Source organism: Spinacia oleracea, chromosome 4 (assembly GCF_020520425.1).
Source record: "Spinacia oleracea cultivar Varoflay chromosome 4, BTI_SOV_V1, whole genome shotgun sequence".
NCBI classification, from domain to species: domain Eukaryota; kingdom Viridiplantae; phylum Streptophyta; class Magnoliopsida; order Caryophyllales; family Amaranthaceae; genus Spinacia; species Spinacia oleracea.
The window spans coordinates 177,111,210-177,183,298 of NC_079490.1; the positions used below are offsets into that span (position 1 = coordinate 177,111,210).

General features: G+C 37.0%; 5 protein-coding genes and 1 long non-coding RNA gene across 9 annotated transcripts in view; 5 read left to right on the forward strand and 1 right to left on the reverse strand.

Annotated features, from left to right (window-relative positions):
- Nucleotides 1–1,512, forward strand: part of LOC110788197 (alanine--tRNA ligase, chloroplastic/mitochondrial) — a 7,944-nt gene extending 6,432 nt beyond the window's left edge. For all 4 annotated transcript variants that reach the window (XM_021992827.2, XM_021992829.2, XM_056843046.1 and 1 more), the window contains 3 exons: nucleotides 66–275; nucleotides 803–960; nucleotides 1,049–1,512. In XM_021992827.2, coding sequence (XP_021848519.1) covers nucleotides 66–275; nucleotides 803–960; nucleotides 1,049–1,385 — 705 coding nt within the window. In that variant the 3' untranslated portion in view covers nucleotides 1,386–1,512. The remainder of the gene's footprint in view (nucleotides 1–65; nucleotides 276–802; nucleotides 961–1,048) is intronic.
- Nucleotides 1,513–1,778: 266 nt separating this feature from the next.
- Nucleotides 1,779–4,024, forward strand: LOC110788154 (expansin-like A2). The gene is made up of 5 exons (XM_021992793.2): nucleotides 1,779–2,035; nucleotides 2,237–2,346; nucleotides 2,544–2,722; nucleotides 2,831–2,963; nucleotides 3,570–4,024. The coding sequence occupies exons 1-5, from the start codon at nucleotides 1,930–1,932 to the stop codon at nucleotides 3,810–3,812; spliced, it is 771 nt and encodes a 256-aa protein (XP_021848485.2). The 5' UTR covers nucleotides 1,779–1,929; the 3' UTR covers nucleotides 3,813–4,024.
- A 10,230-nt stretch (nucleotides 4,025–14,254) lies between these two features.
- LOC130472349 (uncharacterized) lies at nucleotides 14,255–17,952 on the reverse strand. Its single transcript, XR_008932455.1, has 6 exons — nucleotides 17,753–17,952; nucleotides 17,377–17,612; nucleotides 16,951–17,135; nucleotides 16,812–16,868; nucleotides 15,249–15,392; nucleotides 14,255–14,447 (listed from the first exon to the last, which is right to left on the reverse strand). It is a non-coding gene; the product is annotated as an uncharacterized lncRNA (long non-coding RNA).
- A 1,711-nt stretch (nucleotides 17,953–19,663) lies between these two features.
- LOC110788198 (expansin-like A1) lies at nucleotides 19,664–53,340 on the forward strand. The gene is made up of 6 exons (XM_056843047.1): nucleotides 19,664–19,669; nucleotides 50,995–51,112; nucleotides 51,276–51,385; nucleotides 51,875–52,059; nucleotides 52,672–52,804; nucleotides 52,900–53,340. Exons 2-6 carry the CDS (start codon nucleotides 51,001–51,003, stop codon nucleotides 53,140–53,142), a joined length of 783 nt encoding a protein of 260 aa, XP_056699025.1. The 5' UTR covers nucleotides 19,664–19,669; nucleotides 50,995–51,000; the 3' UTR covers nucleotides 53,143–53,340.
- Nucleotides 41,774–43,560, forward strand: LOC110788157 (expansin-like A1). Its single transcript, XM_021992794.2, has 5 exons — nucleotides 41,774–41,931; nucleotides 42,065–42,174; nucleotides 42,290–42,474; nucleotides 42,867–42,999; nucleotides 43,117–43,560. Exons 1-5 carry the CDS (start codon nucleotides 41,820–41,822, stop codon nucleotides 43,360–43,362), a joined length of 786 nt encoding a protein of 261 aa, XP_021848486.1. The 5' UTR covers nucleotides 41,774–41,819; the 3' UTR covers nucleotides 43,363–43,560.
- Nucleotides 45,524–47,107, forward strand: LOC110788199 (expansin-like A2). Its single transcript, XM_021992832.2, has 2 exons — nucleotides 45,524–45,699; nucleotides 46,440–47,107. The coding sequence occupies exons 1-2, from the start codon at nucleotides 45,588–45,590 to the stop codon at nucleotides 46,559–46,561; spliced, it is 234 nt and encodes a 77-aa protein (XP_021848524.1). The 5' UTR covers nucleotides 45,524–45,587; the 3' UTR covers nucleotides 46,562–47,107.
- Nucleotides 53,341–72,089: the final 18,749 nt, after the last annotated feature.

The following is a 72,089-nucleotide window of genomic DNA, read 5'->3' on the forward strand; positions in this document are numbered from 1 at the left end:
AGAAAAAAGTAAATGGCTTGTTGACTTACTGTCTATGCAAATTCCTTGGACTATGCCGTGCCTAGGTACGTGTTGTAGAAGTCCCTGGTGTATCCTTGGAGCTCTGTGGTGGCACTCATGTCAGCAATACATCTGAAATACGTGGCTTCAAAATAATCTCGGAGCAGGCAGTTGCATCTGGAATTCGACGTATTGAAGCAGTTGCAGGCGATGCATTCATTGAATACATCTTAACCAGGGATAACTATATGAAGAATTTATGTTCAACTCTCAAAGTATGTTCTCTGATCTGTACTGCAAAAGTGTAATACGCCATTTGTTTCTTTATTGCCTTGATCTGAGAAAAGGGCTCAGTGCAAAGTCCTCAGATTTCTGAAGTATGTGTATCCTTCGTGAGATGGAAATTTTACCTTTTGACATGGAAGACCTAAATTTAGGGTTGTAGGCAGCAGTTGTACTCATGGTACACCTATCACCTATGACATGAACCGGTATCTTAAGCATATGCCGTTGTGGCTGGGTCTAATCTCTGATCCAAGTTGATGACTTGATGCTCCCCTCGCCTCAACTAAGCAAGGCTTTGGTCTAGTGACTAGTGTTGAGGCTTGTTTCTTTATGACCTTATATTCGTGGAATAAAACCATACTAGGGGCTCTTTGGGGGTGGGATTACCTCCCCATCCCTCTAAGATCTGCGGGATCCCTGTGATAAGGCTCTGTCTCATTACAACCTGGAAAAAAAGAAAAATTGATCCTATCATTTCTTAATATTTCCTCATCTTATTAGCATTAATCTTATGAAGGTTAAAGCAGAAGAAGTTACACCGAGGGTGGAAGCCCTGCTAGAGGAATTGCGACTGACAAGGAATGAAGTCTCAGCTGCTCGTGCAAAAGCAGCTGTATATAAAGCATCAGCCATTCTTGATAAAGCCTTTACTGTTGGAAACTCAAAGGTTATCAGGTACTTGTCGTTGTTACAGATACCAAGAACTTAACTCTCTTTGGTCACAACTTGATGTTTCTTTCTCCTGATGTTGATGTTGATTCAGGGTAATAGTCGAGTCTATGGATGACACAGATGCTGATTCGCTAAAGAGTGCAGCTGAGTTTTTGGTGAGTCATATGGAAGATCCTGCAGCTGTGATTTTGGGATCTTCTCCTGGTGAAGGAAAGGTAAGTTTAGTTGCTACATTTACACCAGGAGTTGTTGCTTTGGGAATTCAAGCTGGGAAATTCATTGGACCTATAGCCAAGTTTTGCGGTGGTGGTGGTGGCGGAAGGCCAAATTTCGCACAAGCTGGCGGAAGAAAGCCTGAGAATTTATTAGCTGCTCTTGATAAAGCACGGGTTGATATTATATCCCTTCTCTCAGAGAAAGCAACCTGAGACAGAATTAACTCCATTATTTTGTTAATAGGTTTTTTTGGTTAGAAGAAATTTATTGGTTGCATATATGTAAAGCACACTTCATTCATACTCTTTGACAAGTTCAGGAAAGGAATTTCCTTCTTTTTTTTTTTTTCTTTTTTTTTTTTATTGCCATCGAAACTTGGACCTGCCCTGTACCACGTTTTTACTTATACACACATACTTCGTATAAAGTTCCTGATACATTCAAGTTATAAAACCTTTGCTTTAAATTTTATGAGTTGTGACTATTAATTTCTACTGTATTAGTTTCAGGAAGTCTTTAGTTGAAAGAATATGATATTTATAAAAAAAAAATCAAATGATAAGATGTAGCCGGATTAATGATTACAATTGTATTACACTAATAATTACCCCTCATTAGTTTAGTTTGTTTACATTCAACAAGCCAAGGCTCATAGTTTAGAGAAGGGAGCAGGTAAAAAGCCTCTATATATAGCCCTCCTACTTTGCTTCATCCAACAAAAACATATTTCATTCTCAATTCAACATTTTACTAAACATGACATTCATTGTCCTAAGCTTTCTCTTTGTTCTTTTGTCGTCTGCATCTGCTTGTGATCGTTGCTTGCATCAATCTAAGGCCACTTACACCTCCAAAATCTCATGTAATTAATTTTGTATTCGTTTTCTTTATCCATTGTTCTTTATTACTCCCTCGGTTCTAAAATAATAGTCCTACATGATTTGCGCAAGTCACGAATAGCCATTGTGACGTAAATCCCTCCGTCCCCAAATAATATTATTTTGAGTCATTTTTATTTTTGTATAGAATGAATGATCCAAGTTAATGTGTCTGATACATGTAGCTGGAGCTTGTGGATATGAGTCTTTGGCCATGGGTTTTAATGGAGGCATGCTAGCTGGTGGTCTGCCTTCTCTTTTCAAACAAGGTGCTGGTTGTGGTGCCTGTTTCAAGGTTTGCTTCTCATAAATTATAATATTATATACCTTGCCTTAATTACACACCACCAAATAGGGAAACATCAAGGGATCGATAACTAATACTTTATATTTTCCCCATGTCACTAATATCTCATGTCCGTAACAGAACCTAAAAGTAGAAATATTATGCATTTTATTGACATTGTTTAATGTCGAAAATATTAATTGCAGGTAAGGTGTAAGAATGCAGGACTTTGTAGGAGTGAAGGGACCAGAGTGATGTTAACTGAACTTCAAGGTGATAACAGAGCTGACTTTGTTCTTAATAGAAATGCTTATGTTGCAATGGCTCACAAAGGCATGTCACAAAGCCTCGTAAACCTTGGAATTGTTGATATTGAGTACAAAAGGTAATTTTAATTACATTTTTAAAACTTCAATTACTCTTCATTATAACATTCCTTAATCAATATTATTTCGCACTAATAAATAAATACTTGGTACTTGTTATTGATTAGGGTACCATGTGATAACAAATCCAAAAATCTCGCTATACGGGTAGAAAACTACAGCAGCAAGCCTTACTATTTGGCCTTTACAGTCTTACATCAAGGTGGCCAAACAGAGATCATGGGAATTGATTTGGCTCAGGTAAGAACTCTTGTAATCAAGCATTTTCAAATTAAAATCTCTATATATTTCAAATTTTGTTCATAAAATTATAACTAGACATGAAAATTGTGAACTATTCATCAAATATTGGTACTAAGTTACTACTTCCATAGTCATGATCAGCTATCTAATTTGAAAATTTTTGGTAGGTTCTTCATACATCACAAATTTTTGTACTAATTGGAGTCAAAACTTTGTGAGTTTCCTACTTTTTTGTCGTGTTAGGTAAAGTCATTGGTGCATTATATTTGCTCATTTTCTTCAACTGAAAAACTAATTACAATCAAAATCTTTTCTACTTATTAAAAATAAATCGTATGTATAAGTAAGATCACCAGAACAAGACAAACCTTGTACAGTAATATTGCCGTAACCAATTGAAAAAACATACTCGATTCAAAGTACACTCAACTTGTAGAATACTTTTTCTTGTATGTCTTTTACTCCGTATATACTAACACTTTTGGTGTATAATCATAAACTACAAAATCATGATTTTCTTTTGATTTAAAGATGTTACAATATTTTTTATTAAGAAAGAAAAACACACAATAGAAATTATTGTATATTTTTTTCGTTGAATAGGTGGGCTCAAACAACTGGGCTTCTATGAAGAGAAACTATGGGGCAGTGTGGGACACAAATAAGGTGCCATCAGGCCCACTAAAGTTGAGGTTTTTGGTGAAATCTGGATACAGCACCAAGTCTATTTTGACCCAAAAGGTCTTTCCTGCTGACTGGAAATCTGGGGTGGTTTATGATGCTGGTATCCAAATCGTGGACATAGCCCAAGAAGAATGCTCTGTTTGCCATAAATCCAATTGGTAAATAAATGCTACGTTCTTAAAAAGATTTAGGAACCAATCCAAGAAAGAGGCAATAAGATTAAAATAAGTCTGTACTCAAATATTTTCTTCTGTCTACGTTGTAAATTTCTTCATGTTGTTATTTGCCAAGGTTGTAAGGTTTGTACGGCCGATGATGTTTCCACCATGTAACAAATCTTATGTCAGCCAATAAAACATATGCTTACCCAGTTACCTATGCTATTTTACAGTAGGTTCAAACATTTTTACATTACATTATAATACGTTTTCCCTTTGTTTCTCTTTATATGACACGTTTTATTTGGACGTGTATTTCAATGCAATACTTTAACTATTAATATGAATTTAATAAGATCAAATCCCACACGAGTTCATGATTATACCTTTTTCTTAAGAATAAATTATCAAATTAGTCAAAATAAACTATGTAAATAGTGTTAAAATTAAATGGGTTATCAAAAACATAACAGCATAGGTATTACTTCGTACTTTTTTTTATATAGATAAGAAGAAAATACATTAGTAGGTCCTCCTCTCGTGGGGAGCTCTTAAGTAGTCACTATGATCGAATTTAGTTGCTGACTATTACAAGGGAGAATATGCATCGAATATGTAACTAGGTGTCCTACAGATCTATCCAATCTATTGCTCTGTTTGCTTCTTTATAGATGTGTTGAATATGTACCATAGAGAAGTGCTGAAGAAGAATTCTGATGCCGTGAACGATGGTATCAAGTTTCCAAGGAATGTTCCAGATACCTTTTATTGTATTAATAACTAGAAGATTGCCACCTTCGATGTAGATATTTTGTATGTGTAGTCAGACTGCTTCTTAAAGGCCTATATGAAGTTCCATAGCTTCTGCTATAAAAACTTGAGTCGTTCCTAGATTAAAAGAAATCGCGGAGGTAGTATTGCTGGTATTGTCCCTAATGATGATGTCTGCTGATGCGGAGTTTGATTTGCACGAACCGTCGAAATTGAGTTTGTAAGCGCCCTGTGGGGGTGGTAACCACTTCCCCAGGAGAGGTGTGGAGGTGGTTGGAGGAGAGGTGTGATGATGTGAATGTGAAAAAGGGGTACCTCCTAAGTTCTTGGGTGTCAGTAAGGAGCCGAAACTCCCATTCTTTATTTGCATTAGAAGCTTTGAAAAAACACATGCAATCCGAAAAAGATGTAGATACAATCATTCATTTCTTTCCAAATAGACCAACATAGAAAGAGGAATTTGGTGAGCGTGATGGGGTAGCGCCTAAGGTCTTCTAGTGTTTTGAATAAATCATCATTTGAGATAATACAATCTAACCATTTTTTTACTGAGTCTATATGTACAAACTTGTTTGGAGGTAGGACAAGTTAAGAATAGATGATTAATAGATTCATCTTCTGAGTTGCATCTTAGGAAAGAAGCTGTTGGGATAAGATTCATAGAGAATAGGATTCGTCTTGATGGGAAGCTTTTGTGGCAAGTTTTCCATGAAAAGTTTTCAATTTGGGTAGGGATGTCAATGGGGCGGGGCGGGGCGGATGTATATGTAGGTCCCTACGTCCCCAACCCCACCTAAAATTTCCATCCCCATCCCCGCCCATCACCCGTGACGGGTACGAAAATCATCCCCATCCCCGCCCCAACAGCTACAAACTAAAATTCATCCCCGCCCCACCACCCACCCGGGTATCCATCCTGTCCCATCCCCGCCCCACATCCGTGCAAACACCCACTTAGTTTTTCTTACTTAGCAAACATTATGGAAAAACGTAACTTTCATAACAAAAAAAATTAAGCAAAGAAAATTTAAAGTCTAGACTTAGTTCATATTATCACATACTACAAACAAATACAAACGCATAAATAAAAACTGTTCAATTTTTTATCTTATTTAAATTTCAATTCGCGTAGGAAATGGTACTCGGATAGGGTTGACAAGTATCAAGCGGGGCGGGTGGGGATGGGGCTAGGCGGGCAGGGATGGGCGGGTCTAACACAAAATCCACACCCGCCCCATCCCCTATGGCGGGTGTGATTTTGATACCCATCCTTCCCCATCACCCGCCAAACCTCCCTCCATCCCCGCCTACTTGGGGCGGATACGAGGAGGGTATCCCATAAAACCCGCCCCTCTAACACCCCTAAATTTGGGAGGTATGTTAAATTTCTAAATCCAATTATACTTTCATTTCATTGAAGTGTAGGGAAGGTCATTAGCCAGCCAAGTGGTCGACTTGACCGATAACTCACCTGAGTTGGTACATCCCCATATTGGTTTGTCAGGGTGTCATTAGAAGGACTAGGGATACCTTTGATACATAATAAAATGTGTCATTGGAAGGATTAGGGATACCTTTAATGAAATATTACTCTTGAAAGAAATGATTTTATGAAATGATGAGATTTTTATTACTTTACCGATGTACCCTGAAAGTCTCCATTAAAAGAAATGTAAACATGATAATGCAAGTGTAAGAAATGGTCAAGTTTCCTGATATGGAGCCCAGACTCCCTTTGATATGAAGCACTGGCTTCCCCTGATATGGAGCCTAGACTCTCCCTGACATGAAACACTGGCTTCCCCTGATATGGAGCCCAAGCTCCCCCTGTTATGAAGCATTGGTTTTCCCTGTTCGCAGGAGACGTCCTATCATGTTCCCTTGATGACCAGAATAATACTGTTAAAAGGTTATGAAGTAATGTTTCCAAAGTGATGTTTTATTAAAAGTTTTACTATATTCTATTCTTCCTGTTTTATCAACTAAAATGAGTTGAAATGATATTACGGTACTAGAGTAGTTCGTTACTGAGTTTTCGGCTCACCGTTTTATGTGTTTTTGTTTTAGGTACTGCTGGAACCAAGGGAATATGTACGTAGTGGCGATGATTTCATTAAGAAAAGTTCACCTAGTAATGCTTAAGTTATTCTAGTTCATATTAAGTTTTAATGAGGTTATGTAACATCTGGGTTCAAAGTAATAGAATGATTGATTATTTAAGATTTAATGTCGCCTTGTATCCTCTGAGAGGGAGGTACGAAAGTATGTCCCGACCAACTAGGGTGTTTCTGTTGATAATAATGCAAAGCATAGTATTTGGATTATTTTATGCGTGAAGAAATCAGTGTATCTTCTTGTTTGTTTAGAAATTAAAGATTAAAAGAACTACTCTTCTTTTATTGCTTAAGAAAAACTCTCTCAAAACTTAAGCTCTCTCTTGATCTCTCACAAGACACACACATAAAAGCCACAACCCGGCAAACTATTTATAGGAGAGAAAATAGAAAAACAATCCTAACAACTTTAGGAAACTAAACCAACTCTAATTAGGTAAATGTATATTTAGCTTTTCTCCTAAACATACTTTCCTTTTCCTATTTGATATTGACTTCAAGCTTAAGCCAACATTCTCCCTCCTAAGCTTGATATCATCTTCAAGCCAAAACCCTCATGCCGATGAGATCTCTCATTTCTTTGAACTTGATTCTTCCAAGAGGCTTTGTCAAGATATCCGCCTTCTGTTCACTTCCAGGAATATGTTTAACCTCTATTTGTCCATTCTCTACACACTCCCTTATGTAGTGATACCTTGTGTGTATGTGCTTACTACGACCATGAAAAACTGGATTCTTTGTAAGAGCAATCGCTGACTGATTATCAATCATGATTACTACCCTTTCACGTGATGATCCAACAACTTCTTCAAGTAAAGCTTGGAGCCATATTGCTTGCCTACCTGCTTCAGTTCCTGCCATGAACTCAGCTTCACAAGAAGACAATGCCACTATTTCTTGTTTTTGTGAACACCAAGATATTGGACTTCCATTAAGATAGAATATATGCCCTGTCGTACTCTTACCATCATCAGGATCAACATTGTAGCTACTATCACTGTAGCCAACCAACTTCGTTTCTTTTAGACTTGATCGTTTGAACACCAGCCCTAGATTGATGGTTCCTCGCAAGTATCTTAGACACTGCTTCATCGCTGCTCCATGAGAGCCTTTTGGATTCTGCATATATCGACTTAACACACCCACACAATACGACAAATCTGGTCTTGTGTGAAGCAAATATCTGAGACACCCAATAGTTCTTCTATAACTCGTAGCTTCTATATCCTTTTCTTCAGTTGACTTTGATAACTTTAAACCTGTTTCCATAGGTGTATGTACCAAATTACAGTCTGCCATACCAACTTCTTCCAAAATCTTTTGAGCATAACGACTTTGCTTTAGAGTGATACCTTCACTTGTTTGACAGACTTCAATGCCAAGGTAGTAAGTTAGCTTTCCCAGATCACTCATCTCAAACTTAGAGGCCATCTCTCTTTTGAACTCTAGAATCAACTTCACACTTGTTCCAGACACAAACAAATCATCAACATATACTCCAATAAGAAGAACCTCCTGATTCACCTCCTTTCGATAAACTGATGGTTCTTTAGAACATCTTTTAAACTGAAGTTCCTTGAGAATCTGGTTCAATTTCTTATTCCATGCCCTTGGAGCTTGCTTTAAACCATATAGAGCTTTATTGAGTTTATACACTTTTCCTTCATTCCCTTTTTTCACAAACCCTTCTGGTTGCGTAACATAAACTGTTTCTTTTAGCTCACCATGTAAAAACGCTGTCTTGACATCGAGATGATGTATCTCCCATCCATACGAAGCTGCAAGGTTAATGAGAAGTCGAATAGTTTCTATACGAGCCACCGGAGCAAAAACTTCGTCAAAATCAATTCCATGCCTTTGAACGTATCCTTTGGCCACAAGTCTTGCTTTGTGTTTGTTAATACTGCCATCAGAATTTTTTTTTAAGCTTAAATATCCACTTCAAGCCTATTGGCTTAGTTCCTGGAGGAAGATCAACAAGATTCCAGGTCAGATTTTTTTATATGGAATTGATCTCATCATCACACGCCATTATCCAGTGCTTTGATTTTCTTGCTTCTTCAAAATTTATGGGCTCTTCATTCAAACAAATAAGTAAACGTTCCACTTCTTCTTCTATTAACAGAACATAATCCTCAAGGTACGCTGGTTTCTTGGTTATTCTCTGTGATCTTCTCGAAACACGACAATCACCATTATTATTATTACCGTCTTCATCGTTCTCTTCTTCACTTTCTTGGGTATCGACTTTTTCAATCCCTTCATTAGTTTGATTATCGATTTCACATTCTCGATGCTCTGTTTCTCTGCGAGGCTCTGCTTCTTCGTTTCGATAATCGTTCATGTTAGTATTATCAAAGTCTGATATTCCATGGTTCCCAAATTCTCCGAACTCAATCGTAAGACTACCAGCATCAACACAATCAGATTTGTTTTGTCCCCACAACCAGCCTTTTGTCTCGTCAAATACGACATCGCGGCTTACTACAATCCTTTTAGTTTGTGGATCAAGCATCCTATACGCCTTCGATCCAGGTTCTGTACCCAGATGGATCAGTTTTCTTGACCTGTCATCGAGTTTATTCAGGTGTGGTGTCTCCACTTTCGCATATCCAATGCAACCAAAAATTCTGAGATGATTAATGCTTGGTTTCTTTGATCGTAGGGCTTCATATGGAGTTCTATCCTTCAAAGCTCTGGTTGCTATTCGGTTCAGAAGGTAGGTTGAGTGTCTGATAGCTTCTCCCCATAAGTAGTTTGGAACCGACATGTGCTTTAAGATGGTCCGAGTCATCTCCATTAGTGTTCGATTTCTTCTCTCTACAACACCATTCTGTTGTGGCGTGTACGAAGCTGTAAGATGCCTTTTAATTCCTGAGTCATCACAAAAGGAGCTGAATTCTTGTGACACAAACTCTCCTCCTCGATCTGTTCTGAAAGTTTGAATTTCCGCTCCTAATTCTTGTTCAACCAAGCCTTTAAATTTCTTGAATTTAACAAATGCTTCACTCTTCTCTTTAAGCAAAATTGACCACATATACCTTGAGTAATCATCTATGAGGACAAAGATGTATCTATTTCCAGCTGCTGTACTTGGAGTTATGGGACCGCAAAGATCTCCATGGATAAGTTCTAGTGCTTTGGTGGCTCGAAACGACGCGGACTGCGGAAATACTTGTCTCGTTTGCTTTCCGAAAAGACATGAATCACAATTTTTTTTTTCAAACTTGATTTGTGTAAGCCCTGTAACTAAATCTCTTTTCTGCATGGATTGTATTATCTCAAGGTTTATGTGTCCTAAACGTGCATGCTAGATACTTGAATCACTTTTTTGTGCCAAATTCAAACGTCCAGACTCCTTAAGCTTCATACGCACTTTATACAATCGATTTTTTGATCGTATTGCTTTGACAAGTAGCTTTCCTTCTCGATCATGCATTGTCAAGTAATCTTCTTTCATTCTCACTTCACATCCTGATTCTGTGGCCTGCCCTAGGCTGATGATGTTGCTCTTCAATTTTGGAATAAAGTAAACCTCAGATACCGTTCTTGCTTCGCCGTTTCTGTTAACAAACTCAATTGATCCTTTCCCTTCTATATCTACTCGTGATTCGTCTCCAAAAGCCACCTTACCAGTGATTGATTCATCAATGTGTGAAAAGTATCTTCTATCTCCACTCATGTGGTTACTAGCACCGTTGTCTAGAAACCAGAAATCCTCTTCACAGCCATTTGTTTCATACAAACTTGGAACGACTTTTCTCTCGTTTAAATATACTATCTCGTGTAGCATGAGCTGATCCGCATCTTCTGTATCATTGTTATCAGTCACTTGTGTTTCTAGCATTTTCATCAAGCGATCTGGACAATTTTCTACATAATGACCGGGTTTATGGCATCTCCAACAAATCACCTTTGATGTGTCTGTTTCTTCAGTAGATCGCGATGAATCTCTTCCTCCGTTATAGCGACCTCGACCTCTACCTCGTCCTCTATAAGATGAGCGTCCACGACCTCTGTATCTAGAGTCACCATCACGATTTGACTGAGATTCCTTATTAGCAAACATTAATTTGCTCTGATCTTCCTTTTCTTCTTCGTTTTCGGCCACTCTTTCTTCATATGCTTTCAATCGTCCCACTATATCTTCAAAGCTGGTTTTATTTAGGTCCAACACTTGCTCTAAAGAAGCTACTATGTGTATGTACTTCTTCCTTGGGAGACTCTCAAGAAATTTCTTAACCAGTTTTGGTTCTTCAATTTCTTCTCCTAACGCTGTTGACTTTGAAGACAATTCTGATAACTTCCCGACGAAATCATCAATCGTTCCATCCTCTTTCATCTTGAGACGATCGAATTCAGCCATTAAAGTTTGTAGCCTTGCCTCCTTCACTCTTTCTGCTCCGACGTGTCTTGTCTTTATAGCGTTCCATACTTCTTTTGCGGTGTCAAGCTCTCCGACTTGTAGGATAAGAGATTCAGGAATGGATTGAAACAGTAGTGCTATAGCCATGTCGTTCTTCTCATCATTCGTATTCCCTGTTTCTACTACCTCCCATGCCTTGTTCACCTTTAGCAAGATCTTCATCCTTATAGCCCAGACCGTGTAATTAGTTGAATTTAGCATAGGACATTTAATTGAGGAAGAACCTCCTCCTTCCTTTACCTTTCCTGATGCGGATGAACCATCGTCTCCATCCTTATCTTTAGTCATCGCTTCTCCTTGCTCTGATACCAATTCTTGTTTGTTTAGAAATTAAAGATTAAAAGAACTACTCTTCTTTTATTGCTTAAGAAAAACTCTCTCAAAACTTAAGCTCTCTCTTGATCTCTCACAAGACACACACATAAAAGCCACAACCCGGCAAACTATTTATAGGAGAGAAAATAGAAAAACAATCCTAACAACTTTAGGAAACTAAACCAACTCTAATTAGGTAAATGTATATTTAGCTTTTCTCCTAAACATACTTTCCTTTTCCTATTTGATATTGACTTCAAGCTTAAGCCAACATATCTCGCAGGCATACCGCGGTGCATGGCTCTTGGCCACAGCTCACCCGTGGAGTACACTAATATCCCAGACAAAGTATGTTGCATATTCGAATCCTAAATGCTAAGTCACGTGACTACTTTAGTGGAAGGCAAGCCCATTAAGAATTCTTCCTCCAATTGGATTCTTATTAAAAGTAAGCGGCTCCCACTAGAATTCATTTTCTCTAAGCTTCATATTTTCATGTAATCGGCCCATATACTACGGAACATATATTTCACATATATTTTTCCTTTCCTGACACAAAAAATCGAGACACACAAAAAAAATTATACAAAAACACAAACCCTAAACCCAATTAGAGATCCGAGCAGTTCTTGAGCAGTTTCACCTTCTGAGTTTGGATGCACGAATTTAGAGGAGGATTTTGTTAACCTTGGGGGGCGTTCTTCACTTGAGAGCTTGTACCGGTAGTGGCAGAATTCGCTTCTAAGTCAGTGGCCTTCATACCACGAAACAATCATTGTAATCTGGAGACCGTCAATCAAGTAAAGTTATTCAAGTTCTCTTATTTATTTGATTTCAATAGAGTTATATTTCTTACAATTTAGAAGCAAATTTTTACTTTTGAAATCATGTCTGGATTACCGCAATCTCGTTTGATGTTGGATCTGTCAAAATTGGAACCACTTGATGGAACTAATTATAAGAGGTGGTCTCAAAAATTGTTGATTTATTTTGAACAAGCTGATATTGATTATGTGTTGTTCAATGATCTCCCTATACCTACAACCTCAACTGAAAAAACTATTACTGTTCTTGATACACCTGTTCAAACTGGAAAATCAACTAGTAGTACAACTACTACGAGTAAATCTAATGAAGAATATGTTAAAAAGTATGACAAAGACAATAAGGTTGTTAGGGATCACATGGTGTATCACATGGCTATCCCAATTTTTTTTATCTTTGTATTAAAGAAAAATCGGCTAAGGCAATTTGGGAATCTCTTGAGAAGAAGTATGGTGCAGATGATGTTGGGAAGAAGAAGTATGTTACTGGAAATTGGATTAATTTTAAGATGGTTGATACTAAGTCTGTCATGGAGCAAGTCCATGAATATGAGACCATAGTTGCTGAAGTTCTTGCTGAAGGCATGAAGATGTGTGAAATTAGTTAGGCCAATGTATTGCTTAAAAAATTGCCTGATTCCTGGTCTGACTACAGGAACCGTCTGAAACATAAGAATAGGGATTTGACTCTTTTTGAGTTAGTGAGTCATATTAAAGTTGAAGAAGCAAATCAACTTAAAGATACTCCAATGAAACCCAAGAATGAACTTGCTGTGAGAGAAAATCTTGTTGAAACTAATGTTAATTCTGATAAGAATGTAGGTCATGGTAACTTGAACAGGGGACAAAGTTCAGGAAATGCAAAGAAAGGCAAGTTTGTGCAGAAAGGGAGAATTGAGAAGAAGTTCACAGGCGTGTGCTATGGTTGTGAAAAGGAGGGACATTACAAGTACCAGTGTCGGAACAAGAAGAACAACAACAAGGAAAAACCAATGAGTGAGGCTCATATTGCAGACATATAATGTGATAGCTGTTGTGATTTCTGAGGTGAACCTGGTGGAAAACATAACTGAGTGGATTGTTGACACAGGGGTTTCGAGACATTTTTGTGCCAACAAAGACATGTTCGTGGAATTTGAGAAAGCTAAAGAGAGCGAACAAGTCTACATAGGAAATTCTATCATCTCTGAGGTACTTGGCAAGGGCAAGGTTCTTCTGAAGCTCACTTCTGGAAAAACACTAGCTTTACACAATGTACTGTATGTACCATCCCTTCGTAGGAATTTGATTTCTGGTGCTTTGTTAAACAAAGTAGGTGTTAAGTTAGTTTTTGAAGCTAACAAGCTTGTGTTGACTCGAAATGGCGAATATGTAGGAAAGGGATACCTTAATGGGGGTTTATTTGTTCTTGACTTTGCATTTGATTCTACCATGAATAAGAATTATTGTTCTGCTATATTGTCGAGTACATTGATTTGTGGCATAGTAGACTGGGACATGTGGGGGTGAGCAAATTGAAACGTATGAAGAGCTTAAACATGCTCACCAATATGACAATTGATGGCACTAGTGGAAAAAATACCTGTTGAGGGGGGCATTTTGGGTTTATTGAGGCGAACAAGGCTCGCTGCGACAGACGTAGCTTCAACAACTCAGTGATCTGTTGAGGCGGGCTTTGTTCGCCTCAACAGGTGATCTGTTGTGGGGGGCTTTTGAAAGCCCCCCTCAACAACCTCTACAGATAAGCGAAAAATAAGGACCTGTTGTGGGGGGCTTTACAGAAGCCCGCCTCAACAGCCTCCTCTGTTGAGGCTCACTTCTTAAATGCCCCCCTCAACAGACCTGTATGAGGGCCCTATTGAGACGTTGCATAACCTTTGCCCGCCTCAATAGATGGCTAGAAAATTGCATTTTTGTATGATTTACTTTTTATTTCTTATGATTTGGGTCTTGATTAGTGCGAACAAAATATTTTGGGGAGGCAAAAAACTAGAAATACTAAACACGTCTCGTTATTATTATTCAAATAAGGAGTACAAGAGATATGAGTTTGTATACTATTACATTATACAAAATACTATCTTACAAAGTGAAATAAATCAAAGTACTGTAAGCAAATCTAAACTAAACAAATTGACGACATATGCTTTCCTGTCTTCCAACTAATTAATCTACCATCCATTACACACCTGCAAAAAAAAAAGCAAGACATCATCTAGTGAACAATAACAATAAAACGCAAAGCTTTGCCAGGTGGTCTGAAAGAGTTAAAATGATGCCATTACATGCTGATCCACTAGAAACAGATAATTTCTCATACCCGTACAATGTACAATATTGTAACGAGTACGATTGATTATATTCATAGTTGTGCCTTCTAGCAGGCTTCTACGTGAGAGTTGATTCATCTAACGAGGACAATGGCATTGAGGATTGTTCTAATCTAGTCACCTTCTGACACAGAGCAGGTACAAAAGCACCAATCTGCTTTATGGGTGACAGTTGAAAGCAGCAAATACAAATCATAACCAACATATCTACAGCTACATGTAGTGCACACAACATTACCAATAAGAATAGCATCCAGTAAAAGTAATAAGTAAGTGTCAATCAAATTCAACTACTTTAGTAAGGCTTATAAAGAATTCAACCAGTTCATTAACGTTATACAGGAAATAAAGAGGATAAAAGGACTGTCAATTCGACATATATGAGCTCAACAGCCAAAAACATTGAATGGACTCTAGTACATAACAACAGTATTAGCTAGATAGACTTGTCAGGTAAGGTAAGGTATGTTCTTTAGATAGACTTGTCACAACCCCAACATATGAACATATTAGTGCGTGAATGTTCCTAAATTTAATTTTATAACCTGGTGAGATTAAGAAGCTCCCTCTAGTGCAAGCTCTACTCTTGTTTTGAAGAGTATTTGCAAGATAAATTATGGATGGAACTAAATTGAGACAAGGGGGTAGAAAGAGCCAGACCTGCAAAGACCAAACTTCCTAGACTATCGTATGATCGGAACCATTTGAAGAACATTGCTGCACATCCGAAGGCATTTCATTGATCTTCTCTAAATTCATCTTATAGTCATCTCTTAAATCCTTCGATGCAAGAAAATTGTTTTGCTGCAAGAATGAAATGTGTAAATAAGATAGAAAAACTTTACATGAATGGTTCAATATACTTAGTCTTTTAATGGACAATCAACATAATGCCACTGTTTATTTAGAAAAAAACAGTGATACTAGAGAACCTAAAACAGAAAAACTGTGATACAGAAAAAACCGACACTTTTTTTTGGACATCCTAGAGAACCTAAAACAGAATCATTCACAACTATTTAATTTGGGAAAAAATTGCCACAATGAAGTTTAACAAGAAACCCCAAAATAATTTAGTAGCCAATTCATTTATTTCTGAACACAAAGATAACAGAAAAACTAAAACAGGTTGTAGCCATCAAATTCAGAAACCTTACAGAACTCTATTATATTGTATTAATTTTCATTTGTATGGGCTGAATAGTTTGTGCTTCACTTATGGCATTTCACTTAATATCCCCTATTTACAATTAGAGGATGTCGTGGTTGTGATACAGATTAACCTAATCAGAGCTTCTTCTGTAACCAATCATAGTTAAACTTACACATTTATACCTACTACTTAGTAAGTGGAATCTGGTTGTTAAAAGTGTATATCCGGGTTTCTAAGATTATGTTCATGATTTCACGATTTATCAACACCTAAGATTATGTCGTACTGTCCAATAGAACAAGGGGATGATTTCCACATAACCCGCCCGCGGTCAATGGAACAATTATCAGAGAAGCTACTGTAATTTGTTAGTAGTTAAACCTGATAGACAGAAGCCGGCATGCTACAAGTGGTATAGCCTAAGATTTTCATGAGTGTTTTATCTAGAACACAAATATTATTTTGAAGGCTGAAGCACGGAATAGATTTATTGTGAAAAGAAGTGTTCTTGTGAACAGGTGTTCTACATTGATTGCATATCTCTAGCCAGTAACTAGTATTCTCCAAAGAAAGGGGAACAGTTAGTTTGTATTGTTTTACTATATATCAGAAGAAGATTCTGTTCCTAACCATTAGCAACCATACAAAAAGTAAAATAAAAAAAAGAAGCAAGAATGAATCAACTATAAGCATGCATCAAGATGAAAGACTATCAGACAAATGGAGAAAGAGCGCTCCCGTTGGATTATCACTGTCATTTCTTGCCAATGTTTCTTCTAGTTTTACATTGTAGTATTGTACTATCTACTTATGCCAGTCTGTTTCTTCCAAATTTTTAACAGTACAAAAGGCTAAAACTCTAAATAGGGTATAAGTGTTTCCTGTTGAGTTAACAACTAGATTTGTGAAAAAGAGTGATGAACTTAAGTAATTCCTACTTATCAGAATAAAGTTCCTTTGTAAACAATACACTGCACTTAACATATACTTTTAGTTTTCAGGTCCTGCAGAAATTTTACTTGTGAAGATTTGTCTGATAGAAAAAATGGGGGGATGGGAGTAGTACATACTTCAAGTTCCGAGTATGATGTGGCATCATTACTCTGGCCAATCCCCAGTATGTGGATCTGAATTTCAAACAAACAAACATTCAAGAAAACCATTCCATGTCACATTCTGTCTAAAATTCCCGAGTCAGGTAGAACTTACTAGTTGGCTGCCTTCACTACCGAACGTATCCTCCATGTGAAGAAATAGGGATCTCCAATGACTTGTGAGATCAGTTTCTAATTGGGCGACATTATTGAATCTCTCTTGGGTATGGCTGCCAATTTCATTTTCCACAGAGTATTTTTGGACCAAATTGTTAGCTTCCTTTTGACTCTTCGCCATTACTAAAAATGATTGAACCATAAATGTTAAGTGATAGCATAAAACTTGGATCAAACCATAACACGTTGGCATAAAGAAATAGTTTTTTAGTTGATATTCGGCTTTTCACATCCTGATAATGTAGAACAGACCATATATAACCAACTATTCTACAAAAGAACAGAAAATAACAAAATCACTAATTGATTAAAACCATCTTCATCAAATATAGGTCAATTCAACGGGGGAAAAGATTGCACATACCTTTGCTGCAAAATGAGCATGAGCAATTCTTCAGTGAGTCAATACCACCATCCAAACTAGAGTCATCTCCCCCTTTTAATGACGTGCATCTCTCTAATCCAAATCCTTTCAACTCCTGGGACTCTTTCAATTTCGAACTCACAACTGATTCAGATTGACTAGTCGTCAAGCACTCAACAACTCGGGTTTCAAAACCTTCATTGGTGCTACCATTGGCATAACATCATTGATCTACACTATATACCGAAATGCGGCATCAAAATTTAAAATTGAACGAATTCAACACCCATAACATCAATGTTTCGCAATATCAGCATAAAATTAAGAAAAATGAAAGCAGAAACGATAGATCTAGAGAGAAGAAGAGAGGTTGTACCTGAATACCATGCTCGAGGCAGTAAAGCTACCATCAAAACTGTTGAAAGAGGATAGAGAAAGAGAACAAAATTGAGGGGGTTTATGAAGACACCTTCTTTGAAATTGCAGAGAATGAGGGAGAGGGAGAGGAAAGGGGCGAATGGTTTGAGGAGTTTTGAACCGGGAGAGAGGAGAGGGGAGAGAAGAGAGAGAAATGAATCTTTCAGGCTAACAGAAGAAATGAGGAGGAGAGAGAATTAAAATTTAGGGTATATGCGAGATTATTTGTTGAAGCGAACATTTAATGCCCCCTTCAATAATTGCTATTGAAGCGAACAACAAAAATGTTCGCTTCAACAACCATTTACAATGTTTGACCCGCGTTGACCGATTGGTTGTTGAAGCGTATTTCTCTATGCCCCCTTCAACAAGGGGGCTGTAACAAAGGTTTTTTCTACTAGTGTGGACACAATAAATTTGGTGTATGCATTGAGTCAAAGTTTGTGAAGAAACCGTACAAACCAGTCCCAAAGAGGGAGATATCATTATTAGAGTTAATTCACACTGACTTGGCAGATTTCAAGAACATGAAAAGTAGGGGTAGAAAACACTACTATATTGCTTTCATTGATGATTTTTCAAGGTATAGCAAGGTCTACCTTTTAAGGTTTAAAGATGAAGCAGAGTCCAAGTTCCTAGTGTATAAAGAAGAGGTAGAAAATAAGTTAGATCGAAAAATCAAAAGGGTACGGTCTGACAGGGGTGGAGAATATGGGTCGACCTTTCTAAACGAAGTGTGCGAGAAGGAAGGAATTATTCATGAGGTGACAGCTCCCTATACCCCACAACAGAATGGCATAGAAGAAAGAAAGAATCGTACGTTGAAAGAAATGATGAATGCAATTCTCTTGAGTTCAGGTCTTCCTGATAACTTGTGGGGGGAAGCAGTGCTATCTGCAAACTTTGTGCTGAACAGGGTCACTCACAAAAAGTTGGACAAGACTCCGTATGAGTATTGGAAGGGTTATGCTCCTAACCTGAGTTACTTGAAAGTGTGGGGGTGTTTGGCAAAAGTAGGCTATCCATCTTTCAAACGGCCTATTGTAGGATCGAGAACATTTGACACTATGTTGGTAGGCTATGCGGAGAACAATGATGCATACAGGTTTTTGAGACTTGATGATCACTCGATATGCGAGGCTCGTGATGCGGAGTTCTTCGAGCAGGTATTTTCCTTGAAAGATAATATATTGCTAATGATTCTTCCTATGTTACCCCTCTTGCAGGACAGTCTTCTTAGGTTGGACCTTCTGCAGAACATATTGAAACTTTCCCTATGGTTGACAATCAAGAGCAACCTGGGAGAAGTAAAAGGCAAAGAACATAAACAAGTTTCGGACCTGATTTTCTCACGTCGTTCCTCGCGGAGACGGAAAATATGGATGGTTTGGATGAAATAATGGTGTATCTACAGGTAGTAGATGATGACCCCAAAACCTATGAAGAAGCTATGAGATCCGTTGATGCGAGTTTCTGGAAGGAAGAAATCAATAGTTAACTTGAATCCATCTTGACAAATCAGGCCTGGGAGTTGGTGGAACTCCCGAAAGGGAGTAGGGCCATAGGATGCAAGTGGGTTTTCAAGAGGAAAAAGAAGATTGATGGTTCAGTTGAAAGGTTCAAGGCCAGACTTGTGATTCGAGGATTTTCACAGAAGTTTGGTGTTGATTATTTCTATACTTACTCTCCTGTGACTAAGATACCTACTATACGTATCTTATTTGCGTTACCATCTGCTTTTAATTTGATTGTTCGTTAGATGGATGTTAAAACATCTTTCCTAAATAGAGATCTGGAGGAGGAAATCTACATGGAGCAACCCCCTGGCCTTGTAGTTCCTGGCATGGAGAATAAGGTATCAGACTAAAAAAATCTTTATAAGGTTTGAAGCAGGCACCAAAGCAATGGAATGAAAAATTTCATAACACTATTCTTAGCTTTGGCTTTGTGGTGAATGGCAGTGACGCGTGTGTCTACACAAAGATGTTTGGTACTGAATGTGTGATTATATGCTTATATGTTGATGATATGCTCTTATTCATTGCTAGTATAGATGCCATAAATGAAACTAAGAACTTCTTGGCCTCCAAATTTGAGATGAAAGACTTGGGTGAGGTTGACGTGATACTTGGTGTGAGAGTCACTAAAATCGACAAGGGTTACATATTGTCTCAAACTCATTATGTGGAGAAGATCTTGAAGAAGTTTGATTGCTTTGATGTGGTGCCCGTGAGGATGCCATGTGATCCGAACAAACATCTGTTCAAGAATAATTAAACGAGTGTTTCTCAGGAGGAATATGCCAAGGTGATTGGTAGTCTTATATGTTGATGCCAACATGGGAGAAAGTAGTTCGTTGAAATTACCTAGAGGGATCCACGGAATGGACGTATTTTTGTAAACCATGTTCATTGTCTCCTAGAATCAGTCTTTATCACTACGTTGGGCCGGAAAATAGGCCCCCATATACTAATAAATGAGCATTTGTATGTTAGAACGGATAAATGAGCACAACGATCAGTTAGAGTGGTGTTCGTAACTTGAATGTTACTCGTTGTTTTAACAAATCCACATTCCCCATTATGGTTAACCGTGTAATAGCCCTGAATTTTAAGCAGCTCTTAATCTCGTGCTAAGTATATTTATCATCTTTAACTCACTTTGAAAATTTTCTTTTGAAACTAACTAATTGTGATTTGCGAATAAAATTGTGGCGTTTCACGAGTTTCAATTGATTTAATCAAATGATTGATCGTATGATTTCTTTATTGATATGATGAAATGGTATTCGATTTGAATTGCAAAGAAGGAAATCGTTTTGGACTTTGAAATACTTAGAAGAGAACTAGGAATGTTTATCCAAGGAAATGAGTATATCGAGAGGCTTTGCTTAGATTTTTTGAATGAGTCGGGAGGTTTAATAAGTGTTATGCAATGAAGTAAATTATATCTAAGGATGGTAATGGCTAATTCAAGTAAAGGATTGAACTCACAAGGTCGTAAGTTTACTCGAGTCCTAAAAGCATTAATTAAGGGACCGTTGTCTATTGACCAAGGATTAACAATGAAGGAGTTAGCAAGTTGGAATTCGAAAGTTATAATTATATTGATTACATAATTAAAAATATTTTGTTTAAATTATTTTGTAATGAGACTTTTTATTTCCTAAAAAAATAGAATAAAATATATAACGATTTTATAAATTATTTCTACCAAGCCACCTTTATTCTGGAAGTTCCCTAAAAGGCACATGTTTTTCTTAAATTTATTAATTATGTATTTTGAACTGGTTTCAAACAACGGTAAATGTTTTAATGAACCTAAGAATCAGAATGAATATGAATGAAGTGGTTTTTAATTTTCTTTTACGTTCTTAAAATGACAATGATTCTCCAAATGAACAGATTTTTCGACAATTCTTTAAAAGAAGGGGAGTTATTATAAAACAAAACAACCACATACTTTCAAATAAATATTCTAGTTTTCGTGTTTTACACGACTCATGAGCTTGAAATAAGACTAGTAGGCATTTACATGAATATTCATGTTATTTTGAGCATTTGATTTTATGTAAATATTTATAAAACATATTTCAGGCACACTAAGCTTACATAGCTATATCTGTCATTTAACATTTATAATTAAATCACACAACGAGCCTAGTAATATTTCATTAGAGTCTCAAATGGAACTATGTTAAAAAATGTCACTTATGAGAGGTCAATTTGTGAGATAGTGGTTTAAGAAGTTTAGTGAAATAAATAAATCATGAGGAATGTCCATGTCTTAGAAAGATCACTACGGTCTGAGTAGGAAGTGGAAGTGTAAGAAAAGAGTGTCAACAAATCTTGAGAACGATAATGAAATCGGGTTAAAGAATTATATAAGATAGAGTTGAATTTTATTAAGGAAGAACTAATGCATGAATGAGGGAATATAAATGATTTTTTTTTTTAGAACAAATTTATATAAATTGGTAATAAAGTACTTATGTAGGGGAAAATAGCCGTGTATGTGTTGCGTGGTGCTCACATGCATCGGTGATGAACAACCTTTATATCGAGCGTGGTGCTCATTATATATCAGGGCGTGGTGCCCTTAGGACGCGTCCTGAAATTCTTGCAAGCATATGGTAAACAGGAGGGCGACGGCCCCCCACTGTTTAGAGACAATTGGTCGTGGTGACCCATCACTATTCGTGTTCACTTTCCCCAAATGCAAAACTGTTATGCTGAGATTGATTTGTATATTTTCGCATAGGAATAAAGTTGATCTATCGAGATGGTTTCAAGAACGACTTGTTTGTTGAATCATATTTCGAGAAAATAATGCAAAGCATACGATGAGAAACAAGTGTGGTTTATTGTTATTCATTGGGATTTATTTAAGTGTTGGAAACATTAAATAACACGTGATAATTACTTTAGAAACAACTAGATTAGGTCCCGTGCACGCACGGATATTATAAAATTATAATTTAACCATTATTTATAAAATACTACGTCGTTTACTAACAAAAAATTGTTCGAAAATACATTAGTATGAAGTACAAAAGATTTTGATAGATTTTCTTAAGATTAAGTTTTAGTCAAATATACTAAATATTTTTTAAGATAGTTTAATGTCTAATAAAAGGAGATCTTTTATTTTTTTATAGGTGTTGATTTAAAGAATGTAGCCGAAAGTGATGTACGTGTCATTTTTTCGGATGAATTTTTCAAAGATCTCCTTTTATTTTTTATGTATATAATTTGTGTAATATATAATTTTCATAATGCGCACTGTATATTTATATTCTATATCGTTTTTCCTTTTTTTTCTTTTTGGTAGTTTTACGATTCTATATATTAAGTTGAAATCCTCTTTCTTAATATATTCTCCAAAGATCGCTGAAATTAGACCAAAATTATATAAGGTCGTAATTTTAGCTATTTCAGCAATCTAAATTGACCATTTTAAGGAAATTGCGATCTTACTTTAATATATTCTCCAAAAATTCCTTTAATATATTCTCCAATAATTGCTTAAATTTCTTAATTAATGCCCAGGAATTTTGGTCAAATATTTATTGGACTTTTTTTTTAAGGTAATACTAAAAAAGCAAAAATTAATATTATAACCAATTTAAACCAATTTAAGATGCCGGTCAACCTTTTAAATTTTAGCAATTATGTCTTTAGTAAACTATAGCAAGTGTTTTTAGTTTTAGTAATAGATTAGTAATAGTAAGGAAAAATAAAAATAAAAAAATTTGGCGGGAAAAAATCGCACCAAGAATTGACACGTGTCATTCCTGATGTCTCTTTTAGTATATAGTAATAGATTATTTTTAAAGGAACCTTTTGTCTTGGGACTCTTTCTGAAGATTCGGATATAGTGTTTTATAAGTATTTGTGAGCGGTTTAGTGAGGTCATGGATTATAATTAAGTATTGTTATTTTTTATTGTTTTCCCTTCAGGATTATGAAAGAATGCCAATTTATTCGCACATGTTATTTAATGACAAAAGGTTTATTAATTTTTATTCGAGATTGAATCTCGTTGATTTGAATTGTTTTAACAACGAAGTAAGTTTTCCTTATTATAATTTGGATTTGATAAAGTTAGCATCTAACAAAGAAGGAAAAAAAACAAACCTAAAACTATTTGAGTATCAAACGTATTTAAGGTTGGATAATGTGTACTCAGATTTCCGCTGATTTTGTTCTATGAATCTGTCCTGGTGGGGGCAGAGTTAAAATGATTGCAGGTAGTGGATGTCAAGTCTATAGTTCAAGTTGATGATGCTAATAGTCTTCCAGAGGTCTTATGGGAGTCCAAAGGCGGAACTATGAATTCTCTAAAGTGTAATTAAGTTATTTCCGCGTTTATTAAAGGGTTATATTATTTATTCCAAGAGCTTTTAGTTTAAATTGTGGTTTCTTCTAAAACCTTGACTGAGTTTGTAACTAAGTTAAGTGTTGTTTCAGTTTAGTTTGTTTATTTTAGGACTAAGTCTGCCTAGTAAGCAACTCATTAAGGGAAAACTATTACAAACGGGGTCAAAAATAATTGATTTTTGAAATTTTTATCCTTTGATTACTTCGTACTTAACATCTTAAGTCTATATCAACAAAAGCATACAAAGTATAATCATAGGTTTTAGTACGAAGTAAGTTATAAACGTCAGTTTATGCCAATTTGGGTCTTAAGTACATTTGCAAGGCTAGAGATAACCTGACACATCACTTAGGTAATGTTTGGTTAAATCAAGCTAATTCTATGTTGCTCAAATATACTCTAAACTAGTTGAGCCAAGTCAAAATCTGCATTGGTGTAAGCTAGTGTGGAATCATTACAATTGTCCTAAACACAAAATTGTGACGAGGCTGATAATGCACGAGAGGCTGCAAACTAGGTGCAACCTTCACGGGATAGGAGTCTGCTACAGTGATCGTGGTGTCATTTGTGATCATAGTTCTGAATCACACAAACACTTGTTTTTTGAATGCCAATACAGTTTCCAATTTATAAAGCTTATTAAAGAGTGGCTTGGCATAAGGGCACTTACCATAGAGTTCCCTAAACTGTTGTCTCGGGCACACAGAATATATAAAGGCTCACGGTTTAGAAATCAGATTATTGTTTCTATGCTGTTGTGGCTACAGGTTATATGATCTGGAAGGAGAGGAATAATGTTCTATGGAACTCCAAGGTAAAGAGAGTGTATAACAGTGCAAGAGATCAAATTTTGCGTGATGGGAAAGAGTGAAGAACCTGCTAAAGAAGAAGATTACTCAATCTGATTTGGACTGGTTGCAGTCTCTGTAATTGGCCTAATCGATGCTTTTAGGTTGTTTGGCTTTTGTGCCTGTGTATAAGTTGTTGTTTTAGAATGTTGTGTAGAGACATGTCCCTTAAGATCAAGTAATAAAATTTTCTTTACTAAAATATAAAAAGTTAAATGTCAACAAAAACATAAAAACAAAAAAAATTAACAGTTTCAAAATGAAATATACGAAATTTGATCCGGATTTCAAATATTAAAATCCAAGTGAATAGACATCTATAAAACCTGTCCAATTAAAAAAATATGTGTTAACAATACGAAATATATGTAGAGATTGCTCATATTTGAGACAAAGTCACGTGCAGGTATAACCGTATAAAACAATACCATATGTAGCTACTCTGCCCAATCGTCGGTGATCAACTGATCAATTATGGTATTTAATGAAGGAATCCTTTCAAAATCATTACGTATCCTCTTTGATTATACTACAATATCTTCTCAAGTTCTCAATCCTCATTCCTCAATAGTCAATACAACCAACTAATGTAATTTGTGGACTACTCCGATTTAGGAAAATTCTTAATTTGATGTGGGCTCGATAAGTGATAATTAAAGAGTATTGCATAGATTGTGATTTGCTTAGGTTCTGTTTGGCAAAACTAATTGAAACGAGGCTGAAACTGATAAGTTACCTGAAATTGATAAGAAAGTAACTGAAATAGATAAGGTGTTAAAATTGATAAATTAACTAATTAGATAAATTGTTTGGTAAAACTGATTGTTTAAGTTATTGATTTGTAGTTAACATTTATACTCCTTATATTTTATATACTTCTATGTCAACGTTAATTACTTTTTTAAGTGATTAATCTTTCACATAGGATGGGCTATTAAACATTATTTTCGTATTGAATATTGCGTAACAAGGCAAGATGGAGGTAATCAAGGAAAATCAAAAGTAATAAATTAGCAGTATAATTTGAAAGCATCAAAGTTATAATTTGCTAATAGTATGTGGAAAAAAAATGTCAAAGTGTTGCATGACAGTCAAGTAATCCATATACTCCATATATAATTGGAGTCAAATATCACCGTGTGATGATGCAGCCATGTGATGAAGGGTGATGATTTCAGATTGTTAGAAACAATTTACTTCATATTAAGCGCATTTCAGTGACTGAATTCCAGACGTTACTTTGAGTAACGTTCTGATTTCAGTCTAATTCACCACCTGAAATATTATTTCAGCTCTCTACCAAACACTTTTAAAATGATAAGTTAATAAAAATTTCAGGTAACTAATAATTTAAGGTGACTGAAATGTGTTACCAAACATAGTCTTAGAGTATCTTCAATGGTTGTAGATAGGGACTAGCTTGAAATTTATAAAAGTTTCAAGCTAACAACTTAGAGTAAAAATAATAAATTAGCTTGGTCAAACAAATTAGCTGAAACAAGCTAATTTGCTTGACAACTAGCTTCAAAGAGCTGCCAAATAATTAATTGACAAGTCGAACAAGTGAAACCAATTTAAATAACAAACTAGTTGCTAGTCATTGGAGCACAAATTTGTTAGATAATGAAAAAACTTAAAATCTTATGTGGCATAACAAGATAATTGTCAAATTAGCCTACCATTGAAGATGCTCTTAGGTAGATTATTACGTGGAAACATTATATAATGGCCGTTAGAACTTACATTTCTTCCTATTTTTTCTCTTTTACTTTTACTTTTACTTTTACTTTTACTTTTACTTTTACTAGAATGTACTCCCTCCATAGTTTATTAGGAGCCATATGTTGAGCGGCACGCATATTAAGGAAGGATTGTTGAATCTAACAAAAATAATAGAGTAATGTGTGAGGAAGTTGATAGTCTAATAGGAACACGCACAAGAGGGGGGGGGTGAATTGTATTCGGAACTAGAGTGAGTTCCTTTGCTTTTAAGGTAATATAAGGAACTGAAAAAGACAGAAACGAATGTTGCTCAATTTGAGGAAACTTCTTGACACTAATCAAGAAGAGAAATCCTCAAAACCCTTTTATATTAAAATAATTCCTCGATTACAATAATATAACAACTTGAGTTCCACTCAAACTCAAGTATCTCACAGTAATCTACTCTGATTACTCTCTATTCTTTTTCTCTCTTTCTCGACTTTAACTCAAAAGCCTTTACAAGATTACTCAATCTCTACTCACTCAGATTACAATTTGTTTTGAAAACTCTAGTTAATAATTAAGCTCTTTTGATATTTGTGGAACTTAAGAACTTGAATATTGCTAGGACACAAATCAACTTAATAAACTCTTTTGAAAGCGTTTTGATAGATAAGAAAGTAGATAGAATATTTGTGTATTTTTACCAGAAGGAAAACGACTCTTTATATAGAGACAATCCTTAGGGTTAGTTCCCTTCAAATCTCAACTGCCCACACTCCTACATACTTGGTCTCCACGATCCATGACTTGTGGATCAAGGGAAGACCACTTCTCTTAAAACGGTTTTTAGAGAAAATCGTGGTTTAGACTTTGTCAACCACTAAAAGATTTGTGAAAATATTTATTGAAACTAAATCAGATATTTAGGAGAAGTTTTAGGGAAAATAAAACTGTTTTAACAAGAGGGATAAAAACAGATTTTATTAAAGAAAATAAAACGACACTTTATTTATGTAATTTTTCCTTAAAACTTGCTGTTAAATAATTTGATAAAATCTTAATAAATATTTAATTAAACATCCTAGTTCCACAATGTATCTTAATAGCTATTATTATTTTACACAGAAATTCTAAGAGTAGTTAACTACCTAGGTTCGTGTTTTGCTCTTTTACTGGAGCTACAACTCAGCAGCTGCAATGGTTCCTTCTCTGGAACAGGTGAGTTCCTCTGAAGAAACAGAGGAACTCATCACATGAAAACTTCATCCTTCTTTGCTTTGTTGTTCCTCTGTTGTGTGTTAGCTTGGAGTTCCTAGCTTTGCGCATTCCACCTCAGGAACATCAGCAGCCATCTCAAGTTCCTCACTGGAACAGAAACACTTTACTTGTAGACACACCAGAAACTTAAATCAGGAAGTTTGCTATTTGTCATCAACCAAAATCAGGGTCAACAATATTCCCCCTTTTTGGTGATGACAACATCCGCAAACTTTTTACCATAAGAGATTAAATCACATAGAGTTGATGAAGTGTGGATAGTAACAAAAAGAATAAAAATAAAATAAAATAAAATGTTACCCTTACAGTTAGATAATACATGAAGAATCCGAGTGTCAAACCAAGTTTGATCTCCTTAAGAAGTTTGCTCAGTGATCTTCCCCCTGTTGACATTAACAAAAAGAGCAATGCAGATACATATATTCCAAACACAGTGCCCTACGATCAACGTTTGGCAAGTCAAGCTAGCCTCAAAGTATTGTACCTGCGTACACAACATAATAATCCGAGAAGCAACAACCATATAAACAGCAATATGTAGATTTTCAACCAAGCAAGTTTGAAAAATTTAAGCAAAAAGGGAGGATTCCCATTGTTTAGTTATACAAAACCAAAAAAATTGTTCCATAACAGCATTTAATATAAAAGATATGAAGGGTTGTTTAGGCTTGGTTAGGAGAATCTGAGGCAGCTGTTTCTTCCACCACAACTTCCTCAAAGGATTCAAGGTTGTTGATTTTCTGCAGAATCTCAGTGCGAGTAGTGTTGGCTTGATCAGCATATTGTATGAGGTTGGTTTGGAGTGTTTGAACTGAATTTACCAAGGCATTCAATTGAGTCTGCATCTGTTGAACTCGAAGATTAGATCCCTCCTGTAGTGCATTTAAGCGCATCACTGAATCCTGGAGCTCCTGAAATTTTGCAGCAGAGATAGGTGGTGATCCAAACCCAGAGGAACCAGCAAATCCACCTGGAACCTTAGCAGAAACAGCCTGAGGAGCAGGAATGGTTCCAGTTCCTTTGGGGAAAGAAACAGACGCAGGCTTCTTAGGAACTGGTGATTTTGTCCTAAGAACCTTTGGTAGTTCCTTTTTCTCCTGTGGAACTGGTGTAGTTCCTGTGTCCTCTTCCTCTTCTTCCTCCTCACAGGTGATATCCATATAGACAGGAGGAGCAGGAACTTTGCGAGGTCTAGTGGCAATTCTCATGCTTTTCCTGTGACCTCTCTTAGGAACACTCCTAGTTTTCAAACACACAGTTTCTTCCAAAATAGGAACTTCATACTCATTCTCCTTTTTACCCTGGAAACACAGTACCTTGTCCACCACAACCAACTTCAGATTTTTAAGGAATTTCTCTTGGATAATTTGAGCAGGGGTTAAGGGAAGAGAAGCATAGGAACCTAAATCAACTGCGAAATTATTGAATATGGCAGTGAGTAAGGAACCATACCCTATTTTGAATTTTCCAGAAATACAATGGGCTAGGTGTTTGATCATGATGGCCGGAAAATTAATTGGGATATCAAATTCGAGACAATAGATTAAGCATGCATCATAGAAAGTGACATCATCTCGTTTTTGAGTCCTAGGAACTACCCCTCTCCACACAAGATTGAAAAGTAATTTATGTAGAGGTGAAAGAAGATTGTGGTTTGTGATGGACGATTCTTTGAGATTTCCCCCTATGTTAGCCACAATTTGATTGCTATCAACTTCATTGATTGTTATGGTGGTTTTCTTTTTCACATATTCCTCAAAACCCTCATTGGGCACACCAAACAGATTTGACAGATAATTTGCATCAAAAGAGATTGGAGTTCTATTGACTATACTCGAAAAAACCCCATCTTTGCACTCAAAATTTTTACAGAATTCAATAACAGCTAAGGGATAGATTGGTAGTCTTGCATGTGTATCAAAGAGGCTTACCCATTGTTGGTGATCAAGCATTCCAACTAATTGTTCCAATTTTTCCGATTTACACCACACATAATTGATCGCAAATCCACCAGTGAGACCCTTTGCCAGTTCCTCTGGCTTCTCTGTTTCCCCCTGAGTTTCAGCCTCCTGTTCCTCAGACTTGTCGATTTTTTGCCTCTTGGTTCTTGAGGAGGATCGACAGCCAGGTGGTGGAGTAGGACTCTGGGTTTCCATTGGTTGTTCGGTCCACTCGCCGTAGGTGAGAGCGAGTACAGGGGGTGGTTGAATTTGGAGTGGTGATGGTGATTTGGTTGGTGATTGAGCGGGTGAGGTTTCCATCGGAATCGGAGAGTTAGGGTTTCTTTTTCTTTTGAGTTGGAGAAGTTTGATGGTGTGATTTGAGGTGCTCATGGTTTTAGGCGTTTTATAGGTGTAGGGAATTTAAGAGGTTTAAGTGGGAGAAACCGTGTGGAAGATGAGGGAATTTGAGAAAGGGGAATGGATGGAAGGTGAAGAGTTTCTTTTATATTGCTGATTTGTTTTGGAACGAAAAAATAGGATTTTGTTTATTTAAAAAATTTAAAATCGTAACAACTTTTAATTTAAAAAAAAATTAATAAAAATTGCTTGGTTAATTTTCTAATATTTACTGATTTATTAGGGAGTTGCTTACCTGGCTTAAGTGTTGAGTGAGTCGATCTTTTACGATGGTAAGCTTCAACTGTGTTTGCACACGAAAATTGTGTTTGAAATAATCAGTATCATACACCATTGTTGTTGTCTTCGTCTTCAGAGGAACTTCACTTTTGCATTTATCTTATTTTGATCATTCCGAGTTCCATCCTCATTTTCTCATGTTTCTCCCTGTTTAGGGGCTTAGTCAAAATATCAGCAATTTGATAATCAGTTTGACAAAAATCTAATTTAATTAAACCTTTCTCAACATTGTCTTTAAGGAAGTGGCGTCTAATGTAAATGTGTTTGACCCGGGAATGATGAACCGGATCTTTTGAAATACAAATAGCGCTAGTGTTATCACAAAATATAGGAACACAATCATAGATAATACCAAAATCTCTTAACTGTTGTTTTATCCATAGAATTTGTGAGCAACAAGCTGCAGCAGCTACATACTCAGCTTCAGCTGTGGATAGAGCAACAGTGTTCTGTTTCTTGGAACCCCAAGAAACCATGCATGGACCTAGGAACTGTACCATACCTGATGTGCTTTTTCTATTTACTAGGTCACCTGCATAATCAGCATCAGCATATCCTTTTAGCTCGAATGATCCACTTCTTGGATAGAATAGGCACAGATCATCAGTTCCTTTGAGATATCTAAGTATTCTTTTTACAGCAGTTAAGTGAGACTCCTTTGGATTGGATTGGAATCTTGCACATAGTCGTACACTAAAAGAAATGTCAGGTCTACTAGCAGTTAAGTATAAGAGTGATCCAATCATACCTCTATACTTCGTTTGATTTACACTTTTCCCATTAGGATCTGTGTCTAATCTGGTGGCAGTTCCCATGGGAGTGTGATTTACTTTTGCAGAATCTAGCTCATATTTCTTTAGGAGTTCCTTCACATATTTTTGCTGGTGGATCATGATTCCTTCTTCTGTTTGTTTGATTTGTAGACCAAGGAAAAAGTTGAGTTCCCCCATCATGCTCATTTCAAATTCACTGCTCATTAGATTTGCAAATTCCTTGCACAGATTTTCATTAGTTGCCCCAAATAATATATCATCTACATAAATTTGAACAACTAATAAGTCAGTTCCTTTTGATTTTAGAAACAAAGTTTTATCTATTCTACCTCTTTTAAAATTATTTTCTAAAAGAAACTTTGAAAGTCTTTCATACCAAGACCTAGGAGCTTGTTTTAGTCCATAGAGTGCTTTGTCTAATTTGTATATGTGGTTTGGAAATTCAGGATTTTCAAATCCAGGGGGTTGTTCCACATATACATCTTCTTCTAGGAATCCATTTAAAAAGGCACACTTAACATCCATTTGATAAAGTTTAAAACCCATAAATGCAGCAAAGGCAATTAAAATTCTAATGGCTTCTAGTCTAGCAACAGGAGCAAAGGTTTCTTCGAAGTCAATACCTTCTTGTTGATTATAACCTTTAACAACTAACCTTGCTTTGTTCCTTATGATTGTTGCATGTTCATCCTTTTTGTTCCGGAACACCCATTTCAGTCCTATCACCTTTTGATGTTTTGGCTTGGGTTCCATGTGCCATACCTTGTTTCTTTTGAATTCATTCAGCTCTTCTTGCATAGCAATTATCCAGTCAGCATCTTCCAAGGCTTCATTGTGGTTCCTTGGTTCAATCATGGAGAGGAATGCATAAGTTGCACAGAAGTTCCTTAGTTGGGACCTCGTCTGAGTTCCTTTTCTAATATCACTCATAATGAGTTCTATTGGATGGGAACTCTGATGCTTCCAAGGTTTGGGTTGAAATTGTGCAACTGGTGTTGTAGTAGCTCCTTCTGTTCCTTCTGTGATCTCAGTTCCTTGTTGTGAGCCATAGAGTTCCTCGGGTTCAGATGTTGTTTCTGGTTCTTCTGGAACTGGACCTTCTGGTTGTTCCTCTTGAATTGGAACTTGTTGATTCTGTTGAACTGTTTCTTTAGCTGTTTGTTTGATTGGGTGAACCTCTTCATCATTATCTGAGATACGGGACAAACCAATTTCGAAACTTTCTTGTTCCCGTGCTGCATCAAATTTGTTAGATTCATCAAAAATTATGTGAACACTTTCTTCTACACACATTGTCCTTTTATTATATACCCTGTAGGCTTTGCTATTTAAGGCATAACCTAGGAACACTGCTTCATCACTTCTTTCATCAAACTTTCCCAAGTTTCTTTTGCCATTGTTGTGAACAAAGCATTTACAACCGAAAGCTCTAAAATAAGAGATGTTGGGTTTTGTACCTTTTAGTAGCTCATAGGGAGTTTTGTTTAGGATAGCTCGAATCATAACTCTATTTATAATATAACAAGCTGTGTTAACTGCTTCAGCCCAGAAGTTCCTAGGTAAGGAACTGGCTATTAACATGGTTCTTGCCATGTCTTCTAAGGTTCTATTTTTCCTCTCAACAACTCCATTTTGTTGTGGAGTTCTGGGAGCTGAGAAATTGTGGTCCATACCTTGTTCCTTGCAGTATTCATCGAATTTGTAGTTTTCAAATTCTGTTCCATGATCAGATCTAATGTGGATCAGTTGATGACCTGTAGTTTTCTGGATTTTCTTTGAAAATGCAACAAACTCATCAAACGTTTCGTCTTTGCTTGTTAGAAATATGACCCAAGTAAAACGGGAGTAATCATCAACAATAACCAAAACATATTTCTTCCCACTTCTGCTTTGAATTCTCATTTGGCCACACAAGTCCATATGGATGAGTTCCAAAGGTTTTGTGGTGCTTACCAATTTCTTAGGCTTAAAGGAACTTCGGACATGCTTGCCTTTTGCACATGCATCACACACTTTATCATTTAGAAACTTGATTGAGGGGAGTCCTTGAACTAGTTCCTTTGATCTTAGTTTGTCAAGCAGTGAGAAACTAGCATGTCCAAACCTCCGGTGCCATAGTAGGGAATCTTCTTCAAAGGCACTGAGGCAGGTTAAATTGTTCTTGGGGACTGTATTGAGATCCACAGAATATGTGTTCCCTTTACGAGTTCCTTCCAAGATAACCTTCCCAGTGTGATTATTAATGATTTGACAGTTTTCAGAAGTAAAACTTACAGAGTTTCCTTTGTCACAAAATTGTGAAATACTTAGTAGACTGTGCATTAAACCCTCGACTAAAAATACATTTTCAATTGCATAGGAACTTGATCTTCCGACTTTTCCAATTCCGACAATTTCTCCTTTCATGTTGTCTCCAAAAGTCACAGTTCCCCCATTGTAGGCTTCTAGTGAGAGGAATTTTGATTTGTCTCCTGTCATGTGTTTAGAACACCCGCTGTCGAGATACCACGAGCTGTTCCTCTTCACTAGAACCTGTAAAGAAATCAAAGATTAGTTACAGGAACTCGGGTTTCCTCGAGTTCCTTTTCAACTACAATGTCTGACTTCTTAACCCACTTTTTCTTTACATAATCTATGTTTATTTGATCTAGTTCCTTCATTTTAGAGCATTCAGTGCTTACATGATTTCCACTGCCACACGAGAAACAAACTTTTACACTAGGGAGTTCCACATACTTTTTCTTATGACTGGTTTTGTGATTGTAACCTAGACCTTCTATTCTCTTGGATTGAGCATTCTCAATACATTTGGGGGGAACTTTAGGTGGATGTTTCTGTGCCCTAGCCATGGCCAATTCCCTCTCTAGTTTCTCTTTCTGTTCCTTTGTGGTTATCAGATCTTTGTTCAACCTTTCTAAGTCGATGTTGAATACTCCCATGTTAATCTCCAGGGACTTTGTGGGATCTAAACTTAGGTTAAACATCTTATATTGACTGAGTTGCACTTGTAGAAGTATGTTCTCATTTCTAATTTTCTCAAAAGACTCATTAATGGAGGTATTTCTATCTAGAAACTCAAAGAACCTGCCTTGAACATCAGATCTAATGTTGTTCAAGTAATTTATGTGATCTTTACTGAGTTCCAAGGCTCTATCACTTTGCGCTTTTAAAATACTTAGCTTTTTATAATCATCTAGAGTTTCTAGCAATAGTTCAATTAGTTTTGACTTTGAGAGACACTGAAGAGTGGAGGAACTTACTTCTTCTGATGGAACTTGTTCAGTTCCTTCTGTTCTTGCCATAAGGCAAAGATTTGCAGTTTCTTCATTTGGTTGTTCCTCATCATCTTCTGAATCAGTTTCTTCTCCCCATGCAGCTATCATAGCCTTTTTGAAGTTAGGCTTGTTGAAGGTGGATTTATTGTAGCGTTCCTTGACCTGTTCCTTTCCTTTTCTTTTGTCGTTTTCCCACTGAGGGCACTCACGAATTTGGTGATCAGTTTCTCCACATTTGAAGCAACCTTGTTCAGTTTTGGAACTGACAGTTTTCCTTGCAAAGTTCCTTCCTTTCTGGTTGCCAGGTTTGAAGTTCCTGTAGAGTTTTCTCATTCTTCTGACCAGCATAGCAGCCTCCTCTTCATCTGGTTCAGAATCATCGAGTTCCTCAGCTTTTAGAGCAAGCCCTCGGTTTCTGGAGCTCTCAGGAACAGCAGCTCCAAGGTGCAGTTCATGAGTCATCAAGGAACCAGCAAGTTGTTCAATGTTGAATTTTGTGAAATCCTTGGTCTCAAACAGTGCTGTGACCTTTGTTCTCCAACGATCATCTTGAGGCATGCTCCTTAGGATTTTTCTCACTTGTTCATCTGTGGGAATGATTCTACCAAGGAAAACTAATTCATTTGTTATGTTAGTAAAACGAGTAAACATCTCTTGAATAGTTTCCTTTGGAAGCATTTCAAATCTCTCATATTTAGACATTAACAGATCAATTTTGGAACGTTTAACTTCGTTAGTTCCTTCGTGGGTTACTTGTAGTAATTCCCAAATTTGTTTAGCGTTCTTGCACCCCATGACCCTATTGTGTTCATGGGGTCCAAGTCCACAATGCAAGATTTTAACTGCCATAGCATTCATCTCATATTTATCAAAATCTTCTTTAGAGAATTCAGACATTGGTTTAGGAACTACCTCGTTTTCTGCATTGGTTTTTGTTACCTCGAAGTCTCCAACTTCAATCACACGCCATACTTGGTAATTTTCTGCTTTGATGAATATCTCCATTCTGTTCTTCCAGTATGAGTAGAATTTGCCGTTGAACATAGGTGGCCTTTGCGTGGAGTAGCCTTCTTCCAGTTTCTCTTGTGTATTCATACTATCAGGAACTAGACTCAAACAGGGTTTCCTGTGTTTTTATTGAGTACTGGCTCTGATGCCAATTGATAGTCTAATAGGAACACGCACAAGAGGGGGGGTGAATTGTATTCGGAACTAGAGTGAGTTCCTTTGCTTTTAAGGTAATATAAGGAACTGAAAAAAACAGAAACGAATGTTGCTCAATTTGAGGAAACTTCTTGACACTAATCAAGAAGAGAAAACCTCAAAACCCTTTTATATTAAAATAATTCCTCGATTACAATAATATAACAACTTGAGTTCCACTCAAACTCAAGTATCTCACAGTAATCTACTCTGATTACTCTCTATTCTTTTTCTCTCTTTCTTGACTTTAACACAAAAGCCTTTACAAGATTACTCAATCTCTACTCACTCAGATTACAATTTGTTTTGAAAACTCTAGTTAATAATTAAGCTCTTTTGATATTTGTGGAACTTAAGAACTTGAATATTGCTAGGACACAAATCAACTTAATAAACTCTTTTGAAAGCGTTTTGATAGATAAGAAAGTAGATAGAATATTTGTGTATTTTTACCAGAAGGAAAACGACTCTTTATATAGAGACAATCCTTAGGGTTAGTTCCCTTCAAATCTCAACTGCCCACACTCCTACATACTTGGTCTCCACGATCCATGACTTGTGGACCAAGGGAAGACCACTTCTCTTAAAACGGTTTTTAGAGAAAATCGTGGTTTAGACTTTGTCAACCACTAAAAGATTTGTGAAAATATTTATTGAAACTAAATCAGATATTTAGGAGAAGTTTTAGGGAAAATAAAACTGTTTTAACAAGAGGGATAAAAACAGATTTTATTAAAGAAAATAAAACGACACTTTATTTATGTAATTTTTCCTTAAAACTTGCTGTTAAATAATTTGATAAAATCTTAATAAATATTTAATTAAACATCCTAGTTCCACAATGTATCTTAATAGCTATTATTATTTTACACAGAAATTCTAAGAGTAGTTAACTACCTAGGTTCGTGTTTTGCTCTTTTACTGGAGCTACAACTCAGCAGCTGCAATGGTTCCTTCTCTGGAACAGGTGAGTTCCTCTGAAGAAACAGAGGAACTCATCACATGAAAACTTCATCCTTCTTTGCTTTGTTGTTCCTCTGTTGTGTGTTAGCTTGGAGTTCCTAGCTTTGCGCATTCCACCTCAGGAACATCAGCAGCCATCTCAAGTTCCTCACTGGAACAGAAGCACTTTACTTGTAGACACACCAGAAACTTAAATCAGGAAGTTTGCTATTTGTCATCAACCAAAATCAGGGTCAACAGAAGTAATAAACAAATAGAAAAAAGATGATGGAAAAAGTATTTTAATCAAAGTAGAGAGAGAGTTTATTATAGTGGTGCTCCCATGAAGAAGTTAGATATATTTCGTATTAAATAATTAGAAGTTGGGGTAGAAAAGTTATTAAAAATGAAAGTGTGACTCCTAATAAAATACGGTCGAAAAGTGTGACTTAAAAAAAATACGGAGGGAGTTTAAATTATTATTATTGCAATAGCTGGATATTTTCGTAGGTCCACTAGTTCACAGGTTTGAAAGTCCGGTGAATCCGGAATCGAAAGCTAGCAAATCAGACTCGAACTCTAATATTGAGTCCGTGCAAATCGAGTCAGATGCGATCTTGTTTGGTCTGACCGAGACCGACCCGTTGCCATCCCTAGTGGCAAAGGAGGTGTTTTAACAAAAGTTCAAATTGTAAGTGAAGTATGTAATAGCAAATCCGACAATACACTATAGAATTTTGATGTTTTCAAAAAAGGATTTAAGGGGTCAAGGCTGTCAATTCACTATTCCAAAGAGCAACTTCTTGCTTTTAGAATAGTTTCGGATAATACTATATTAGGTCTCGTGCATACACGGATATTCTAAAATTATTATTTAACTGAAATATGTTTCCCCCTAAATAAGCTACAACATAATTAAGAAATCTAACTTGAACATATTCATTTAATCATCTACACATATATATATATATATATATATATATATATATATATATATATATATATATATATATATATATATATATATATATATATATATATATATATATATATATATATATATATATACATTTATGTCTTAATACGTATTCCATTTTTTTTGATGGGTATGCTTAAACCAAAATATGAGTTAATATATTTTTTTCATTTATTAATATACTAATTTGACTAAAGTATTATTACAATCATTTTTAGTAAATTATTATTATTATTATTATGGGAAAACACCAAAACGTTACAAACTCAACAAGCTACAAAGATCAAGTGAACTACAAGAAGTTGGAGGGGAGCCGAGATACAATCTGAGCCCCAACTCCTCTAGCTATGGCGAACCCGATCCTGCTGAAAATGTGGGCAGCTGCCCGTGCCCCAATGTCCTGAGCCCTGGAGTACGTCTAGACCCGCTTCAGCAACGAAACAACCCCTTTCTCTAATTCCCCAAAGGAAGAGAAGGAAAAAGGAAAGAAACCGTAACCCAAAGCCCTACAACGCGTTGCATACTTATCCTGCTTCCGCTTCGCTGCAACCGCCACAACCCGACCCGGAACGAAGCCTGACAACCCAGATTGGGTCATAGGGGAGGACCCAGTCAAGTCAACACACACATCTAGACCGCCATCCCATGAATAAAGCAACATATTTGCAGGACGAAGAGCTCCATCACTCTCACTAGTCAGCCCAACATCAACCTCCTTCCGAGCAGAAATCCCCGACTGATAGCAAATATCCAAAAGGGTATCACGAACAACATTATGTCGATGTTTGATACCCACAATCCCAGCACAAGACACGGCATGATCCCCATAAATGTCCCCATCGAAAACCCGAGAGCAAGCAGAACACGGCGTCGAATCAGAGAACAACGGAATGCCCAACAGATAGCAAAGAACCGAACGATAAGTCTTACCGTTCATAGTCTGGCCTAATCCCGAGATGGGGACTGCCCGCAACCAAGCTGAGGAGTGATCCCCCTGCTGTGATTTTCATAGGGCAACAAGACATGAAGATAAGGAGTAGGCGGATTCCGCATCAGCAGTAACCGTCGTGAAATATATGTCTGCCAATTTCTTCATGAGTGTGGGGGCAGCGATCTCACTAGGGCTACTCATAAGGTCGGTCTCCACGGTCCTATTGAAAAGACCAAGAGCATCATCAAAGGCCGGTCCCGGACCATCAACACTTGAAAGTCGAAGAAGCGAATCCTGCAAACCAGAGGACTGCAAACGGGATGCAAGAAAAGCATAATGCCGAACATCACCAGCTGAATAAACACCCAATCCTCCATAAGAATAAGGCAAGGTGGCAAGACGCCATTGCCAGTCACCGAACCCAAGTCCCGAAGCAGTCACGATGCGCTCTAAAGAAGCCCAAAGAGCCACATCAAAAGATAATTGGGCCTCTTCGAAAAGATGAGGCGGACAAGTGCGCATAGCAAAGTAGAGTTTAGAAACTCCAGTACACGCACGAAGAAGCAACAACTCACACTGGGGATCATTAAGCTTAGCTACAACATCCATCAACACAACAGTTTTCGACACACGCTGCGAACTTACAAAAAGAGGAATCCGTACTGACTGGACCACCAAACAACTTAACACCAAGCGCAGGACGAGCAATATCCGTAGGAAAGACACCCTCTAGACGACTGCGTGGGTCCTCTGAAGGCCAGAAAACCTATGTCTTCTCAACATTAACATGGAGATCTAAATGAGGACCCTCCTCCAAAATCAACTCCAACACCTTTCCAACAACCAAAGTGTCACCAACGATAGTGCCATCGTCCAAGTACCAAGCCTGAAGAGATAGATCAAAAGAGTCACTGATTCGACACACCAATGGATGTAGAACCAGAGAAAAAAGCAAAGGGCCGAGAGGATCCCCTTGCTGCACACCTTGACAAGACCACAAGGTATGCTCCCCATAATACAGCCGCGCTGGAGAAGAGTAGCAGAATTCAACCCAACGTGAAAGAGCAGGACAATGTAGCCGAACCTCACACAACAAAGCCGATCGATCAACTAAATTGAACTCATTCTGAAAATCCACCAATAACATAGAGAGGCCAACATCAGCCCCACGAGCCTCAACCAAACAATTAACAGCATGGAGAATGGCCTCACCATCTGCTGGAACCCCAACTCCAAACTGAAGCCCTCCTAAGTAGTTTCCTAAATGCGGACCAATCAAAGCAGCCCCGACCTTAGAAACAAGGCGCCTCCAAATAGTACCCACAGCAATAGGCCGAATACCACCACAAAATCTTAACAAGTGGCGTAAGAGGAGCACTAGCAATATATCCTCCAAGCTCACCAGGACACTTTTCAGCAAGAAAGAGATTAACTACCTGAGTAATAGCATCCACCAACTCATCAGAAACAGCTACAGCAGCACCACCCAAGCAATCCAAAAGGTGTTGAGCACGCAAGCCATCTCTACCGCACGAAGTACCACGCGGAAAGCCCCTAATCTGCTCTAACACAACAGCGGAGGAAGCAGTAAGGTGATGATCAACAGGGATATCCAGTAAGGTAGGGACCGGAAAGGAAGGGTGTTTTGCTTGCAAATTTGCAAGAGTAGCATCACTGTAAGGGGCAAGACCTGAGGACGAAAGAACTCTAACAGCAGCAGTGTAGTGACCGTCAGAAATCTTTCTCTTGCATTGCTCAATATTACGCTCCGCCAAATCATGGTCTTCGTCAACATCCAATGGAGACACGCTAGCCAATGTGTCTATGACAAGTTGCTCAGAACCACCAGGCTCACCCCAAGAACGAATAGCAGAGGTGATACTCTCTTCCTGTCGTCGCCGCCTAACACCAGAGGAACACTCACGATTACTTCGCGGTGAAAAAGTCGTGAGGGCACAAAGAGGTAACACAAGCAACTGAACCCAACAAGCGATGTCATCTGGTCTGCAAATCACCTTATCAAGCGCCCCTTTTAGAACTCGCGAAAAACCCAAACGACATTTGGGAGGGATGGATTTCACAGAACGCAACCGCTTAGACAATAAAGTGTCTAGAAGAGCAACATCAAAGGAAAAATGATGTTCTCGAGGCGTATCAGAAGAAGACAGCTCGGAAGTAGGAGCTTGTGGTTTTTGAATACAGTATAGAATAAAACGAATAATACCATCCCCATAATTAGGTGGGTCCACTAAAACAGTACTAGAACCACTGCCATGTCGACACCTAGTACGATGAGTATGTGTCTTGAAACAATCTCCACATAGCCAAATTCTCATACGACGAAAGGTCACCTCAGCCGTAGAAAAAACCTGCAAATTGGTAGTAAGGGAATGACGGGTTACATCCCGCACACCAGAGCAACAATGACGATCCCGTAAGTGAGTGATCAGAGAACTCCTCACCAAACCACGCCCACCTCCATCCTGGCACCCGCTAAGACCCACAAAAGGGCAATGAAACTTCTCCACGGAAGCCGCCATATCAAAGCACTTCAACAGGATGCCCAGAATTTCCAACACACCACAACCACAACCACCAAAACACCAACACACCAACACACCACAGCCACCCTAAACACCACTGAAAGCCAGAAACACCCTAAACACTACCACGCCACAGCCACAAACAACGTCACAAAATGCCACCCTAAACACTGCCACAGCCACAGCCACCCTAAACACTACCAGAAACACTCACGTGCAACACAAAATGCCAAACTGGATTATTATTATTATTATTATTATTATTATTATTATTATTATTATTATTATTATTATTATTATAAATCAAATGCCAACAAAGTCAAATATTTTACAAATAGTTAGTGGGAAGCCGAGATACAATCTGGGCCCCCACTCCCCTGGCTATAGCAAAGCCTATCCTAGTGAAAATATGAGCAGCAGCACGAGCCCCAATGTCCTGTGTTATTATTATTATTATTATTATTATTATTATTATGTGATATCCGTTGTTACCACAATCCACAAACTGGGGTATTACTTTCCATACAAATAAATATTTATTCTTTTAGGAAAAGATTTTGGCGGTAAAATTTTACACGAGGAATTAACATGTACGGAATATCATTTATGGTGTCTGTTTTAATATAAAGTAAAATAATAGATTGCACCATCCAATAGTAATATAGTATGCCGTAAGGCCCGTAACTACTGCAAGTTACATTACGAAGTACTCCCTCCTTATTATCAAGAAGTCTAACATGAGAGTCGGTATCGATTAAATAATCATTAAACCTAAGCAATTATGATTTATGAAGACCTCTTTATGTTTATAAATATTAATCATGCTTTTAAGCAATTGATTTTTTAAACAATTCTCCCGCGCTCTGCGAATTTGCTTTGTCTCCTCCCCACTATAGAAAGTACACTACATATGAGTAAAATAAACCATATTTCACGTGTTTTTCTTTCTATGAATTCTATATATATATATATATATATATCAAGCATTGCAATCTAAAATTTGAATATCTCAAAAACGAATCTCAAAGAAAATGGCTATCTTCCTCTGTTTCGTCTTCCTTTTGTTCTCATCTGCTTCTGCAGCTTGTAACCAATGTGTCTTATCAAAAGCTAGTTTCTTTGGTAGCTCTAAAGGCCTTTCCGGTAATTTTCGTTTTTCTAAAGTTGATATTAATTTTAGTTTCCGCTTAATTAATAACATCCTAGATGCTAATTAATCCAAAATCTGAAGTGGGTAAGTTTAATTAGTTGAATTAAATGATTAATATAAATACAGGTGGAGCTTGTGGATATGGTCCCGTAGCTGTGGATTTCCATGGTGGACATGTTGCTGCTGCGCTTCATACTATTTACAAGAAGGGTGAAGGTTGTGGTGCTTGCTTTCAGGTATTAATTTAGTCTGGACAACAACTTAATTATTGCATTAAACGTACTCTCTATAAAGATTAAATCGGGACAGAGTGACTAATTAAGGTATGTATTATTATGTTGTATTTGGCAGATAAGATGCAAGAACAGTGGTGTATGCAATACAAAAGGGACAAAGATAGTAGTGACTGATCTCCACACTGATAAGAGCAACGCAACAGACTTTGTGCTGAGTAGCAGAGCTTTTAGAGCCATGGCCTTGCCTGGCAAGGACAAACAGCTCTTAAGTGTTGGGATCGCAGATGTCGAATATAAGAGGTGAAAATACGTTACTACTTCCTAGCAACATGTCCACCATGGAACTAGTTACGATCCTTTCAGACTTTGGGGATTATCCGTTTAAAAACGTTGATCCTTTATGACTTTGTGAATGGTGTATGTTTTATTTGTATCACTTCCATACGTTTTATTATTCCGGCCACCAACATGGGTAAATAATGTCCATATCCCCTTAATCCAAGTCGAATTAAGTTCATTCATTAAGGGCATATAACACATTTAGCACTTTGAGTTGCCTAACTAGTTCGATAAATAGACGTTTTTCTTACATTTTTGGTGTCTTATGATCGTATATGATAGAGAATATACGCATCTGGGATTCTGGTCTGTACTAAAAGTAACACAGTATGAAACTGATGAATATGCAACAGGGTACCCTGTGTTTATAAAGGTCAAAACGTGGCTATCAGAGTGGAAAAGTTCAGCAAATTTCCAAACTATTTGGCAGTAACAGCCCTCTACCAAGGTGGTCAAACTGCTATCTTAGGAGGTGATGTAGCCTCGGTAAGTAATAAAGCGTTACATACAAGTCTACGTTGCAAAATGTTAAATGTGTAGTCTAAATTTGACAAATGTTTAACTGTTTTTGGCATATATATATATATATATATATATATGTAGGTTGATCGACCAAGTAACTGGGTTTACCTGAGCCGAAACTACGGGGCAGTGTGGGACACAGACAGTGCTCCAAGCGGGAATCTGACGCTGAGGTTTATTATTAACTCTGGTTTTGATGCACAGTTCTTCTATACCAACGAAGGTGTCTTGCCTGCCAACTGGAAGCCTGGAGTCACATACAACACTAGTGTGCAAATCACTAATGTTGCTTTAGACGGTTGTGCTCCTTGTAATACCTGGAAATAAACCGATATAATATAATATCAGCATGTAGTATTATATTGCTGCAGTCTACTTGTGTAGTTTTGTGTCTTCAGATTTTTGTGTACTAAGTCAAGTGTTAACGTACGCTTACCAAAACTCTTATTTAAGTCTGTTGTACGATGTGATCTATAATTAGTGATAAATCTTTTGTTTTTAATAAAATTTATCCCTTTTCAAATCCTTAACCTAATCTAAGGTCGTGGGCCATGGGCCGATTTTTTTTGGAAAAAGCACGACAAGGCACGGCACGACTCGATCCGCCACGACAAAATACGCTAAATTTAGTAAAATTAGGCTTAAGCCTGACAGTCCGACCCGGCCCGACACGAAAGCCAGTGGATTTGGGGCCGGATCTAGGCCTTGTTTTGAACTTTCCGGCCCGGTCCGGCCATGTTAACCAATTCTTGAATAAGTACGGTACTGCAAAATAACTAATGTACTACTACGAATTACTTCATCCGTTCCACAAATATTGCAAAATCAGAATAGAGGGTATAAATGTAAACATTGTATTAAAAAAATAGAATAAATCACAAGTGTAAAGAACTTTCAGAAACGGACTTAAACGGAAAGCGTAAAGAACTTTCCGGGACGGAGATAGTACAAATTACTTCATCTGTTCCACAAAATATTGCGCCATTTTGACTTTTAATTTATTCGTATTGCATATGACCATCTTTTGTAATATATACGTAAGTAAATATGTAAACATGTAGGATGTTTTTAGATTCGTATCAATATATATACTTTTCAAATATCAATTTTTTTTTATAATATTTAATTATGCATAATTTGAGATATTAAGAGCATCTCCAATGGTTGTAGCTAGGGACTTGCTTGCGATTTTTAGAAATTCCAAGCTACTAGCTTGACCATTGGAGTTGAAATAATAAATTAGCTTGGCCAAGCAAATTAGCTTACTTAAGCTAATTTGCTTGAAAAAACTTGGCCAATGAAATAATACTAAATTAAATTAAAATAAAATATTGATTGACAAATATGACTACATTAAATATCAAGCTAGTAGCTAACCACTAGGGTACTAAATAGCTAGAAAGGGAAGTAGCTTGAAATATTATGTGGCATGACAAGCTAATTTAGAAATTAGCTTACCATTGTAGATGCTCTAAGAGTCAAAGTCATGTGTTGTGCATAATTTTAGATGCATAATTGTATACAACATGGTTCAATATTTAAGGCACAGAGAAAATACTAGTATTTTAATTTATTGTCTAAGTTTTTTTGTTTTGGGTAAGTCATATAATTGTCAAAACCAATCATACAACCAAGATATGAAGATGCTAAGGGAGTCCCACATGGAAAGAATAAAGAAGAGTTGCATTCATAACTTTAAGTGTTTACCTAATTCTATCAATATGAGGCTTTTTGGGAAGGTGTCCAAAAACAAATCCTTGCGGACTAGTCTCAATGCGAACAATATCATTCTAATTTGAGAGTAAGGTGAAATTCGGCCCAACAAGTTGGATGTTTGAGCCAAACAACTGGTATCAGAACCCAAGGTTTGGGAGCTAGACCTTGGGGCAGTGGGCTACATTTGTGGTATAGAATGCGTTCAAAATTATTCTGGCATATCATACTGCAATTATACTACTCGATCTCTTCATTCTAATATGATAGTCCTAAATTAACTTTTCCACTATTTCAACTCAATATTTAATCGTAATTTTTTTTATTAAAAGTAATACAAAATTTGATATTGTAATATTATACATAGAAGCGAATAAAACAATATCTCAAATGAATATGTTTTGAATTATATATTGAAAAGAATTATAAAATTCTCTTTGATTGGGAATATTATTAAAATTTTAAATATAACTAACATTTGGCTCTCAATTTTGTTTTAACACAATCAGATTTGAAATAATAATAGTTTTATGAGGACCATGTGCACTTGAATATTATCTACATTTTTTATAAGTATTACGTTAAACAAAGCAGATAAATTAATAATTAATTACTTTCGTATAATCATGCATTAAGCAATTGATTTGTTAATTAATTTTCCACGCTCTGCGCATTTGCTTTGTCCCCTTCCGAGTTCCTAGTTCTTACAATCCTATTATAGGTCTATAGCCTATAGGAAGTACAGTAGTACACTATACTTGACGTGTTTTTATTTCTATATACGAAGTACTACGTATATATCAAGCATTACCATCTTAAATTTCAACATCCCAAACAAAATGGGTATTTTCCTCTGTATCATCTTCCTCTTGTTCTCATCTGCTTCTGCATCTTGTAACCAATGTGTGTTAGCAAAAGCTACTTTCTTTCGGAGTTCTAAAGGTCTTTCTGGTAATTTTCTCTCCCTTTTTTAAGGCTATATATTTTTCGCTTACGTTTTACTCATGGGTAATTTTCTCTTGTTTTCTTAACCAATGTATCCTTTTTCGCTTTGTTAAAGTCTAACTCATATTAGTATTAATACTACCAAAAAGATGGCTAAGAAACCGTTCCAGAAAGGCCTAAGACACCGTTGAATGTATCGATTGCATAGGCCTGTCAACATAAGACACCATAGTTTTGATCTGAGAGCATTTGTAGTGATAACTCTTATTCCCCCTCTTAGTCTCTCCTAATCCACCTCATCATCACTCTTAATAAGAGTTAGGTACCATAAAATACAAGAAATACACTATTTATACATTAACTCTTAGATAACTTTATCATATTTTTAATTTTATTTTTGTAATAAAAATGCCCAAAGGCAAACACAATACCAATCAACATTCCACCTCACCCCCTCTTAATTTCTAAGAGTTAACTCTTATTTAAAGGATGTCACCATCAACCTCTAAATAAGAGTGGGCTAAAAGCTACCCCAATTTTGTTAAGAGCTAGCTCTAAAAAAAATTATCTCCTTAAAAGTGGGCTAAGAGTCCCGTAGTATTAATGCTCTGATAAGTTAATTAGTTAAACAAACATAACAAACAAACTTAATTGTCAAAAAATGATAAAGTACGTGGGTTATGTTAACCTTAGCTTGAACTTGTTGAATATTTATAAATATAAATATAAATATAAATATAATGCAGGTGGATCTTGTGGGTATGGAGCCGTAGCACTGGACTTCCATGGTGGACATGTTGCAGCTGCTGTTCCTTGTATTTACAAGAACGGTGAAAGATGTGGTGCTTGCTTTCAGGTACTTAATTAATTTGTTTTATTTCGAGGGCCTTTTTATCATTAATCATGGATGCTACTACAAGTCTACAAGTACTAGATTGAGTGAGCAGTAACTATGGGGCTTCCCTGAGCCGAAACTATGGGGCAGTCTGGGACACAAACAATGCTCCAAGGGGGAATCTGACTTTCAGGTTTATCATCAACTCGGGCTACGATGCACGCTACTTCTATACCAGTGAAGATGTCCTGCCTGCCAACTGGAAGCCTGGTGTTACATATTACTCTACTCACCAAATCAATGATATTGCATTAGAAGGATGCGCTCCTTGTAATTCCTGGAACTAAATCGCTTAGGTCTCCTTGAGTACGTCCATGTATCAAATTTGTTCACATCAGTTAGCTTTTTACCTTCACCTACTCTTTTTTCACCTTCTTTTACTAGAATTTCAATTTCATACTTTCATGTCATGATCAGCTACAATTTTATGTACTCAACTAATGTCATGTATCACAAATTCATATGGAATAACACTTTGTTGAAACCCATTTTTTCACATATTATTAGACTTGACAAAATAGACTCTTTCCTCAATCCAAAATCCGATTTTATATATATCCGAAATCTCTACTCTTTTTGTATTTTTGTAAGTGTTATATACTCAGGCTATACACTTATACGAATACTCATTTTACTCCCTCCGTCCCTTAATACTCGCACCGCTTTCCTTTTCGGCTGTCCCTTAATACTTGTACCGCTTTTATAAATAGAAATTCTTACCAATATTATATCATTTCTCACACTTACCTACTAACTCATCTACACCACTAATCCCTACAAAAAATCATTTAAAAATTCACATACCCCACTCACCACTCTCCATCCCTTACACATTTCCCACTAACTATATTAAAAAAAATACTCTACTATCAACTAACACCTATTAAATTAATAAGTCAATTCAAGTGTCTTAAACTCCGCACCAGTCAAATCGGTGCGAGTATTAAGGGACGGAGGGAGTAGAAGATTTGTCCGTATCCAGCAATTCCTCCATCGTCATATGCCATATATATTCGTCGTTATCTGATACAGATATTAAGGACAACTATATTTAAAAGACTGTCCAAATTTGGGCAAAGTCACGTGTTTGTCTAGCCACATTTGTATTTGTACTCGTAGTAATTATTGCCATCCAACTCGTCGGTGATCAATGATAATTAATCAAGGATTCCTTTCCATATTGTCCTGTTTAGGATTAATCAGAGTAAACATACAAGTACTACTAGTTTCATGTACTCCGTATACACTATACATAAACTGATAGACATGTTCATCTATAGTTCAGTCCACTGACCTAATCCAGTCCGATCAGGAAAAGTGTTGGTTTTGACACCTTTAAATATGCATTTTTAGACTAAAGTCCGAATCCGACCCGAAAAATTCACACTAAATTTATGAGTTGAGTTTTTGGGTTGAAGTCTGGCCCATCTATATATACATAATACTACTACTCCGTATTAGAGCCGCTGAGCGTGTGCACGACAACTATTTGACACTCGGTTCGGTTAATGTTTGGCTCGAATGCACTGGTAGATAAGTTCTGCTTGAGATCTTAATGATTGAGTCGTGTCAAGGTTCGACTCATTAACACCCTTAATGAATTTTAAGCAAATGCTTTGTTGATCAAGTTTCCCGCGCTTTTTTTTATTGATGCAAGCATGGTCATTAAACTAAAATACTTTTAACGGTTACAAGAACGCTCAAAGAGGTTTTTCCTCCAAAATTACATCTGAAATATACTTGGGTTGGAGTTCAAAATACTCTAATTTAAAACTAACTATTACATTCGAACGACACATTTTTATCATTCTGTCCGAACCATATTAGTGCATATCGAAGCATTGTCCAAATCAATCTGGAGTATGTTCCGTAAAAGGTTCCTATATTTAGGATACTCTAAAAACCCCAATGTACATGCTCTAGTTTACCATAGCAAAATTAGCATCAATAATATGCGGATTCTGTAAGCGGTTTATGGCTTGTTGTGAATCAGAATTGTTGGTATTCACGAGCTGCATGAGAAGCCTATGAATCATGCACATGCATTATGAAGCTTCTAGAATCAACTCTAACTACTTCCCCTACAAACAAGGAAGGTTGTTAGAAGGTTGTTAGGGTTGTTAGATGATGATCAATGCTGATCATCTTTGTAACATTAGTTAGCTTTGTATATTAATGCTGAAGTGTACAAATAGAAGCTTTTGATTAGCTAGTACACCTCATTGGTGTTAGTCTAGACTCGTGTATATATAGCATACATTGTAATCATTTTGCTTAATTAATTCATTCAAGCAATAACACTCTACTTTCAGAATTTTCTCTCAATTTCCTCCAACAGATTTTCACCCAACAATGGTGAAATCTGACATGGTATCAGAGCAAGATCTTTAGATCCTGCTGAGTTTTTTCTTCCGCAAATACATTCTGATTATTTGATCAACTGATCAAGTCATTGTCTCAAACTAGATCATCAGTTTTCTTCGATTTTTGTTTAGGAATTCTTCCTGATTTTCTGTAGAAATTCTATCTAGAATTTTCTTTCAAAATGCCTGATGATCAGGATTCTTCTCTTAATCCAAACTCTGCCTATTATCTCAGCAACAATGATCTTAATACCTCGAAATTGGTTAACATAGTATTTGATGGCAAATGCTTCAATGACTGGAAAAGGTCTATGGTGATTGCTTTATCTGCTAGGAACAAGTTGAGTTTTGTTGATGGAACTATGAATCAGCCAGCTGTTGGATCAGTAAACTTCAGAATTTGGAACAGGTGTAACGATTTGGTAATATCCTGGATGCTAGGATCTCTTGAGGTTTCAATTGCAAGGAGTGTGTTATACTTGAAAACTGCTAGAGAAATCTGGTTGGATCTTGAGGAAAGATTTTGTCAATCTTCTGGTCCACAATTGTTCACAATACAACAGAAACTTTGTGATCTGAATCAAGAAGATGATGAGCAAATTTCAAGTTTCTTTACCAAGATCAAGCTTCTTTGGGACCAGCTTGATGGCCTTGATCCACTTCCATCATGTGTTTGTACTGGTTGCAGCTGCACACTAACTCAAAAGCTTTTGAAATCTCAACAAGATCAGAGGTTAATACAATTTCTGATGAAGTTGAATCAGAAATATGATCATTCCAAGAGCACTATTCTTATGATGTCTCCATTGCCAACAATTTCAAAGGCATATGGACTACTCCTGCAAGAAGAGCGGCAGAAAGAAGTCAACAGCAACAGAACTCATAATATGGAATCAACTGTGTTTACTGCAAGCAAGTTTACTGACAATAGACCATATAAATCCACTTATGCTCCTAACTCTGGTAATTTTGGTGTTCAAAATGCAAGCAGTGGAAATCAGCAAAGGAATTTTACTTATTCTAGAAATAATCTGTACTGTGAGCATTGCAAGATGAAAAACCACACTGTTGACAAGTGTTGGAAACTACATGGCTATCCTAAAGATTTCAAAGGCAGAGGAAAAAGAGTAGCAGCAGCAGCTCAGTTGGAAGAATTCACTGAGAAAGAAAATCAAGTTGAGTCAGACACAGGAGTGGTTCATGCAACCTTCACAGAAGAACAATACAATCAACTTTTAAGCTTTCTCAACACTCAGAAAACTGCTAATCAAGCTGAACACTCAGGCTCCAGTTCACTTGGACTAGCAACTGCTACTCAGCTGAGAGGTACATTTTGTTTATGTTCTAAATTCAAAACTAAATGGATTTTAGATAGTGGAGCAAGTGATCACATGTGTTCAGACAAAAGTATGTTCAGTAATCTAGAACCAGTTGATGATAAGTGTCATACAATCACAATTCCTAATGGAGCAGAAATTCAAGTAACACACAAAGGCACAATTGATCTAGGAAGAAATATAACACTTAGGAATGTGTTGTTTGTGCCAGGTTTCCAGTTTAACCTGATAAGTGTTTCCCAACTATGCTGTGATACACCTCATTGGTGTTAGTCTAGACTCGTGTATATATAGCATACATTGTAATCATTTTGCTTAATTAATTCATTCAAGCAATAACACTCTACTTTCAGAATTTTCTCTCAATTTCCTCCAACAGATTTTCACCCAACAATGGTGAAATCTGACAAGAATCGATGACCACTTTCTACCATACTCTACTTTGTTTACCTGCAAATCTGCAATCGAACACATATGGCTAGTTTCCCGCGCTTTGCGCATTTGCTTTTGTTTCTTTCTCACTTTCTCCGTACCATATTTGATGTTACTCCGTATTCTACTCATAATTAATCACGAATTTACCCCGATAATTTCAAATCTGCTGACCTGTACTCCACTCTCTCGATTTCAATTTCACTCTCCCATTCTTTCTATAAATAGCAACTTAACAAGCATCCAAAGACCACCGTCTTCCTAGTATCTCAAAAAAAAAATGTCAGTTTTACTCTGCTTCATCTTTCTCTTCTTCTCATCTGCTTCTGCAGCTTGTAACCAATGTGTGTTTGCAAAAGCTGCTTTCTTTGCTAGCTCTAAACCTCTATCTGGTAAATTTCTCTCTCCATTTTCTTAGGGTTTTAATTTTCCAAATTTTGATTTATTTTAAGACCCAGATGATTTTAATTTAATTTTGGCTTAATTAACAACAACCCAGATGGTAATTTTTCGAAAAATTAAGTGGGTAACTTTCAATTTTCCGATTGAATGCAGGTGGAGCTTGTGGCTATGGTCCTTTAGCTCTGTACTTCAATGGTGGACATATTGCTGCGGCTCTTCCGTTTATTTATAAGAAGGGTGAGGGTTGTGGTGCTTGCTTTCAGGTATATCTTTCTCTGTTTCACTCAAAGATCTACACTCATTTGTTAATTTTTGTATGTTTTTTGGCAGAAATTCTTTGATTCTTTTAGTTACTGTGTAATTATTTGTAAATGTGGTAATGTGTCTGGTTAACATCTCAATATGACCTGTTTTTGGAGCAATTGCTAAAGATCTTGAATTATTACTCCGTTCCTCTGGATTTTAATAGTCGCGTTGATAGGGTAATTTAAAATAGTGACGTGACAACTAAATTCGGACGAAAGGAACCTAATTATATAATGGGAGTGGATAATTGAAACTTAGCATATTCATATTTTACACTGGTTTAATCACTGTGTACATGTAGTGTGATAGCATTTCACAATTTAAAAGCTCATTTTCGAGGTGTTAATGGCCAAAATTCCTTGTGATTAATTTGATGCATTATGTTTAATTGATGCTACGAGGACTAGATTTACATTTTTACTGAGGTGATTTGTTATGTTGAGCAGATGAGATGCAAGAAAGTTGGTGTTTGCAGTACAACAGGCACAACCATAGTTGTAACTGATATCCACACCGATAAAAGCAACACCACAGATTTTGTGCTGAGTAGCAGAGCTTTTAGGGGTATGGCCTTGCCTGGCAAGGACACACAACTTGAACAAATCGGGATTGCAGATGTCGAATATAAGAGGTGAAACTCATTACTCGTACTTGGCTTATTTGAAACTTTTGACACCACTTATTTATTGGCTTGTCAAATTGTCAATCTTATATTTGTATACTATAACCATTTTACGTGTTATATGAATTAGCTATGGTTCTGACTTCTGAATATTGTGTATCATAATTCATACATAGAATCTTAGTTTCTTGACCATGGTGATCTATGAGCTATCAGCTTATCTTTAGTATGCTACTTCGTGAGTTCGTGTGTATTAGAATTGACTATATACCTCCATCATAGTTAGAGGGCGAAATGTTGATAGTGCCTTAACCCAAGTTATACTACAATTTTCTATCAAGGTAATTAGAACACCGCGTCTCTGATAGAATTTTCTCATTCATGTTTGTTATGGTATGGCTACATGACTAGTATAGTAGTACTCATTAAAATTTCAGGCAATAGGTTGATCTTGTTGCTGTAGTGATAACCAACAGAGAATCATTCAACTTGTTTTTTCTTTTGGTTTGACTTATGGGCAAGCTCATTCAACAATCAACACTATGAAAATGAAAATTACAACTCTAATACAAAAGTGGCTAATAAAGTATGGCTAACATTATGATATTGAATATGTATCAGGGTGCCCTGTAATTACAAAGGTCAAAACTTGTCTATCCGAGTGGAAGAGTTCAGCAAACCTCCTAATTATCTGGCAATCAAAATCCTCTACCAAGGAGGTCAAACCACTATCCTAGGAGCTGAAGTTGCTTCTGTAAGATAAAATTTCACATTTCTGATCTGTTGTCAATAATTCTTGGCTAAAAAGTAGTCATTTTAATTGTTTTTTTTGTTATATTCTGCAAATAGGTTGATAAACCAAGTAACTGGATTTCCATGAGCCGGAATTATGGAGCAGTCTGGGACACAAGCAAGGCTCCAACTGGTAAACTGATGTTCAGGTTTATCACCAACTCAGGCTTCGATGCACAGTATTTCTACACCAATGAAGTTCTCCCAGCGAACTGGAAGGCTGGTGTGATATATTCCTCTAAAGTGCAAATAAAAAACATTGCATTAGACGGTTGCACTCCTTGTAAACCATGGAAATAAATCATGTCCATGGCCGCCTTGATATGCTCTTAGTACAAGTGTTGTGTATCAGAAGATTTTCGAGCTGAAAACTGTAGCCAAGATATTAAAATAGAAGAGTGGGTTTCATGTCATAGAGTCATGGTTGTTAACTGACTTTGTATGTCTATTGTCTAATGTCTGCAATGAAACTCAAATATACTCTTTTGTGTTCCTAAATCCTTTCCCAGCTTTACAAATCACAATGTCTGTCGGTGCTCTAACATGACTCTCTTTCATTGTTCATTGTTCATTGTTCTTGGTTTGCATCTGTATAGTTGATGTGGTTACTTAATGATTCAATCCTACAGGTTAAAAGGATATACCCAAGTTTTTGCGGGTCAGTTACAGCAGTAGTCAGCTGTAGTTGTCTGATATCAGGTTGATGTTTTTATGAGTGTTTGGCGTTATTGTTGGTCTGTGATTTGATTCATGTGATTTGTGTCCTTCTGCATTTAAGATGCAAGTCCTTGTCAAATCTAATGGTTATTTTTAGGAGGTTTACAAGGTTAGTGTTCTTGTCTATAAGAATGATGAGACAAAATTAACTTTTAACCTTTGTGAATAAGAACTTGTCGAATTACCTGATACTCCGTCATATATAAGGCTAAATTGGATTTGTTGTCTATCAAAAACTGACTAACAATATACTCGATTGTAATCCGGGCTACATCAAGATGATTCTTAACACAAATACGGTTAATGAATTGACTCAAATCGAATTTGCAATAAATCAAATCTGATTCGAACGTCCTATATGCTACGGAGTACATTGCTACCTCTGTTGGATATAATGCAAAGTATGGGTAAAAAGTAGGGGTGTCAATTCTCAATCCGACCCAGTGAATCCGATGGGTTTGTCCGACCGTTTAGAATCCGAACCGTTTAGAACCCGCGAGTTGAAATTCAAAATCCGATCCGATCCGATTATATTCAACCCGAATCCGACCCAACCCGTTAGTATTGATCCAATTAAGATCCGAATCCGTTAACATACCGATCCGTGACAATCCGAATCCATTTAATCCGATCCGAAACCCGTTTATGATCCGATCCGTTTCAATCCGAATCCGTTCCAACCCGAGGAATATCTGTTTAATCCGATCCGTTTTTAATCCGTGACCCGTTTCAACCCGTGACCCGTTTAATCCGATCTGTTTTTAATCTGTGACCCGTTTCAACCCGTGATCTGTTTAATCCGATCCGTTTTTAATCCGATCCGTGATAGAAATATAGAATTATATATTCGTAAACTTATAATCTTATAAAAAAAATATATAGTTTTAGCTTATACAGTTATGTACTTTGCAATTATCGTTTGATAACCATATAGTTATATAATTATGTAGTTATAGTCTTACAAAGTTTATTGTATGGTTATAGTCGTACAGATGGTTATCATCATCAATCCATAAGATATCCAATTTCGTATATGAAAAAATTATAAAAACTTGATATTCTGAAAATATATACCGAGACCAATATAACAATGTAACGCCCCGACCTCTAATTCAATTATTAAAGCATAATTAGCAGCGGAAATTAACCTAATTGGTCGGGACATTACCTGCCGTAACTTCCTTTTCGGAAATTACAAGGCAACCATCAATCATAAGCCTTTAAATACTCCAAAATATATATATAATCCTTTATATTATCAAAATAAGAGTGCATAACTGACTAAAAGTCTTTAATTAAAACTATTAAAACTATTAGAACCGTAAACATAAACTAGGTGGATAATATTAAAGTGAAGCTCCTCGCCACTACTCGTGTCCATCATCCCCCGCAGTACCTAAAACGGAAAACAAAACGGTGAGCCGAAGACTCAGTAACGAACTATTCTAGCAGCGTAAATTCATTTCAATTCATTTTATTTAATAACACAGGGAGAATAGAATGGTTAAAACATTTAACAAAACATCACATTTAATTCATTCATAAACTTTGCAGTTTAACATGCTAGTTGTCGGCAAGTACGAATCGTGAAGGAATTCTCCACTGGGCCTGGGCCCATAAGAGCCTGGGCTCATCGTAACATGGGCCCTGGGCCCTGAGCCTGGGCTCATAAACCATGGGAGCCTGGGCTCGTAATCCATGGGTGGACAGGTGTCCGTGGTGCATGCATGACCGATAGATAGGAAGATGGTAGTTTATATACCGCCAGACAAACCAGGTCTTTCACTTTCATTTATCATGTTGTATGTAATGTTACCAAGCCTTGGCTTGTAATTCAATTCAAAATAACATAACTCATTTGGCTCATAAAACATCATTTTGATCCTGGGATCAATAAACATATCATTTCTTTCAAAGCATTTCATAAACATCATTTTATGAGAAAACTCAATCAAATCATATTGTAAAGAATAATTCAAACAAATCATAATTCATTCCCACAATCCATAAAACATGTCAAAACATTTAATTCATAAATCCAATCATAACGTCATAATTTCATAATACATTTATAAAGGGATTGCGGGTACTAGCAATAGCCGTTACCTCACTTCCGCGATTTGCTAAGGGTTTTCGTTGGTTCGTTCGTCCTGAGCTCCGAGTCCAATTTCTTTAAAAATATTAAATAATTGAATTAGTACCAAATTGATAAATAATTTAACTTAATAATTTCGAAACTTTATAATTAACCAATTTTCTAATAATAATGTTAAAATATATATATATATATATATATATATATATATATATATATATATATATATATATATATATATATATATATATATTCATAGTTTTAATGAAAATATAATTAAACGCCTGAAGAATATAATTAATTGAAATTTCAATCGAAATATATATATATTTTCCTTAATTAATTTACACAAAAATCTTATTTAAATTTTGTCCTTGATAAATCCATTTAGTAACTTATTTTAGTTAAATCGATAATATAATTTAAAATCAATATTTTATAAAATCTTAAATTCATAAGTAACTAATTTAGAAATAAAGAATTTTTAATAAAAATATAATTTCATAATTTACACATTAATAATCGAAATTTCAATCTAAATATTTATTTATATTTCATAAATCGATTTTCGTAAAAATATTATTTAAATTCTATCTTGTTGAGTAAAGCTGGTAATTAGTGAAATCGATATTCAATAATTAAACCTGAAAATAATAACGATTTATTAGTAAATAATTCATCATAGAAATTTATTAAAACATGGAACTAAATAAATTCGAAAATCTGAAAATCTGAAATAATAAGAGAGTTCCTTACCCAAAAGCCCAATTTAAAATGGCCCAATCCTTAAATTGGGTTTTAAGAAAAATAGAACCAAAGTTTTAAAAATTAAAACTTTGTTTTGGGGTTTTCTGGGAAGAAAGAACACGGGCAGGGGGAGGGAAGAGGAGACGGACGAGGAAGGAGGGGGAAGGTGGCGACGGATGGGCTCGGGTCCTGGGTGGCGCAGAAGCACCGAAACCTCGTCGGGAGGCGCCGGTGATGGTGGTTGTGCAGCGACGGCACAAGGAGGAAAGGGGAGGGGTGCGCGAAGCCGCGAACAGGGGAGGGAGGACAGGGGAGTCGAAGAGAAAGGGGCGATTTTTGGGCGGAGGCAGGGTGGTTCAAGGAAGAGGTGGAGGCGGGATTTACCACTGAGGTGGTGAGATGGTTGCGGTGTGGTGGCGGCGGCGTGCTGGCGGCGCAGCGAGCAAGGAAGGAAAGAAGACAAGGGAAGGGAAAGAGGGAGCAGGGGAGAGGCAGGGGTTGCGTGTGGTGGAAGGGTGACAGGCTAAAGTCGTATCACCTAGTCAAAAATAAACCTAATTCCACTAACAAGGTAGCAAGGGAAGTCAGGATCGTATCCACAGGGAAACAAGCGTTCTTTCTACTATTAAAACTAAGGTCTAAACTATTGGGAAACAAGAAAGTTGGTTGATTTGTATATTAAAACTAAGACAATAATAAAAGAGGAATAAATAAGATATTAAGAGGTCTAGGGCATAGGTTCACCAATGAACAACAATCCGGGATGATAAACAATATTAATAATCAATAGAACAGTTAATTAGATTAGCATGCTCTCTCGAATCGATACTAATCATAGACTTAGAATTAACGGGCTCTCGCTACGTATTAATCTCAGTTCTACCTATTGACACAAGCCTAAACATCAAATTGCATCTCTCGAATCTTAACTTGATATTGCTAGACTAATACAATTATACCTGCGCAAATCTAATCGCATAGTAAATGAAATCAATCAATAGGAATTAACCACAATACCAACAATCAACAACATTCAATCATCCCTTCAAATTAATTCATGGATTCCCAAAACCCTAGAATATAAACTACTCACAAATATTTAATTTAAACAAAGCAAACATGATTAATGAAAACATAATTAAAATTGAATAAAGAAGGAAAGAAATAATAAATACCAAATTGAAGAACAAAGGATGAAATTTAAAGTTTGAAACTTGAAAGCAATAATAAAAGTAATTAACAAAAGTTTAGAGAAAAAATAAAAACTAAGCAATGAACTAAGGTACTAGAAAAAATAAGATCCCAAATAATATGTCTAAGGGCTATATTTATAGTCTAGCCCAAACGTAGAAGAAAAAAACCGGAAACAAAGCAAAAATCCGCGCCCAGGGGTTGTCGTCGCCCGATCGGGCAATGGGCCGCCCGATCGGGCGATCTGCTCGTCAAACTGCACGATCCCGTATCTTAAAAACACCATATCTCCTTCGTTATAAGTCGGAATTAGGCGAGTGACCACTCGTTGGAAAGCTCTTAAAGTTTAGAATTCAACCCAATTTGAATCTCTGCATTTGGAGTTGTATAACTCGAGTTATGATCAAAATAGTGGACGACATTCAGTTTTCTACTTCTTTCACTATTCGCTTTGCATGAAAATTCTTCCAACCCAATGTTTGCGCTCTCGAAAGTATATAATCTCTTGTATTGATTCAAATAAGTAGGAAATGTACAAAAATATGTTAATTCCTAAAATGATGAACCTGAAACTACAAACACACTACAAGGAGCACATTAGTACTAAAAATCGCTCCGAAGAGCTCATTTGAGATCAAAAAGTACTAAGGGACGGGGGTAAAAACTCTATATAAAACGCATATATCAAACTCCCCCAAGCTAGATCCTTGCTTGTCCCTAAGCAAGGAAATCATCGATGAATACAAGATCAACTTCACCCCTAACATATTTCAAAACGAAAGACATAATTCAAAGCAAAATCTAACGAGCATGCATCAATGTCAACCAATCAAATCCACCAACCACAAATCCTCCCTAACAATCGTCACGCAAAGCGAACCACAAATGCACAATGGAATTAAAGACTAGTGCTCACACACTCGTCACTCATTTATGTGGCGGATAAAAGATGTACCCGTTCGCTCTCCTCCCAACATATAAGTGTACAATGCCCTCCCAAAACTCACAACACTCGTGTGTCTAGAAAAACATACACTCAACCTAATAGTCGACTCGGAATATGTCATGTCATAACTTGCATTGATAAACAACTACTTTCACATTAATATGACTCTATGCACAAAGGTCGGAAGGTCTTCAAAGCTTGTAATGATAGGCTTAGGTAAGGGTGCGGTAAATTTGGGTATAATGTGAGCTTTAAAGCCTTGGCTTTGGGGAGCATAAATCCTAAAAACAACCGTGATCAATCAACATAATGACCATAATCTCCCACTCAACACATGACAAAACAACAAATAGCCAACACCATACTTTCTTGTATTTTTTTCACAATTGTAACCAATCACTCATAAGGATATGAATTTGCAGAACTTGATTGAAACAACACTTTGAACTTTTTTATGAGAGTAATAGATTTTTCTCTTTCTTTTCCTTTTCAATCTCTCTTTTTTTCTTTCTTTTTAGAAACCTTCACATTTGTTTTGTTCTTTCATCTCTTTTCATTTTCAACTCATTTTCAACAACAAACATGATAAGACGAACTCCTTTTTCAATACCTACTTTGTGCTCAAAATGTAGCACATTACAACTCCCTCACCTCACTACTATTAGCTCCCCCAAGCTGGGCTTGGGACTAGTAACCAATGGGGTTTTTCATGGGCTTGTAATATGGCTAGTCACCGAATAAAAGGGCACAAGCAACAACATGGGTAGAAAAGGAGGGGACAAATGTATCTAATTTCATCTGAAGGCTACCTAAATAGAAAAATGCCTTCGTCCTCCACAATGTGCATGTATATGAGTCATAAAACACTACTAATAGTTGCAAATCAATACTCAAAATCAATGACACACCAGGAAGCTATCACACATCCTAACCAAATCAACTAGTCAAGCACCAAGTCCACAAATAGTTAGTCGGAGTTGACTCATGTTAAGGCATCAAAGCAATCGAATATCAAATCATGGCTAACACATCTACATTGCCCATCATCAAATACCAAGAATCAAAACAATTTTCGTTCAAGGGGCACAGGGAAGCATGATATTGTATTCATCGGAACGTATTTTTGTATTTTTTTTTTCAAAGCAATAAACTACTCTAGAAAACATTAAACACACCAAAATAAACACACAAAAATAAGTAAATGCAAAAATAAAAGGAAAAACATACCTAATATGTACAAGTGAGTGAAACACCCCCCAAGCTAAATCAGACAATGTCCTCATTGGCTCAAGGGGTATCATGAGGAAAGTGAGCAAACCGTGGCTTATTTGTCGCTGATTCGCAAATCGCCCGATCGGGCAGCAGATCGCCCGATCGGGCAGCATTTCGCCCGATCGGGCAGCAGATCGCCCGATCGGGCGAATTTCGAACCTTTCCGTTGAATCTGTGCGCGCCCGATCGGGCGCACCTCGCCCGATCCGGATCGGGCGAAATGCAATGCCTTTTTTTATTGACTTTTCTCAGCCCAGAATCCTTCCTTGACCTTCCTACGACGTCATCATCAACCGCCCGATCGGGCGAAATTTCGCCCGATCGGGCATTTCACTCGCCTTTTGTGTGGATCGGGCAACCGTCGCCCGTTCGGGCGATTTTCCAACATTTTCCTTGAATCGACACGCGCCCGATCGGGCGCTCCTCGCCCGATCCGGATCGGGCAAAACGCAGACTACTCCGTTTCAGCTTGAATTCAACTTTTTCGAACTTGGAGCCTTAGACCTGCACAGCATTAAACGTCCAAACCGTAAAATACCCTCTTCTCACCTCTCTAACACCAAAAACTACAATGAAACACACACTTGCTCAAAAATTATACTAAAACACACAAACAAAAGCGAAAAATACACTACGAAAAGCAATAAATGGATAGTGAAATACTCATCCCCTATTAGATTGATGCAATGTCCCCATTTCACAATCTTAGTTTATGTACAGACAACGAAAGGAAGGGGATGAGAGCCACGACAACTCATCGAATGGGGGCACCAAAGATGGTGCCATCTGGTGTCGAATCAATTGCCTTGGATGAGCTATGTGGCGCGGGAAGTGACAGACCACGACCCCGATCATGAATACGGTGCCCACCGTTCACCGAGCTTTCGGCCTTTCGGGTCTCAGCATCATCAAATCGTGCCTCCCGCAAAGAGATTGGTTAGTAAATAACCAACGAACGAGCGCAGAAGCTTGTCATGCGCACTCGCACAACTTTCGTGCAACAAGACATGCACGATAATCAACAACAACATTTGCATAAAGTCCGAATGAACTCTATGCCAGTAAGGAATAGGATGCCTAAAGGAAGAAGAACAAAAAGAAAAAATAACAATAAAAGAAGAATAAGAAAAGGAAGGAAAAGAGAAAGTAGGCATACTCTCCTTATGGAAGTTGTTTTTACGGACTATTGATTCTTCAACCTCAATGATCAATGAAATAGCTCTCTCTGTGTTTTGGAATTCATGGTGGATAGGCTCTTCACCATATAGAGCTCTCTGCAAAGCATCCACCTCTTCTTTGTAAGTATTGTAAGTACCTGCGAAAGATTCACAAAGAGGAACATACTCTATTGGGTCATTGGGCTTTTGATTTTCATGGGGAGGAGGAAGATCCTCAAGTAAAGGTTTTATGGGGAAAGAGAAGGGGAGTGAGACGGTGTAAACGGGGCTAAGAATAACCCTTCTTGGACTTGGAATATGAGGGGTAGGGGTTGACACAACAACAAGGGTTTTATCAACTTCAACTTCCTCATGGACTTGCTCTATGACATATGGCTTTTCAGTTTCAACAAATCCTTCATCCATTGATCCAACAGTCAAATCATCATCCTCCCACTCATCCTCAGTCTCTGTTATAAGCTCCTCCCACTCTTGGTTGCCTATGGGTTCACTCAGTTGATCCCCATCCCCAACACAACTCGAATCATTATTTTCAATAATTTCTTGAACTTTTCTAAATCTCTCAAGAGTAGCCTTACTAGCTTTAATAATCTCATTAGTAGCCTCTTGAGATCTAGTACACTGAATCTCAATCTCAGAGTTTAATCTTCTTATTTCCTCTAAGAAGCTATCTCTGCTTTCTGATTCGGGTTGAACAGGATTGAGCAAGGGTTCACAATAATACACGGGAGAAGCAACAGTGGAATCATGAGGCAAAACATTGATATCCATGCAAGGGTTAGATAAGTCGTTAGAATATACATGATTATCATAAACATTAGAATGCACCTCATTATAACAAGCATTCAAGGGAGAGGGGGTAGAAACATGTAGATTATGCTCATAATTTGGATTAGCACATGTAACATGAATCGCCATTTCACGCTCATACAAATCCCTTGCAAACCACATATAGTAATCCCACATATCATCCAAAGACAAGGCTCGAAAATCACCATTAAATCTACTTTCTATCACATTCCTTGTATACTCATTTAAACCACCATAAGCAAAACCACAAGAATCCCAAAGATTAAAATTGTGGTAACCAATAAAATCATTTAGCCTATCGAAATACACCCAAAAAGGCTCATTTAAGAATTGAGGGAAAGAATAATAATCCATTTTTTTCAGGGGAAAAAAAATTTAAAAAATTAAAAATAAAAAATAATAAAATAAAGAAAATAAAGAAAATAAAATATATACATGGTCTCAAAGAACAGGAAGTTCTATGAGACTCAAGAAAATAATCTAGATCATAAAATTAGTAGCAGAAAATGAAACCGTTTCCCCGGCAACGGCGCCAAAATTTGACAGGCTAAAGTCGTATCACCTAGTCAAAAATAAACCTAATTCCACTAACAAGGTAGCAAGGGAAGTCAGGATCGTATCCACAGGGAAACAAGCGTTCTTTCTACTATTAAAACTAAGGTCTAAACTATTGGGAAACAAGAAAGTTGGTTGATTTGTATATTAAAACTAAGACAATAATAAAAGAGGAATAAATAAGATATTAAGAGGTCTAGGGCATAGGTTCACCAATGAACAACAATCCGGGATGATAAACAATATTAATAATCAATAGAACAGTTAATTAGATTAGCATGCTCTCTCGAATCGATACTAATCATAGACTTAGAATTAACGGGCTCTCGCTACGTATTAATCTCAGTTCTACCTATTGACACAAGCCTAAACATCAAATTGCATCTCTCGAATCTTAACTTGATATTGCTAGACTAATACAATTATACCTGCGCAAATCTAATCGCATAGTAAATGAAATCAATCAATAGGAATTAACCACAATACCAACAATCAAAAACATTCAATCATCCCTTCAAATTAATTCATGGATTCCCAAAACCCTAGAATATAAACTACTCACAAATATTTAATTTAAACAAAGCAAACATGATTAATGAAAACATAATTAAAATTGAATAAAGAAGGAAAGAAATAATAAATACCAAATTGAAGAACAAAGGATGAAATTTAAAGTTTGAAACTTGAAAGCAATAATAAAAGTAATTAACAAAAGTTTAGAGAAAAAATAAAAACTAAGCAATGAACTAAGGTACTAGAAAAAATAAGATCCCAAATAATATGTCTAAGGGCTATATTTATAGTCTAGCCCAAACGTAGAAGAAAAAAACCGGAAACAAAGCAAAAATCCGCGCCCAGGGGTTGTCGTCGCCCGATCGGGCAATGGGCCGCCCGATCGGGCGATCTGCTCGTCAAACTGCACGATCCCGTATCTTAAAAACACCATATCTCCTTCGTTATAAGTCGGAATTAGGCGAGTGACCACTCTTTGGAAAGCTCTTAAAGTTTAGAATTCAACCCAATTTGAATCTCTGCATTTGAAGTTGTATAACTCGAGTTATGATCAAAATAGTGGACGACATTCAGTTTTCTACTTCTTTCACTATTCGCTTTGCATGAAAATTCTTCCAACCCAATGTTTGCGCTCTCGAAAGTATATAATCTCTTGTATTGATTCAAATAAGTAGGAAATGTACAAAAATATGTTAATTCCTAAAATGATGAACCTGAAACTACAAACACACTACAAGGAGCACATTAGTACTAAAAATCGCTCCGAAGAGCTCATTTGAGATCAAAAAGTACTAAGGGACGGGGGTAAAAACTCTATATAAAACGCATATATCAAACTCCCCCAAGCTAGATCCTTGCTTGTCCCTAAGCAAGGAAATCATCGATGAATACAAGATCAACTTCACCCCTAACATATTTCAAAACGAAAGACATAATTCAAAGCAAAATCTAACGAGCATGCATCAATGTCAACCAATCAAATCCACCAACCACAAATCCTCCCTAACAATCGTCACGCAAAGCGAACCACAAATGCACAATGGAATTAAAGACTAGTGCTCACACACTCGTCACTCATTTATGTGGCGGATAAAAGATGTACCCGTTCGCTCTCCTCCCAACATATAAGTGTACAATGCCCTCCCAAAACTCACAACACTCGTGTGTCTAGAAAAACATACACTCAACCTAATAGTCGACTCGGAATATGTCATGTCATAACTTGCATTGATAAACAACTACTTTCACATTAATATGACTCTATGCACAAAGGTCGGAAGGTCTTCAAAGCTTGTAATGATAGGCTTAGGTAAGGGTGCGGTAAATTTGGGTATAATGTGAGCTTTAAAGCCTTGGCTTTGGGGAGCATAAATCCTAAAAACAACCGTGATCAATCAACATAATGACCATAATCTCCCACTCAACACATGACAAAACAACAAATAGCCAACACCATACTTTCTTGTATTTTTTTCACAATTGTAACCAATCACTCATAAGGATATGAATTTGCAGAACTTGATTGAAACAACACTTTGAACTTTTTTATGAGAGTAATAGATTTTTCTCTTTCTTTTCCTTTTCAATCTCTCTTTTTTTCTTTCTTTTTAGAAACCTTCACATTTGTTTTGTTCTTTCATCTCTTTTCATTTTCAACTCATTTTCAACAACAAACATGATAAGACGAACTCCTTTTTCAATACCTACTTTGTGCTCAAAATGTAGCACATTACAACTCCCTCACCTCACTACTATTAGCTCCCCCAAGCTAGGCTTGGGACTAGTAACCAATGGGGTTTTTCATGGGCTTGTAATATGGCTAGTCACCGAATAAAAGGGCACAAGCAACAACATGGGTAGAAAAGGAGGGGACAAATGTATCTAATTTCATCTGAAGGCTACCTAAATAGAAAAATGTCTTCGTCCTCCACAATGTGCATGTATATGAGTCATAAAACACTACTAATAGTTGCAAATCAATACTCAAAATCAATGACACACCAGGAAGCTATCACACATCCTAACCAAATCAACTAGTCAAGCACCAAGTCCACAAATAGTTAGTCGGAGTTGACTCAAGTTAAGGCATCAAAGCAATCGAATATCAAATCATGGCTAACACATCTACATTGCCCATCATCAAATACCAAGAATCAAAACAATTTTCGTTCAAGGGGCACAGGGAAGCATGATATTGTATTCATCGGAACGTATTTTTGTATTTTTTTTTTCAAAGCAATAAACTACTCTAGAAAACATTAAACACACCAAAATAAACACACAAAAATAAGTAAATGCAAAAATAAAAGGAAAAACATACCTAATATGTACAAGTGAGTGAAACACCCCCCAAGCTAAATCAGACAATGTCCTCATTGGCTCAAGGGGTATCATGAGGAAAGTGAGCAAACCGTGGCTTATTTGTCGCTGATTCGCAAATCGCCCGATCCGGCAGCAGATCGCCCGATCGGGCAGCATTTCGCCCGATCGGGCAGCAGATCGCCCGATCGGGCGAATTTCGAACCTTTCCGTTGAATCTGTGCGCGCCCGATCGGGCGCACCTCGCCCGATCCGGATCGGGCGAAATGCAATGCCTTTTTTTATTGACTTTTCTCAGCCCAGAATCCTTCCTTGACCTTCCTACGACGTCATCATCAACCGCCCGATCGGGCGAAATTTCGCCCGATCGGGCATTTCACTCGCCTTTTGTGTGGATCGGGCAACCGTCGCCCGTTCGGGCGATTTTCCAACATTTTCCTTGAATCGACACGCGCCCGATCGGGCGCTCCTCGCCCGATCCGGATCGGGCAAAACGCAGACTACTCCGTTTCAGCTTGAATTCAACTTTTTCGAACTTGGAGCCTTAGACCTGCACAGCATTAAACGTCCAAACCGTAAAATACCCTCTTCTCACCTCTCTAACACCAAAAACTACAATGAAACACACACTTGCTCAAAAATTATACTAAAACACACAAACAAAAGCGAAAAATACACTACGAAAAGCAATAAATGGATAGTGAAATACTCATCCCCTATTAGATTGATGCAATGTCCCCATTTCACAATCTTAGTTTATGTACAGACAACGAAAGGAAGGGGATGAGAGCCACGACAACTCATCGAATGGGGGCACCAAAGATGGTGCCATCTGGTGTCGAATCAATTGCCTTGGATGAGCTATGTGGCGCGGGAAGTGACAGACCACGACCCCGATCATGAATACGGTGCCCACCGTTCACCGAGCTTTCGGCCAAAGTTTATCGTTTAAAATAATTCGTAAAAACGATTAAAATAACGAAATTCGATTATTCGTAATTTAATTAAAACGAAATTAAGTTAATAAATATTTTTAATTTTAATAAATCGAGTTTAAAATTTCGGGGTATTACAAACAAGATCTTACATGATAACATTTTGATGTATATAAATTATAATAGTGAGAATCTACGGTCAAAGTTTTCATAGTTTAGACACATATTCTAAGACGTAAAGAACTTTCAGGAATGGAGGTAGTATTAAACCAAGTTATACAATATATTTAATAACTTATATTACTGATCTTAAATTCTTATTACTTTTAAAAGTTAGTTATCGTTTTCGTCCCCTAATTAAGTCATTGATATGATAATATATAATTTGGAACCGAACTGACCCAAATTCCAACCCGCTACTAAATAAGCCGATCCGATAATTACCCGAACCAATATAAAACTGAATCCAATGTAACCAGGCTAAATTTGTTTCAATCCGACCCGTTTTAGTCTGTTACCGATTAATCCGAGCCGATATGAATCCGAGCCGATATGAATCCGATCCGAAATGAATCCGATTCGATATGAATCCGATCTGATATGAATCCGACCGACATGAACCCGAATCCGTTATAGTCCGACTAAACCCGTTAACAATCCGTCATATTCCAATCCGATCCGACCCAAACCGACTACAATCCGACCCGTTTACAACCCGATCCGATATGAATCCGTGAATAAAAAATCCGACCAGATCCGGTCCGTTAAGTTTTCAATCCGATCCGATCCGACCCGTTAGCCAAATTAACCTGTTTCAGTCCGATCCGTTTCAACCCAAATAATCCGACCCAAACCCGATCCATTGATCCGATTTGACACCCGTAGTAAAAAGTACTAACTATATTTTGGAAAGCATTTGTCCCACTTTGGAAAGGAGATAAAGTTTCTCCTTGTTTAAATAGTGTAGTAAAGTTTATATTGTTTGAAGTGTTATCCCTACTGGTGTGGACTAGAAGGAGGCATCCCCTTGCACACATTGTCGTCTAGGTAGTCTGTGGCATATGGGCGGTGTATCATACATTTTTTGGGCCAAGTCGTAATCAACGGTCCAGTTCTTATGAGACCACTTAGTTACGAAGTTCACTCCACAACTCTTAATTCATTTTGTAACTATCGAATGATTTCGAAAAAGGTCACTTGATTTCCTTCTTATGTTTAACTAGCTTTTGAGCCCGTTCTCGGTTATATAGTGGTTTTTCATGTCTTTTGAAGTTTTAATTAGTGAATACCTGTGATTTTTGGTAATATATGAATTAAATAGATGTGTAATTTGAAGGTTGGAAAAATATAAAAATTATATGTTGAATAAATATTGGATGTTAAAGGGGTAGAGTGGAAGAGACTAATGAGTATATTAGACTATTATTAACTTGATGTTGAATAAGGAAAATGAAGTGGAAGAGGCATTAGAAGTTGTAAATCATAGAAACAATAAAGAAAAATTAGAAGAAAAAAACAAAAAAACAAAATGAAGGATGAAAGGAGAGATGCCACACGACTTCTAATAATGAGATGCCACATGGCTTCAAATAATCTATGGTGTTCCTTTTTAAATACTAGGTATAGATTGTCTCCCTTGATTTACCCTTTCAGTTGCAAAACGTTTTCTGATTTTAAAATAAGTTTGAAAAAACTTTCTCAGAATGCAAATCAGTGACAGAGCACTACTGGCTGAGCTATTCTGACCATTCATTCACCTCTCGGGCGCATCATGTTCTAATTTCATTTTACTCGATAACTCGAGGGGGTGGGGGGGTAGGACGAACGATAAGACTGGATCTAACAAAGAAGGACCTTTCCCCTTTGGGAGTAGGAAAATCATAGGGTTTGTGACTGTCCAACTACTTATCTTCCAATAAAAAGCATCTCCTCAAGCCTCCTCTGGTTAGGGTTATCGGATTCCGGTGTATGAGGTTTTCTCCTCGTACGGCTCGAGAAAAATGATTCAAAGTTAATATTTATAATTACTTATTATTATTATTATTATTATTATTATTATTATTTATTTATTTATTTTTATTAAATTATTATTTATTATTTATTTTTATTAATTATTAATTATTACTTCCTCCAATTTTTAATACTCGCAACAACACTATTCACATATTCTACTTTGACCATTATTAGTTATTTATACGTAAGATAAAACATAGTCATGTGGTATCTTATTAGATTCGTCTTAATGTGTATTTTCAAAAAATTAATTTTTTATAATTTTTTACTTAAAGAGAAATAAAGATAATAATGATCAAAGATGTGTATTGGCATGCGTGAAAATGACAAACGTCACGAGTAAAAATGAACGGAGGAAGTATTAATTATTAATGATTATTTATTAATTATTATTTGTTATTTGTTATTTGTTATTTATTAGACTTAATTAATTTCAGTTCAATTCAAGTCCATTTAGGTTGTGTTCTATTCACCCGATTTTCACTTATATATTTTTTTTCCTGAACATATCTTATCTGAACTTATTAAAACTAATCAACCTTATATTAGTTATAAATTGTACGGTCAACCCTTATTTTTGCTGAACTTATCTTATCTGAACTTATTTTTCCTAAAACAAGTGGAAATAAGGTGAACATAACAGGGTCTTAGTTTAGCTCAGTTTAATTCAATTCAAAAGAACGATATTCCATCTTCGTCTTTAATGATCTTATTTTATTATTATTTTTAATTATTGTAATGTTAAATATTACTACTCCGTATTAATTATAATATATTGTTCATCTTTATTTATTTATTTATTATTATTACTCTATGCGTTATTAAATATTAGTCTTGTTTTGACTTTTCAACTCGTTTCAACTCAATATTTAAACGTAAATATCTCCAAATACGTATGTTAGAAAAATATAAAAAATTCGATATTGTTAAACTACACATTAAGACGAACAAAATAAGATCCCACACGAATATGTTTTGAAGTAATTGTGAATAGTGTCAAGAGTCCAAAAGGGACTAATATTAATGCTAACAAAGTCAAACATTTTACAAATAATTAGTGGGAAGCCGAGATACAATCTGGGCCCCCATTCCTCTGGCTATAGCAAAACCTCTCCTAGAGAAAATATGAGCAGCTGCACGAGCCCCAATGTCATGTGTCCTAGAAAACTTATGAATCCGCTTCAGCAACGCAACAACATCCTTATCCAGCTCCCCCAAATAAGAGAAAGAGAATGGAAGAAAGCCATAACCAATGGCCCTGCAACGTGCTTCGTACTTGACCCGCTTCCGAATAGCCGCATCAGTCACAACCCGACCCGAGGCAAAGCCAGACAACCCAGACTGTATCAAAGGAGAAGATCCCATCAAGTCAACACACACATCATAGCCCCGATCCCAAGAGTAGAGCAACATGTCTGCTGGTCGGAGAGCTCCATCGTTCCCTCCAGATAGACCAATATCAGCCTCTTTCTGCGTCGAGATCCCAGACCGATAACAAACATCAACAAGGGTATTCTGAACCACATTATGTCGATGTTTAATACCCACTATATAAATCAAATGCTAACAGAGTAAAATATTTTACAAATAATTAGTGGGAAGCCGAGATACAATCTGGGCCCCTACTCCTCTGGCTATAGCAAAGCCTATCCTGGTGAAAATATGAGCAGCAGCACAAGCCCCAATGTCCTGTGTCCTAAAAAACTTCTGGATCCGCTTCAGCAACGCAACATCATCCTTATCCAGCTCCCCCAAAGAAGAGAAAGAAAACGGATGAAAGCCATAATCAATGGCCCTGCAACGTGCTTCGTACTTGACCCGCTTCCGAATAGCCGCATCAGTCACAACCCGGCCCGGAGCAAAGCCAGACAACCCAGATTGTGTCAAAGGAGATGATCCCGTCAAGTCAACACACACATCACAGCCCCGATCCCACGAGTAGAGAAACACGTCTGCTGGTCGGAGAGCTCCATCGTTCCCTCCAGATAGACCAATATCAACCTCTTTCCGCGCTAAAATCCCACACCGATAACAAACATCAACAAGGGTATCCCGAACCACATTATGCCGATGTTTAATACCCACGATGCCAGCACATGACACCGCATGATCACCAAAGATGTCTCCCGCAAAGACCCTGGAGCAAGCAGAACATGGCGCCGTAATAGAGAACAAAGGAACCCCCAACCGGTAACACAACACACATCGGTAAGCCTTAGTATTCATGGTCTGTACCAAACCTGATATGGGGACTGCACGAAGCCAAGTAGAGGTGTGATCTCCCTGCTGCGATCTCCAGAACGTCGACTGTCGAGAAGATAAAGAGACGGTGGATTCTGCAAATGCAGTAACCTTTGTGAAATATATATCTGCCAGTTTCTCCATGAGTTTAGGGGCAGCGATAGGGATGGAAATATTAAATGGATATCCATTAATCCGATCCACCCGCAATTATTAAATGGATGGATACCCGAACTAAACGGATGAGATGCGGGTGACGGATGAAGCGGGTGACGGATCGGGTCGGATATGGATGATGATCGCTCCATCCGTTAATCATCCATCCACCCGTTTAATATATTTCTCTTCCAAAATTTTAATAAAAATGTTAAATATTTAAGAAGATAACTAAATTTCTTGATGCTTTTTTTTTTCAAAACCAATTGTTCTTATTTTTATAACTATTATTATACAAAATAATTTTTATTGATAAAAATAAATGTATATTGGTGTTGATTTAATTTTTTTTTTAATATAAAACATTCATTCGTTAGCCATCCGATCCACCCGCTTCATCCGCGTATGATGGATGGGTGGATACGGATGACGAGTTAAGCGGGTGACGGATGGATGCGGGTGGAGCGGATTGATAAACGGATGGATGCGGGTGAAGCTTCATCCGACCCGAATCCGATCCATTGCCATCCCTGGGCAGCGACCTCACTAGGGTTACTCAGAATGTCATACTCCACCGTTCTACTAAATAGACTCAACGCATCTTCAAATGCTCGATCAGGACCAACAATACCATCATGCCGTAGAAGCTTAGTCTGCAAACCAAAAGACTGCAATCGAAAAGCAAGAAAAGCATAATGACGAACATCACCTGCGGAATAAACACCAAGTCCGCCAAAAGAAAAAGGTAAGGTGGCAAGTCGCTACTGCCAATCGCCAAAGCCAGGCCCCGAAGCAGTAACAATACGCTCCAAGGAAGATCGAAGAGCCTCATCAAAAGTGCGCTGAGCTGCCTCAAAAATACCAGGAGGACAAGTACACAAAGAAAAGTAGAGTTTAGAAACTCCGGTACATGCCCTAAGTAAGAATACCTCACACTGAGGATCATCAAGCTGAGCAACCTTATCCATAAGCCCAATGGTCTTGGTCACGCTCTGCATCACAAGCTCACCACTAAAAACCGGATTGGAACTAGCGGGACCACAAAGCAACTTAACACCATGCAACGGACGAACACTATCAGGGGGAAAGACTCCCACAAGCCTGCTACGAGGGTCCTCTGTAGGCCAGAAAACCTCGGTCTTCTACACGTTAAGATGTAACCCGAGACAAGCCCCGTCCTCCATAATCAACTGCAGAACCTTCCCAACCACCAAGGCGTCACCAAGAATAGTGTCGTCATCCAAATACCATGCCTGAAAGACATACATCAAAAGCGTCCCTGATTTTACAAACCAGGGGTTGTAAAACCAAAGCAAAGAGCAGAGTACCAAGGGGATCACCCTGCTGCACCCCCTGAGACGACCATAACGTGTGCTCTCCATAATACAATCTGGCTGGAGTAGAATAGCAGAATTCAACCAATCGTGAAATGCCCGGACAACGAAGGCGAACTTCACGTAACATGGCCGCTCGATCAACTAAATTGAAGGCATTTTGAAAATCCACCAACAACATTGAAAGACCCACATCAGAACCCCGATCCTCAATCAACCGGTTAA

What these genes read in the sequence shown, in the direction of transcription:
- LOC110788154 (XM_021992793.2), top strand. Translation starts at nt 1,930, where the DNA reads ATGACATTCATTGTCCTAAGCTTTCTCTTTGTTCTTTTGTCGTCTGCA. An exon ending in TTACACCTCCAAAATCTCAT is followed by an intron (nt 2,036 to 2,236) that starts GTAATTAATTTT and finishes TGATACATGTAG; the next exon opens with CTGGAGCTTGTGGATATGAG. An exon ending in GTTGATATTGAGTACAAAAG is followed by an intron (nt 2,723 to 2,830) that starts GTAATTTTAATT and finishes GTTATTGATTAG; the next exon opens with GGTACCATGTGATAACAAAT.
- LOC110788157 (XM_021992794.2), top strand. Translation starts at nt 41,820, where the DNA reads ATGGCTATCTTCCTCTGTTTCGTCTTCCTTTTGTTCTCATCTGCTTCT. An exon ending in GTTGTGGTGCTTGCTTTCAG is followed by an intron (nt 42,175 to 42,289) that starts GTATTAATTTAG and finishes TGTATTTGGCAG; the next exon opens with ATAAGATGCAAGAACAGTGG. An exon ending in TAGGAGGTGATGTAGCCTCG is followed by an intron (nt 43,000 to 43,116) that starts GTAAGTAATAAA and finishes ATATATATGTAG; the next exon opens with GTTGATCGACCAAGTAACTG.
- LOC110788199 (XM_021992832.2), top strand. Translation starts at nt 45,588, where the DNA reads ATGGGTATTTTCCTCTGTATCATCTTCCTCTTGTTCTCATCTGCTTCT. An exon ending in GAGTTCTAAAGGTCTTTCTG is followed by an intron (nt 45,700 to 46,439) that starts GTAATTTTCTCT and finishes AATATAATGCAG; the next exon opens with GTGGATCTTGTGGGTATGGA.
- LOC110788198 (XM_056843047.1), top strand. Translation starts at nt 51,001, where the DNA reads ATGTCAGTTTTACTCTGCTTCATCTTTCTCTTCTTCTCATCTGCTTCT. An exon ending in TAGCTCTAAACCTCTATCTG is followed by an intron (nt 51,113 to 51,275) that starts GTAAATTTCTCT and finishes GATTGAATGCAG; the next exon opens with GTGGAGCTTGTGGCTATGGT. An exon ending in GTTGTGGTGCTTGCTTTCAG is followed by an intron (nt 51,386 to 51,874) that starts GTATATCTTTCT and finishes TATGTTGAGCAG; the next exon opens with ATGAGATGCAAGAAAGTTGG.